The sequence below is a fragment of the Sander lucioperca genome, chromosome 4, assembly GCF_008315115.2.
Source record: "Sander lucioperca isolate FBNREF2018 chromosome 4, SLUC_FBN_1.2, whole genome shotgun sequence".
NCBI lineage: Eukaryota > Metazoa > Chordata > Actinopteri > Perciformes > Percidae > Sander > Sander lucioperca.
In genome coordinates, this window is record NC_050176.1 from 22,421,462 (window position 1) to 22,493,550 (window position 72,089).

Below are 72,089 nucleotides of genomic sequence, written 5' to 3' on the forward strand. Positions count from 1 at the left end.
GAAGCCTGTTGGACTCATTGGAGGTCATGGATTGCCACCCTATCATTGTCTGTGGGGATTTCAACGAGAATCACTTATCCAACGCAAGTAAGCCAATCCTTGAGCTGTTTCAGTCCCGGGGATATGTTCAAGTCATCACTGCTGCCACCACAGATAAGAACACACTTCTGGACCTCATTTTTATCTCTAAACCGCAGCATTGTCTCCATTCTGGTGTGATGAGAACATATTATAGTTATCATAATCCTGTATACTGTGTCATGTCCTCTAACAGTCCATAAAGATGGTAGTTGGGTTTAACAGATAAAGAAAAAGACAAAGAAAAAAAGGTCTGTACCTATAACCAAAGTGAGTGGGTGAAACATGTATTAATAACAGTTTGATTTAAAAGACTAAATTATTGCTGTACCAGATGTTAATCTCTATCCTGCACAGTTGGCAGGTAAAACAAAAATCCAATGAGCATTATGTTGTGTTTTTTCAGGATACCTCATTGTTGTTGGTCTCTGTTTCTCTTGCTATGTAAAGGAAACCCAATTTTGCTGTCACACAACATATTGATGTACTTAATTTAGTAAGCTGAAAGACATTTTGTTTGGTAATCTTATATTTTGGCAGTATTGGATAATGTGATTGGTCATAATTATTTCAGGTAACCATATTATTATGAGATATACAGTGGTATGCATAAGTTTTACCCATGCTAAAGTTGACTAAAAAGAGGAGTAAAAAAATAATCTTTTGGAATTATTATTATTATTATTATTATTATTATTAATAATGCCTTAATTTAAAAAAAATTGAAAAAATCCAACCTTTAAGGACACCAATTTTCTTTGTGAATGAATAATGTATCATAAATAACAGAATTTTCTTCCTTAAAATACAGGTGGCATAAGTATAGACACCACTGTGTTAAGTTCCCATAGAGGAAGGCAGATTTTTATTTTTAAAGGCCAGTTATTTCATGGATCCAGGATACTATGCATCCTGATAAAGTCCCCTTGGTCTTTGGAATAAAAATAGCCCCACATCATCACATACCCTTCACCATATCTCATGATTGGCATGGTTTTATTTCAGTTAGCCTAATAGCTAACTGAAATAAGATCCATATCAATGCAAACTTTATCAGGGTGCATAGTATCCTGGATCCATGAAATAACTGGCCTTTAAAAATAAAAGTCTGCCTGCCTCTATGGGAATTTAACATAGGGGTGTATTGACTTATGCCCCCTGTATTTTAAGGAAGAACATTTATTTATTTATTTACGATACATTCTTCATTCACAAAGAAAATTGGTGTCCTTAAAGGCTGGGTTATTCCTCATTGTTTTAATTAAGGCATTAAGATCAATTTCCAAAAGATGATTTTTTTATTCCTATTTTTAGTCAACTTTAGCATGGGTGTCTAAACCTATGCATACCACTGTATTTACAACATATCTTGGCTGTACATCCCAAGTACAGCCCTAAACATTGTGACGGCCCCTGTGTGATCCAGTGGGGCCTCTCTCTCTCTGTGAGTTAGTGGGGAATAAAGCTCCACCTGGATCTGAACCCGACTCTCTTTCGATCGCCCGGGGGCGACGTAGGCCATCGCCCCACCCTTATGAACGGAATTCGCCCATCTCTTAGGACCGACTGACCCATGTTCAACTGCTGTTCACATGGAACCCTTCTCCACTTTGGCCTTCAAAGTTCTCGTTTGAATATTTGCTACTACCACCAACATCTGCACCCGCAGCGGCTCCACCCGGGCCCACGCCCTAGGCTTCCATGCGGCGGCCCTCCTAATCGTCGCGGCATAGCCCTCGCGGCTCCTGTTGCCGGCGACGGCCGGGTATGGGCGCGACGCCCCAGCACCATCCATTTTCAGGGCTAGTTGATTCGGCCGTCGTCGGCAACAGGATTCCTCTTTTGTCATGGCCCTTGAGCCAGGTTGTGACAACATTCAGCAGCTGTGTGCTTTCCCCTGGACGAGAGACACAGTTCTCCTGTGTCCTCTGTGAGGACACCACCAGCTTTGGCCTCACCTCCTTCATCACAACTTCACCCAGCCAAGCACGACTGTCCAGACCAATCGTGCTGGGCTGGGCTGGGGAGCAGCGCAGCAATTCTGGTCTAAAGCCACCAAGAGACAGCAGGAGACGATGGTGGTGGACGAAATCACCAGACTGGAGCAGGAGCACTTCCACTTGAAGGCAATATCCCAGGGCACGCAAGGAGCCTGGACAAGATGGGATGCTACCAGCAACAGGCGTATCACCAGGGTAGACATCTGGAGAACTCCTCTATCCAGGCTCAGCTTCCTGTTGAGGGTGACCTACGATATCCTTCCATGCCCTAGGAATCTCACACTGTGGTATGGTGATAAAGTGGGCTGTCATCTATGCGGGAGCGTCAAGGCAAGCCTCCGACACACTTTGTCAGGATGCAGTATGGCACTGACCCAAGGACGTTTCAGGTGGCGCCATGATCAAATCCTGACGAAACTGGCCAAGATCCTGGAGAGCTGTAGGGTGGCAGCAAACCATTCGCCGGCAACAGAAGAGCATGCCCTGGCAAGGTTTGTAAAGCCTGTAAAGCCTGGTGGTACACACCAATCTCCTACTCAGAAGAAGAGCAGCATGCTCGCACCTGGTAAACAGTGGCAGATGTTGGCAGACCTCAGGAAGCAGCTGGTCTTTCCAAGAGAGATTATGTGAAGGCAGCTGCAGGGGGTGGCGGGGAAACGTCCCCAGCATGCCAGCGGACCTGGAGATGTACTGGTCTTGGGGGCGAAACATCTGTGAACGGTGGCCTCCAGCTGATGACCCTGCAGCTGACCTAATGGCACCGAGGTAGGTGCGACAGGCTGAAAAGCCAAAGCAGGAAATACCACCTCACCTGTACAACAAACTGAAGACCAACAACAACCAAGAACAGAAGCTTTAGCAGCAGCAGCAGCAGCAGCAGCTTAACTGTCAATCAACAATGGACAAACAATGGACAGACAATCACTGTTGGACCACACAGGGACACTTTTACCTTCGTGCTAGCCAGTCATTCTTCCAAGCAGAGGATGAGATAACACCTGCCTACCTTTGCTTCACCTTCTCTCTAGTTCTAAAAACTGAAACAATGGACCACCACTGCCTGCTTTCCACCTGACAGCGCTTAAGAGTCTTCACACCCGAAGGTAATGATTCTAATTTCATATGTGCTTTCTATATTGCTTTAATTGTGTCTTTATTCCTGTATTCAGTTTGTAATAACACAGCAATTTTGCAACACCGTTGTTACAGAAGCAGTACATTGTCATTTAAATGAACTTTTTGCTGCAGGTCTGCCTCTGCTGTGATCACTCCACTTCACACAGTGGAGACAATCAGGACTTTAAAGAAGGCTAAACATGACAAGAAGCTGAACCTCATTCATCCTTCCTAAACTACTCTGTGTAAAATGGCACTGGACAGAAATGTTGTGTTGCCCTGCAGCAGTGTTCAAGGTATTAAATTATTGTGTATTATGTAACTTTTGAACATGTTTTTTGCATGGTCTGCAGTTTATTACAACAACTTTCTGTTTTCTCTTGTCAGGACCAGCTTCATTCTCCTATGTCCACAGCTTCGCATCCAATGCTGCGCACAGTTCAGTAGAGCCTACCTACTGTTGACATTTGGCGAGTGATCAAGTGAACTGATGCGGGGAACCAAACTTACGCTGATCATTCATTAGTCAGTCATCACTGTCACAGAGACAGCTCATCCTCAGTGCAGCATTATATTTCACCCTAACCAAGTTGTAAAGGTAACTGTTATTTGTATTAACTTAGTACAAGATCCCTTTTTGACCAGAGAACTAACAAAAACACTGATGGCATTACTTTTTGCAATTTGCATTAGGAATGCAAAGGATAATTTTTTTTTACTGTTTTTCAATCTAAGGCCTCTGCTCCTGCCATCTGCGGCCAGATACCTGGAAGCAGCAGTTCTACAGTCCCTGGATCATCAAAGGTCACAATGTTACAGCCCTTTACATCTTCACAATTACACTGTGCTCTGTTAAGAGTTTTGGTTTGTGCCAACAATGGACAGATTCAACAATTAGCAACTTACGCTACTGACCCATGGACACTTGACTCTAAGACACCAATTTATTTTGGTACATTGATAATTTATATATATTGTATAATTAGAACAGTGTATGCTTATTTTGTATTTCATCACAATTAATATATTTTATTAATTTATTTTACATGTCACCTTTCTTTTTCCTTCATTATCTGTTTTCTTGGAAGACACAACATATATATATATATATATATATATATATATATGTACATACAGAAGGAAAAGGAAAGGATGACATGGAATATATTTTACAAAAATTATAATTATTAGTGTGGGGTTTGAGCTGGTAGGCATGTTAAAGAATTTTCACATGTGTAAACTCGGCCTTGGGCTAATCTAAACCCTATTGAAAAGCTATGACAGTGTTTAAATTGAAGAATCAAAGCTGAACATTTTGTCTTCAGATTGCCCAAAATACATGACTTGGTTAAATAAGCCTTGTCAAAAGAACTAGTCAAGAACTACTGTTCCTATGATTGTCTCCTAACCAGAAGACAATCAAGTGACTCTAACCCTACGTTCCTTCAAAGTCAAGGATAACCCTGAATTATTTTAAAGGTTCAGTACACTGAGCTAAATGTCTGGATAACACATTTAAAATGAGTGTGTTGGTATGATTTTCAGTACAGATACTGCAGCTTGAGACATTATTTGGGTTTTTTAGCCTTCAGTCTAACAACCATGTAAAAAGCCTTTATTTGTAGGGTTGAACAACAATGTAAACCATTGAAACATACTGTACTGACCCATCTGGCTGCCTAAACAGTACGACACCAATAGTATTTAAGTTATTTTTATTATTTATCTCCACCTTATATGATTTATACATTGTATCCTTATTTTTCTGTTTCAGTACAATTCATATCTTTTATTTTTATTTATTATTTATTTATTTTATTTATTTTTCAAGTCACCTTTCTGTTTTCCCTCTTTTGTCCCTCCGCTTTTGGGATTTCAGTAAACTGAGCTAAATGTTGTGATAACGTTTAAAATGACAGCTATTGTCAGTATAGGGTGACTGCAGCTTGAACCAAAAATGGGATATTAGCCTCAGTCTAACCACCATGTAAAAAGCCTTTAATGGTAGGGCTTCGGCCGGCTGTACACTGGCTGCGTGGCGTGTCCGTTCCTATTTTGGCTCCCATGTTAACAGATTAGAGCTTTCACACTGTCTGTGTGACATGCAACGCGTGCATGCTAGAAACAGAAAGTGTTTCCAGGCAAAATAGAATACGAAAAGATGTTTATATGTCATTTTAACTCAAATACATTTAATAAATTACATTTTGATGTTTGAAAGTCTCTATGTTTTGACATGAATGCGGATATAAATGTAATTTAAAGAAATAATAAATAATTATTGATTTTCAAATATTGTACCTGTCACACAATACAGAGCGAAATATTCTGTAGCCTATTTCGCCATCAATACTGCCGATGTTGTCTTTGCTGTAATCAGGTCAGTATATATTTATGTTTGTCATGAAATATACTACTGCTTGAGTGCAGTAAATCAATGGGAAACATACATGTGTACAGACAAGGCTAGCAGCTGCAGCGCCACGTCAGACACGTTTCTGATGTGTAAAGACATAGAAAACGCCACACAGCCGCCACGCAACAGAAGCGGCACGCTCACGCCACGCAGCCAGTGTGTAGCCGGCCTAACAATATTGTAAACCAATGAAACATACATTATGGACCCATTTGATGTTATCACAATTGATATATTTAATTTTCAGTTAGTTTAGTTGATAGGACATAGGCCTACTGATGGGGACAATATACAGTGGTGTGAAAAAGTGTTTGCCCCCTTCCTAATTTGTTATTTTTTTGCATGTTTGTTACACCTAAAAGTTTCAGATCTTCAAAAAAATTTATTTATAATACAAAGATAACACAAGTAAACACAAAATACAGTTATTAAAGGTTTTTATTATTAAGGAAAAAATCCAAACCTACATGGCTCTGTGTGAAAAAGTGTTTGCCGCGCTGTTAAAACATAACTTCCCAGGAGTGGCCGGCCGACCAAATTTACACCAAAAGTGCAGTGACTACTCATCCAAGAGGTCACAAAAGACCTCACAACAACATCCAAACTGCAGGCCTCACTTGCCTCAGTTAAGGTCAGTGTTCATGACTCCACCATAATAAAGAGACCTGCATGCATGTGAGAGTTCAGGGACGAAAACCACTGCTGAGCAAAAAGAACATTGAGGCTCGTCTCATTTTTGCCAGAAAACCTCTTGATCATCCCCAAGACTTTTGGGAAAATACTCTGTGGACTGACGAGACAACCACATTTCAGAAAGAGAACATAATAACAACAGTAATGTGATGGTCTGGGCCTGTTTTGCTGCTTCAGGACCTGGAAGACTTGCTGTGATAAATGGAACCATGAATTCTGCTGTCTACCAAATAATCCTGAAGGACAATGTCCGGCAATATCTTCTTGACCTCAAGCTGAAGCGAACTTGGGTTCTGCAGCAGGACAATGAGCCAAAGCACATCAACAAGTCCACCTCTGAATAGCTGAAGAAAAACAAAACATAGACTTTGGAGTGGCCTAGTCAAAGTCCTGACCTGAATCATATTGTGGTGCTGTGGCGTGACCTTAAAAGGAAGTTCATGCTTGAAAACCCTCCAATGTGGCTGAATGACAACAATTCTGCAAAGATGAGTGGGCCAAAATTCCTCCACAGCGCTGTAAAAGACACAATGCAAGGTATTGCAAATGCCTGACTGCAGTTGTTGCTGCTAAGGGTGGCCCAAACAGTTATTAGACTTAGGGCGCAATCACTTTTTCACACAGGGCCATGTAGGTTTGGATTTTGTTTTCCCTTAATAATAAGTGTTTACTTGTGATAACTTTGACTAATATTTCAATTTGTTTGATGATCTGAAACATTTAAGTGTGACAAACATGCAAAAAAATACGAAATCAGGAAGGGGGCATCCTTGGGCCCTGCCTTAAAGAACTAGTAGAAAAACAATTACTGTTTAGGCACTATGGATTTTGGTTTTGCAAGAATTGCTGTATTGTATTTTTCTATGTTCTTTTTATTTATTTAAAAAACAAAAAAACTATATTCTGAACCATTGCAACATACAGTATTAACCCATTGGGCTCACTGGCTGCCTTTCTGTCAACAGTATGACAACAATTTTATTTTATTTATTTATTTTCATGCCTCAGTTTTTTTGAATCACAATTAATATTGTTTATTTATTTTCATATCAAACTTTCCTTTCCCTCATGATCTGTTTTCTAACAGATAAATGACAGATGTAGAAGTAGTAGAAAACAATTACTGTTTAGGGATATGGATTTTGGTGTTACAAGTAACCAATTTGTTATTAATACATATTTCACAGTGTTTTTTCTCAGCTACCATCTTTACCATGTTTTCCTGACTCGGGACTACAGGTGAAAATTAGCATTTATGCTATAACCTGGCTCATTTACAGTCTGTACAGAAATGTTAGATTGTTCATTAATGTGCACTGTCCCAGATAAATAAATAAATTACAGACTGTTAGAGGGAATTTGCAAGTTTTTTTCTTTGGTATTTTGTTTTTGGAAACAGTAAGTTTCTTTCTGGTTGGCCAATGTGTCCCCATGGTGTTGGATCTTTTTTACATTTCTAATTTTCTTTTAAATTCATTTTAGCTCATTTCAATGATGTTCATTTAATTAAAATATAACTTAGGTCATTCTAAATTCAATTCAATAGTCATCCCTACACACTTAAACATGCATAGACACATTTTTGAAATTGCCGGTATGACGGTCCTACCATGCTACTGTATACATGTGCATACTGAGAATATTAAGAACTCTATATTCTTATTTTGTATGTATTGATATGTATTTACAATATGTATTTTAACAATCATATATGTTTTGCTGTAATGCTGCTTACCCAACTATTTTCTTTTTTTAAACATTGTGATTAATATTTCTGTATGAACATCGTATCACGCTTGTTTTTATTTGTACTGTTGATTTTGGAAGATACTAATGTTGATGATACTAATGTTGATGATACTTATGTTGTTAATTACTACAACATTTTTTACTCAAAGCAGTAATATAATTGAATAAAATTAAAATATATTTGTAACCAGGTCACCTATCTGCACCTTACTTGTTCAAACAGTGAGACCAATGATCTGTTTCACGATATCTTACAAAGATCCACACACCATTTCATTACCTTACCATTTTCCAGATCATGCCAATGTTTTCATGTATATGTCAGGACTGTTGTTAATTGTAAAGCAGAACATAGTGTTTGATGGCCAAACTCCAACATTATTACGCAATATAAAAATTACTATAAACACCTCAGACTAACATTGTTTCAGTAAACTTCAGATCACATATAAACTAACAATCCACATTTAGGCAATTTCGATGCCTTAATATCATCGTATACTATGTGTTTTGAACATGCTTGTCATTAATGTATTTCATTTTTCAATTTCAATGCAAAGTTGTTCAGCCCCCTGTCTTTTCAGGCAATATATTTCACATCTCATCTCAGCTAGATTGATGCTTTTTCGTTCTATGCAGTGTATATGTCTGATAATAATACAAAGTATTTCTTCTTTCAGCCTTTTCAGGAAATTCATTTCAACTTTCATCTTTGACAGTATTACAATTCAGCTTCCAGCTTTTCTAACAATGTATTTTAGCTCTTCACTTGACAATTTTCCAGATTTTTCAGCAGTGCAGTGCAGTGCAATGCATTTGAGCTTTAAGAGTTGTCGTACTATTTGTTTCATATTTCTGCATTTGTAAGTCATTATCAGTTAGAAAATCTACTCAAACCTTACAATGTTCTACATCTTTTGTCATTATTCAACTTTTAAAGCCAACAGTTCAGTTTAGCATAAGCTTTTAACTTTTTAATGAAATTCATACTTATTAAAACGATTTCCAGTTTTTCAACTATTCTCACTTCTTCAACTTCTTCTTATAGATTTAAGCTATTCATCCAGTTTAGTTTTAGCTATTCAGCATTCCCACGCATTTTCCGCAGGAAATGCATTTTCTAGTTTATTCTTCTGCTTATTCCGTACGTTTTTTGGCTCTCGGTAACTTCTGCATACTTTCAGCTATTAAAACCATTCAACTTTTAAAATGTTCAGCTCTTTCAGCTAATGATGGGACTTCTTCAACTTTTTTTCTACTATTTATACTTTTTAAAATATTCAGCTTTTTATGACTTTTTTTTTTACATTGAAGTCAATGAGAGCATGCTTCAAATCCTTCAAATCTTCTTCTGCTCCCAAAATTTTCAGCTCCTTCATACTTTCACCTACAGACGCCAAACAAACTTTAAAATGTTCACAAAATATTCAGCTATCAGGCTATATCTTTTAAGTTTGATATGTTTTACAGTTTTTGTGAAAAAGCTGTTTAAGTTTAGTGATCATTTCAGGATTTTTCTGTGTTTCTAGTGAGTGTGTATTGCGTGTCCTAGAGTGGATGATGTCATCGCCAGAGCACAGAACGTTCAAAAAAATATCTTTGTCCCCTCTCTATAAATTGCTCTCACGCCCACAATATCTACTTGTCATACACAATTTATACATCAAAACGTAGGTATTTTTGTCTAGTTTCAGCCAATGTGCTCAGTTATGCGATATGCCTTATACTTTGGCTCGATGAGCTTCCAAATGACAAGAGTTCCACATCTGCCTCCATCCACTGCCCTGTTTAACATGTCTCCACATTTCTGAGCGAAACGCAGAGCGAACCACTTTTTTAAATCGCTGATATGCCCACATTTTTAAGTTTATCAACATAAATTTTACATGAATACGTTCACAAAGGTCTTGTGGTGGTCACGATTACATCATTTCACCGATAGCCCTTATCATTTTAGCAGTCTGAGGCTTTATTTGAGAGCTTGCTCTGTGTCTTTGAATAGCTCCAGTGGGGCACAGCTGACAGTTTCAGCAGGTGACACGGTCGTTAACCTGATTAAAGATCAAAGAGATCTCATCACAGACTTCAAAGGGTGTTTTCACATGGTCACAGGTCATTGGTAGCCATGACAACCCTTTCACAGACAGTCAACTTGAATACTACAGGCAGTAATATGAACATTAGTCTACATCTTTAGTGTTCCACTTCTGTCTGACTGTCTCTGTCTCTCTGTCTCTCTTTTTTTTAATTGTATTCCCTCTTCCGTACGTTTTTTGGCTCTCTGTAACTTCTGCATACGTTGAGCTATTAAAACCATTCAACTTTTAAAATGTTCAGCTCTTTCAGCTAATGATGGGACTTCTTCAACTTTTTTTCTATTATTTATACTTTTTAAAATATTAAGCTTTTTAACACTTTTTTTAAACATTGAAGTCAATGAGATCATGCTTCAAATCCTTCAAATTTTCTTCCGCTCCCAACATTTTCAGCCCCTCCATACTTTCACCTACAGTTCTAAATAAAGAACCTACTGTTCTCTCACACTGTCTCTCACTCATTAGCATTAGCTGGTGTGGTGATCAATGATCAAAGACAGGCTTTATAAGTGCTAAAGGAACATTTTCAACTATACAGATGATAGTGTAGTGGATATTGTGTATGTCTTTGGTGTGGGAGATCAAGGTTTGAATCCAGCTGTGATACATCAGTCAATATGTCCCTGATTGAGATGTTATTTCACTTTTTTTCAATTATTCTCACTACTTCAACTTATTCTTACGGATTTAAGCTATTCAAACAGTTTAGCTTTAGCAATTCAGCTATTCATGTTTTATTTTGGCTCTCCTCTCTTTCTCTCCTCTCTTCTCTCCTTCTCTCTGTCCTCTCTTTCCTTTTGTTCAGCCCCATTCTTTTTACCTAATATATTTCACATCTCATATCAGCTAGATTGATGCTTTTTCGTTCTATGCAGTGTCTGATAATAATACAAAGTATTTCTTCTTAGGTAATTCATTTCAACTTTCATCTTTGACAGTATTACAGTTCAGCTTCAAGCTTTTCTAACAATGTATTTTAGCTCTTCACTTGGGTAATGCAGTTCAGCTTCCAACTCTAACAATTTTCCTGATTTTTTTAGCGTGTAGTGCATTTAAGCTTTAAGATTTTTCGTACTATTTGTTTCATATTTCTGCATTTGTGAGTGATTATCAGTTAGAAAATATACTCAGACCTCACAATGTTCTACGTCTTTTGTCATTATTCAACTTTTGAAGCCAACAGTTCAGTTTAGCATAAGCTTTTAACTTTTTAATGAAATTCATACGTATTAAAACGATTTCCACTTTTTCAACTATTCTCACTACTTCAACTTCTTCTTACTGATTTAAACTATTCAACCAGTTTAGCTTTAGCAATTCAGCTATTCAGCATTCCCACGCATTTTCCGCAGGAAATGCATTTTCTAGTGATAAATGATATTTTTACAAATATACCAGAGGGTATAGGAAGATCTCTGTTTGCTGATGATGGGGCCATGTGGAAAAGAGGGAGAAATGTGGGGCATGTAGTCAACAAATACAGGAAGGAGTTGGACAGGTGGAGGAATGGGGCATTAAATGGGGATTTAAGTTCTCAGTGGAGAAAACAAAGTTCATGCTTTTTACAAAAAAGAGAATTAGAGAAGATAATGAGGTTAAATTGTATGGAAGTAAACTTGAGAGAGTAGATAGTTTCCGTTTTTTGGGAATATATTTTGACCTTGAATTAACATGGAGAGAACATGTGAGACAGGTGGAAAATAAATGTAAAAAAGTGATCAATGTCATGAGATGTCTTGCAGGGGGGAGCTGACTTTGAAGCAATGAGATATATATATATATATATGTAGCTCTAATTAGGTCAAGGCTGGACTATGCAAGTGTAGTATATAGGTCAGCTGCCAAATCTGTGCTTGCGGGCCTGGAAAGGATTCAGGCTCTGGCTTTGAGTGTGTGTCTGGGGGCAGTTAGAACATCACCAGTGTGCACCTTGCAAGTTGAGGCAGGAGAAATGCCATTAGAGCTCGGTCAACGTCAACTGAGAGCAAATTACTGGATAAATTTGAGGGGACATGAAGAGGCTCATCCAGCAAAAAGTGTACTACAGAACTGCTGAGAGAGAGAGAGAGAGAGAGAGAGAGAGAGAGAGAGAGAGAGAGAGAGAGAGAGACACAGAGAGAGAGAGACAGAGAGAGAGAGAGAGAGAGAGAGAGAGAGAGAGAGAGAGAGCACAGAAATTGAGCTTTGGTTGGGTGGGGCATGCAGTGGCAAGAGACAGTTTGCTCAAACTGTAATATGGCCTGTGGTGCCTGTGTGGATGATAGAGGATATGATAGTGGATGTGGAATTAATTAAAATCAAAGCGAGGTAAGAGAGTAGATCTGGTGAGTGAATTTTATGAATATGAAGAAATGAAATATAAGGAATATATGCAAATCTTCACAGATCGATCAAAGGATCCAGAAACAGGAAACACTGGATCTGCTATTGTAGTCCCGAGTTACAGAGGGGAAGTTTGTAGAAGAACATCATATTTGTTAAGTGATTTACAGTGGAGCTATATGCTATATTGATGGCTCTGGAATGGATGGGAGAATATAGACCAAAGAAGGCCCTAGTCTGTAGGGACTCTCTATCTGCCCTGTACAGTCTAAGATCAGGAACATCTAGTCGACAGATTTACTCTCTGAAATCATGACAGCACATGCAGGAATAAGAAGACAAGGTATTAATATTGTATGTATGTGGGTTCCTGCTCACATAGGCTGTTTGGGTTATGAGAGGGTGGACAAGCTAGCCAAGCAAGCAGTGAGGAGGGGAAACATAGACACAGTTATCATATTATCAGAACAAAGCAAAATGAAAGGGAAGCCATTTATTGTGTATAACATCCAAAATAGTGTTGGTAATGTAAGGAGAGGAGGAGGAAATAGGAAAGAGGAGACAGTCATCACCACACTGAGAATTGGGCATACTTATTTAAATATTACGCTTTTCATCATGGGGAAACATCCAACAGGATTGTGTAATAGGGTTGTGACAGTGGTGGTGGACTGGTAGCTGGAGAGGTGCCAGTTCACCTCCTGGGCACTGCCAAGGTGCTCTTGAGCAAGGCCAAACCCCCAACTGCTCGGGGCGCCTTCCAGCTCATCTGACATCTCTCCATTAGTGCATATGTACCTGCATATACATGCACTAATGGACCTCAGTAACTATACTGAGCATGTGTGTGTAATTCAGGCCTGGTGTAATGTGTGTAATAACAAAAGAGTGAAAACAATGTAATTTCCCCTTGCGGGATATATGTTAGAGAGAAAGATGATGATGGAGGGAATGAGAAGAGGAGGATTGAGGGGAACTGGATTGGGAAACATACTGGAATGTGGATCTGGCAACTGTAGGTGAACTGTGACACCAGGAGTTGGCGGTAGTGCAACGCAATGGATGCAAACCGCCGTTAAAATACACAGAAGAAAAAGAAGAAGATGACGTAGTAGGTTACAGGTCTGCTCGGTGCTCTCAGCGACAACAAGCGTCAACCACAGTCTATGGTGTCAACTCGGAACATCTCTGGGCCATAGACTACAGTCTATGTGCTACAAGGGTTAGCTAGAAGAATGAAGGGAACCTAAATAGTTTCGTGCGTTGGTGCTGGTTAGTTGACAAAAGTATAACAAAAGTAATGGCGGTCGCAGCTGTTTGTGTATAGAAACTGCTTTGGTTTTTAAATTATTTTGCTGCGTACTGAGATAAGGAACCCCCGGATGAAGTAGCGTTCACAGGTGAAACTCTTGCTAGCATTAACGTTAGCATGGTTGTTAGCGCGCTACCTGTCAAAACAGCTGTCAACGTGATGTTTGCTCACATTTACTGTTTTCAGCCAGTTTTAAACAGTTGGGGGATTTTACAGGAAAAAGAAGTGACCTTATAAAACGCTCAGTCTAATTGTGGGTGAAAACTTAAAGCAGTCTGATGAAACATTTGTTACACTAACGTGTTGTTTTGGTAACCATCTGATTAGCTAGCAGCATGCGATTGTGAAAAGTTCAGCTAACGCTAGCTAGTTTAGGATTTGGTTATGAGACGTATTTAACTTGTGTAACCTGAGATAAATAACACACAGACAGAGACACGGTTGTCAATGTCTGTTTTAACCTCAAAGGTTTAACGTTAGCTGTGTCATGTTTACAGGACAACTGTTTGGTGGAGAGGCTAGGCTATCGTTATGTTTTGGGTACCCACATATTTAACTAAAAACACAACCAGCAGATTGTGTTTCAACATGTCTTGGATCACTGGGTCAGTTGTTTGTTTGTGGTCATATAACTTCAGTAGATCCTTAGAAAAAAATCTTAGGTGGTAAAATAGGAAAGACTAAATTGTCCTTGATCAGCATGATACAATAATAAGATACAAGAAATGCTACATTCCTGATTGGTTACGTGTTAATGAGCCTGTGGTTGAATGAAACAGACTGTTTGACTTTACAATCTCTGTTTCAGGATGGCAGGAGTGTTCGACATAGACTTGGAGACTGAGGACATCAGTGATACAGAGGTCTGTATCCCCCAGTCATGATCAGTTACCTGAAATACACAGGTCATAGGTTGTTTCTGCTTTAGAAATTTTTTTGACTGCATAATACTTGTCTCTGTGCACAATGTACACATGTTAATAAAAGTCAAGCTTGGGTACGTTGCCACAAACACATTAGTCCTACGTGAAATACATCCCTGTGTTTTAAGGAACATTTGGCTACGGTCTACAAAAATGTAAGATATTTTGCTGAGTTAAATCCAGCTCTGTGTCATAACAGTGTGGGCAATTTGTGTAGGGAGGGAAGCCAAACACAGTTTATCTAAACACAGTGTCCACTCAAAGATGACACAGAGCTGCATTATAACCCTTAACGAGTATCCCTTTATGAACGAAATGGACTTACTTTTCTAACATTGTTCAAACTCATTATCTTGCGGTTTCCCATCTGTAGGATGATGTCTGTGACTTCACTGTGACAGAACCAGAGAAGTAAGTTTATATTTAAATATAAATCTAAAAAAAATGGATACTGATATAGTACAAATGTTTTTATAACCAATACTGCTACTTTTCTGTGTCATGCTATCCCAGTGTGCAAACAGAGGAGGTGGAGTTGACCAGTGAAAGTGTCAACAGAGACAGTGAGAGAGTTGGACCTGACTGTTTTGAGCTTCTTACTGTGCTGGGAAAAGGAGCCTATGGCAAGGTGAGTGTGATTGAGCACCGTGGTGTGCACACTGGTGTACACATTTGACACCTTTTTTAAGGTGACATCTTTATTCATAACTACTCTTACTACTAAAAGTAATTCCAAAACAGTCATTCAATCATTGTTTCATTCACAATTGTTTCAACACTACATAAAATATCTCTTTCAGCACAGTCGTAATCTTAGTTACTTTTTATGGTAAATAGCGCCTTTCTAGTTTTCCAACCACTCAAAGTGACATGCTACATACAACCACTGATGGTAAAGGCTGCCATGCAAGGTGCCAATCTGCTCATCATGATTTAATAATTGAATCATTAACATGCACATCGATGGCACAGCCTTTGGGAGCAACTTGAGGTTCAGCATCTTGCCCATGGACACTTCAACATGCAGACTAGTAGCCTGACAAGCCAGACCCACATCCAGATGTTGGGTCTGGGAACTCACCATTAACAGGGCTCAATCCGAGGGGCGGGATAAACGGTTGTCTTTTAAATTCCCTCTGCACGCAATAGGATAGCGCTACAACCAGGCAGAGCAACAAAGAAGGTATCTGGTTGGCAAAACTCTGAACACATCTTTCTTTTTTAAGAATGACTTCAGTGCCGTTCTTTGTTCTTTTCTCAAAGAAAAGCTTAACTCCAAGTCTTCCAGAGTCGCAAAGCCGTTTTCGTGCTAGGGTGGTCTAGATTTCTAGGCTAGCAGACTAGATGAGCCGGGATCAAACCGCAGATCTTCTAATTTGTGTACTGTTTCCATTTTTTACTTTAACTTGCCGTACCGTACCATTACTGCACTGCATGATTACATGTAATAAATGAAATTAATTGATTGATTTGATATTCATATTAAAACTAGAAACCATCTTGTGATGGGATGGGACGCCAAGTCGTGCCAGTGTCGTAAAGTGTGGGGAGGCCAATGGCCCCTTCTTTACTTCCTTCCCCCTACTTCTGGCTCCCTTGCTCAGATCCCGCCCATTTTCAAACTCTGTAAAGTAAAGTTTTGTGACTGCATCTTGCACAATTATCGGGTCATGGGGTGTAAAGTGGGAGGGCCAAGGCCCTTTCCCAACTTTCTACTCCCCTGCTAAAGTTGTTTGACTGCATGTTGCACGTTTGTGATCCTATTGCGGCAACAAACAGTCTCAAAGTATTCAAATCCACTTCTGCGGTAGTTCCCACTACTCTAGCTGTCTGCCAGGATCACACACACACACACACACACACACACACACACACACACACACACACACACCCGTTGCTGTCACGCCTGGTAACAAAATGTCTTTTTTCAGGTTTTCCAGGTGAGGAAGGTTCAGGGTGCTCAGATGGGCAACATATTTGCCATGAAGGTCCTGAAAAAGGTACTTTGTCTCAGTCCACAGTTCCCTCCTTAGACACAAAATGTAGGATAAACAGAACATGAAGTTGCTCTCTTTCCATGTTTTCTTCATGCTTTTCTCTGCACACCATGCTTTATCTGCCTCTCATTCTCTTCCCTTCCTTCTATTTGTCCTCCTTTCTTTACTGGTCCTGCTCTTTATATTTCCCGTCCTTTGCCTTTTTCAATGCTGTACTGTGCTCACTAGTCTTGTTCATTTGTCTTTAGGCAAAGATAGTGTGTAATGCTAAAGACACGGCCCATACACGAGCAGAGCGGGAGATCCTGGAGACGGTGAGACACCCATTCATCGTGGATCTGCTCTACGCCTTCCAGACTGGGGGGAAACTCTACCTCATACTGGAGTGTCTGAGTGGTAAGACAGAGGCACTGGGAGAGTAGCCTGGCTCCGCCCTCCTACGTACTTCCGCTCAATTTTCATTTCCCTTCAGTACTCCGTCTGGGTTTGCGGTATATTCTTAGGTTTTCTCCGGTCAAATATTTGTATATACCTTCATTTTTAGCATTTATAGCCATACGGTTGTTTGAAGGTATAGAAAGGGAAGAGGTGGAGGGAGAAAAAGAGGAATGATGGATTGGAAGAAGATTCTCTAATTCCACTAACCCATCTGTACTGTTGTTTATCACCAGGAGGGGAGCTGTTCATGCAGCTGGAGAAGGAAGGCATCTTCATGGAGGACACTGCTTGGTAAGTACACATACCCCTGGGTAAATGCTTGCACACAATCTGGGAAACCAGCAAATGCTGCAAATTAGCGTTTTTTTAATTAATTAATTAATTAATAATTAATTTTATTTAGCTGATTTCAATCCAGCTCTGTGCCATAACAGTGTGAGCAGTGTGTTTAGATGAACAATGTGTGCCTTCCCTTTGTGGGACCAGTGCACGCAGCTCGGAGCCGCAATGTCTGCTGAATCCAGCAGATCTCAGCAGACCTCCATGACACGTTTTGCGTCATCCGGTAGATTTCACAAACCTGACCCAGAGCTGGTTTGTTTGTTTGTTTGTTTGTTTATTTATTGATTTGCACACATTCATAAAAAAACAAACAAAACAAAAAAACAACATAAATCACAACTTATGTCTTTCACATAGAAAGAGTGTGTGCTGGAGAGGTCAGAAACCCGTGGGGGGCTTATAGTGTAACCTCACCACGTCACTAGAACGTAATTTACAATAAAAAATAGGACTATAAATAATAATAAACTCAATATGGTGATAATAGAATAACAAAAATAATTGCAGAGTTACAGGCTTAAACTCAATTTGGTGAAAATAACAAAATGATGACAATAAAGGAATGAAATAGCAAGACTTATGATTACAGAAAAAGGCAGGAGATTTGGATAATAAAAGCTGAAGAAGAGTTCAAAAAGCTGGTAAATCATTTCAATAGTTGCCAGTCAGGAAGCTAGATATCCACTGAATACAATTTTTCTTTTAGTTTTTTTTGTATACAGGTAGGGAGGATGAGCTGCATGTCAGGTGTAGGTATTTGTTCCTTTGTAAAACACCTCTGTATTTTATCTAGTGCTGCCCTGTACCTTCCTCCTCCTCGTACCACCAGAGTGGTACGAGGAGGAGGAAGGTACAGCACGCTTGTTTGTCTCGTTGACATACAAACCCCAATTCCAATGAAGTTGGGACGTTGTGTAAAACGTAAATAAAAACAATACAATGATTTGCAAATCATTTTCAACCTATATTCAATTGAGTACACTACAAAGACAAGATATTTAATGTTCTAACTGATAAACTTTATTGTTTGTTTGCAAACATTCACTCATTTTGAATTTGATGCCTGCAACACGTTCCAAAACAGACTGGGAAAGTTGAGGAATGCTAAAAAAACACCTGTTTGGAACATTCCACAGGTGAACAGGTTAATTGGTCATGATTGGGTAAAAAAGGAGCATCCCCAAAAGGCTCAGTCGTTCACTAGCAAGAATGGGGCGAGGTTCACCACTTTGTGAACAACTGCGTGAGAAAATAGTCCAACAGTTTAAGAACGTTTCTCAACGTACAATTGCAAAGAATTTAGGGATTTCATCATCTACAGTCCATAATATCATCAAAAGATTCAGAAAAACGGGAGAAATCTCTGCACGTAAACAACAAGGCTGAAAACCAACATTGAACGCCCGTGACTTTGGATCCCTCAGGCGGCACTGCATTAAAAACCAACATCGTTATCTAAAGGATATTACCACGTGGGCTCAGGAACACTTCGGAAGTTAACACAGTTCGTCGCTACATCTACAAGTGCGAGTTAAAACTTTACCATGCAAAGCGAAAGCCATATATCAACACCCAGAAGTTAGCATGCCATGTTAGTGCCCATGGCATGGGTAACTTGCACATCTGTGAAGGCACCATTAATGCTGAAAGGTACATACAGGTTTTGGAGCAACATATGCTGCCATCCAAGCAAGGTCTTTTTCAGGGACGTCCCTGCTAATTTCAGTTGCAGTTACAATGCTAAGCCACATTCTGCATGTGTTACAACAGCGTGGCTTCGTAGTAAAAGAGTGCGGGTACTAGACTGGCCTGCCTGCAGTCCAGACCTGTCTCCGATTGAAAATGTGTGGCGCATTATAAAGCGCAAAATACGACAACGGAGACCCCAGACTTTTGAGTAACTGAAGTCGTACATCAAGCGAGAATGGAAAAGAATTCCACCTACAAAGTACAAAACCACTACAAAACGCTTATTGATTTTTGTTAAAAGAAAAGGTGATGTAACAGTGGTAAACATGCCCCTGTCCCAGCTTTTTTGGAATGTGTTGCAGGCATTAAATTCAAAATGAGTGAATGTTTGCAAAAAAACAATAAAGTTTATCAGTTAGAACATTAAATATCTTGTCTTTGTAGTGTACTCAATTGAATATAGGTTGAAAAGGATTTGCAAATGATTGTATTCTGTTTTTATTTACGTTTTATACAACGTCCCAACTTCATTGGAATTGGGGTTTGTAGAATGAATATTTGCGCTATTATGGAAATATTGTTGGAAATGGTCTGGTATAGTGTGGCCCTGATATTGATTGAAATCTGCAAAGTATCCCTTGAAGCAAGATAATGATACATTGTTTCATGCCTAGTTAGTCCTACTTTAGCAGTTTAGGCCACCTCTCTCAAATCATTAACGTAAATCATTTATGTCTGTGTTTAGTTTCTATCTAGGAGAAATCACTTTGGCTCTAGGTCACCTCCACTCCAACGGGATTATTTACCGGGACCTCAAACCTGAAAACATCATGCTTAATCACCAAGGTAATGTTCAATTTAATTCAATTCAAACAACTTTATTTTATCCCTAAAGGGCAATTCAATTTTGCCGTCAACCAGTCACATAAAATACAAACGGAGCGGAATAAACACCATCGCAATCATTCAATCAACCAACACGTCAGTAGCAGCAGGTCAGCAAATAGGTAACGCAGGCATGAGCAGCAAAGCACACACAGGTTGCCAAATCAAAGCTAAATTAAATAAATATACGACCATAATCCACCGTAAGTGAAGTAATAAATACATAAATCAAAGCTTTATGCTTCCCCAGAATTACAAGCCCTGGATGTTACAGGTTGCTGCCATCAGCAGCATTTTAGAGCCTAATGGCAACAGGAATGAAGGAATTCAAGTATCTGTTGGTTTTACATGGGGGAGCAAGATAGCGCCGCCCTGATGACATTAAAGAGAAGCTACAATAAAGAACATGGCCAGAATTACCCATGATTCTCTTAGCTTTCTGGACTACCTCTTCCAGAGGGGGCTCAGGTCTGCTAACGGAAGTCCAGTGATCTTAGAGCAGATCTTTACAATGTTAATGAGGCTATTGCTGCTTTTCACAGGCAACCCATGAAACCAGCAAACCAATGAAAAAGTTAAAAGACTTCCAATAAAGGAATGATAAAAGCTACGTAAAATGTTCTCAGACACATTAAAATAGTTCAGCTTCCACATCAAGTGAATTCTTTGTTGTCCTCGGTTGACAATTGACTGTATTTTTATCAAATTTAAGATTAGAGTCTAATATGGTTCCCAGGTATTTATATGAGTCAACGATTTTAACATTTCCACCATGGATGATGCTGGCATGAGGCTCGAGACAATTCCTCCTAAAATCAATAATGAACTATTTAGTTTTTGTAACACTGAGGTCCAGGTAGTTGTCATCACACCATTGAACAAATGCTGATAAGGTGCAGCAATGCCCTGATTCTGCCCCCTGAAGAAGACTAGGGTTGGGTATTGTTATTGTGCCTAAACGGTGCCTGAACCGATATTTTTTAAGAAAGAGAAAAAAAAAAGGAGGGTACTAAACAACAGTCAACGACATTAAAGAACGGCTTGTTTATTGCTAAGGCCATATGGTTAAAATGAAATGATTTAATAATATAGTAATAACAATAACTTATAACAATAACGTATTTCACTAGTAAATTGCTGTTGAATGACAAAAACAACCACCAGATGGGAAAAGGGTATTTTACAATAACTTTGAATGCACCGTGAGGCTACCAGTTTCAAGTGAACTGTGTTGATTTTCCAACAACGGCAGCTGTCACACTTTACACCGTTTAGCTGTCAGCATTTTAACCCTGTTTAATCTAGCTGCTAGCTAACGGTAGGCTAATGTTAGCTGCTGTTGAGTGTAGTGTTAACTAGCGTGACATGCGGCGATGTTTCTGTTGCCTGTAACGTCCGCTTCGGAGCATCAGAGAGCATCGCAGGCACCGAAATAAGGCACCGAAATCCGCGTTACTATTCGGTCCGGTAGATACCAATCGTTAAGGCACCGGTGCCGTATTAGCACCGGGTCTCGGTACCCAACCCTAAAGAAGACACAGTAGGACAGTGTCATCAGAAATGTTCACATGGTAGCTGGCCTCTTCAGAAGTCCTACAACTGTCTGTGTACATCATGAAAAGCAAGGGGGGAAAGTACACATCCCTGAGGTGAGCCTGTATTGGAGGTGATAATGTTTGACCTGGGACCATTCACAAGAACTTGCTGAACTCTGTCTGTTAAAATGTTTAAAAACAACAATAAGATCTGATCAGGTAAGTTGAAATAAGAGGCAAGTCGCTCAATTAAAATATGAGGCTGCATCTTATTTAAAAGCTGAAGAAAAATCAGCAAATCAAATTCTGGCATGGGATTTGGGTTTTTCAAGGTGCTTATATACTCTGTCTAAAATGAATACTGTAATGGAGTTTGCCATCAATGAGGGAGACAAAAATGTAGTGATGTTACCCATGAACCTCCTGCTTCGAGGCATGTATCGAAGAAATGAACCAATTTGGAATGAAGCTTTGTATCGGAGCTTGATTGGTTTTGTGATTATCACGTGACCAGTGACGTCTGAAACTTGGTTTCACACACACCCACGTGACTGCTTCGAAGTTGAATTCAAAGCTTTAAAGTTACTATCAGAAGCATGGTTCATACAGCAGCAGCAGTGTGATCATGCCATATGAAATGTATAGCTGTGTGTATGTGAGGTGTGCATCTGTGTGAGTTCGAGTGAATGTGTTTATTTACTACACTTTTACTGCTGCTAACTGGTTTCTGGACATTTTATTGTATTCACTGTATAAATTTGACTCCTTTGTTATTTTAACTGTTAACAGCCCTTCTAGGGACAGGTTTTGCGAATTAGCCATGGCTATAAACACTGTGATACAGGCATCGGATTGTTCTTTATGTAATAATCTATGTTTTTTGGAATCTGTCCCTATTCAAATAAACAACAAATAAATAATAAATAAATAAATAAATAAAATAAAGTTGAGCGGTACTGGGTGCGCCTTTGTGGGTTGTTGCAGTAGAAGAGTCAACAGAGTCAGGAAAGTTAGTTAATAGAGAGATTATTATAGCGATTATTATAGCCAGTAGAGTTTTTATAGTAGAGAGTTTATTGCAAGTAAGTTTATAGCGAGTAGAGAGTTGCTCTAGGCTACGTACTCAATATAATCACAGAAATGTGTGTGCAATGTGTTCTTCATTCATTTCCCTCCCAAATTGATGTATTTGTTTACAAACACAAGACAAGTTCACAACCAAAATCCTAACTTTATTGTTTGTGGAGAAGGCAATTACATTTTTATTTATGCAAGGTCCCAAATAGGCTTAGTTATTTGTCATTATTTATTTATCCATGAATTCATACTCAAAATGTATTCATCTTCGACTCAAAGACATTCATGGATAATATCTGTAAAACAGTTTGTGACACAATGCTATCCTTAACTTCACCACCAGATGTCCTCGTAGAGTTCTGAAGCTTCGAGTATTGAACCTTTTTTCGATACAATTGGATTGAAAGCTTCACTGGTTCAGAAAGCTTCAGTTCGCCATCACTACAAAAATGTTTTCAAAATTTTCTAAATATTTTTCATCACAAGAGATGGAACAGGTATTATAGTAGATGTTTTCCATATCGTTGGTATCTGACCACAGTCTGCACACATCTGGAAAAGTGTTGTGAACACCCCACTGAGCTGGTCAGTACAGTACTTCAGGGTGCGTCCACAGATAAAGTCAGGGCCAGCAGCTTTGCGAGTATTCACCTTCTTGAATAACTTTCCTGGGCTATCACAAAGTCATTGAGAGGTACCAGAGACGCTCGCAGCTTGGAAATATCTTCAAAATCTGTCCTTTCAAAACGAAAAAAAAAAGAATTAAAGATATTAGCCAAGTCAGCGCTGTCCGCAACGTTTATATTGACCATGACGAATGTGATTGGCTTAAAGAAATGCCAATAGACCAGAGCACATTTTTCTCCCATCCCAGAATGCTATGTGGACTAGCCAGACCCTCCTCCGCTCCGCAGCGTGTGGAGGGTCTGGCAAAGCGAGACTAAGTGGGGGGCTCGTGGAACGAACAGCTCCGTGAGCAAGAATTGGAAATTCTCACCGCTCCACTCGGCTCACATGCACTAGTTGGGGGTGCTGACATTTTTGGCTATTATAATTAGTGGTAGACGCATAGACCCGCGTAAGTAAAGCCGTAACGTCTCAATCGCCCCCTGGTGGCTGGCTGCAGTATTGGTCATAAATCCCGCCCCCTCCATGGTAGCGGATAGGACATGGGCCAAACAAAAAAAGTCAAAGTACACGGTTTCGATCATTTAAGGTAGTTCTTATCATACTGATGTTTGTTCACGTGTTGTTTTTTTTTTTTTTTTTTTTTTTTATTAGTTATTTGATGCTATAGAAACGGGGTGAAACGTCAGGATTGACACACTTAACTTATATTTGTATTTGTATTTCTGATTGGGCGGGCCAGCTGTCAATATGGGTTATTACCCAGTGGTCTCAATGTTTTATTGTTTTATTTCATGTGAATACTAGTTTACTAGAGGAGTAACTTAGTATTTGAAGTAATGCAGGAAGTGTGCATTTAGTTTCCATACTTACTATGTTAGTGAGTAAATCTACTGAAATGGCCACCACACCATAACAGAGGAGTGTGATGTTTAAGATGAGAAAGCAGAGGTTAAGTCATGTATGTCATGATTGTAAAAAACAATGGCTATCTGTATATCTTTACCAAGCGCAAACCAGTACAGAAGGCATCAATAAATTGTTGGGGAGGGTCATGCTTTTTTTCCATATCATTTTGGATGGTCATAGAAAAATGTACTACTGGTGAAGGGAGGGTCAGGTCTATTATGATTAAAGATCCCAAAACTCCTCCGGTGGCCCCTGAAATAAATAACAAACAGTCCCTAAATAAAATGACCTTGTAGCTGAATTTATGTTGGAATCATAATTGATTTGAAGTTTGTGTATTTAAAAAATAAGTAAAACACGCTCCTAAGTGTTTCCATATAGGAATATATCTAGATTTATTAAAATTAAAATATAGCTCTTAAAATCTTTAAATTAACTCTGCAGCTTTGACATTTTTTTTTCCAGGATTCTTTTTTACTCTAAAGTGTGACCTTGTATTTTGATCTCATCACTCTTTAAAATACTTTTGAATATTTCAATTTGATGAACCATGACCCTGAAATGCGCTAATGATCCTGTTCCCCTTTGCGTCGTTGAGGAAAAAAACAATTCTGTGATAGTTATGTTTTTTTTCTCTTTATGAAGGACACATCAAGCTAACTGACTTTGGCCTCTGTAAGGAATCGATTCATGATGGATCTGTTACACACACCTTCTGTGGCACCATAGAGTACATGTGGGTAACACACACACACACACACACACACACACACACACACACGTGTATAGGATACACGATATTGTAACATAATGTATACACTCTGTAACAATAATGCTAAGTTTTATAATTCAATTTCTAATACATAAGTTTAGAAATTGCAGTTTTAATCAATGTTTTTTGAATGCCCCGATCACACACAGATTGTTTTACCCTGTTAACTAACTTACTTTCTGTACTCTGTGTGTGTGTGTGTGTGTGTGTGTGTGTGTGTGTGTGTGTGTGTGTGTGTGTGTGTCCTTTCTCTGTGTATCTTTTTCTGTACCAGGGCCCCAGAGATCCTGACCAGGTCAGGTCACAACAGATCAGTAGACTGGTGGAGCCTCGGGGCCCTGATGTACGATATGATGACCGGATCAGTAAGTTAGAACTGTGAGAAAGAATAGTAATTAATTATGAGGAATCTGTGTCTGGAGATGGCGATGCACTGTAATACTGTAGTTTAAGTTTTTGGCTTTTAAAGTGATATTTGTGAAATAAGAACTTGGTGGAATTCTCCCAGCAGACCCATGCCCATAACGCCTCTAAAGGGAGGCAGACGTACTGGGTGCCCACATCACCCCAGTCTGCTTCTCTTTATTGTGAAGGAGTAGCTGGTGGAGCTTGAGGTCTTCACCCCTCAGGGCCTCTTTACAGGCGCCGTTCCCGACCTGTCGCGCGTCATTGTGATGTCAAAATGACGTAGATCTCGCTGGCACACCAGGATTTTGAGTGTGCGTCCAGAGGTCGTGCACCACTCTATTTTTTTCAGCGGCGCACGACAACGTGGAAACAGGAAGCATGGACGAGTTTGAGGGCAACGTGATGCCAGGACTCTCAGAGTGACTGCTAGTCTCTCTTGTAAACTTACTGGGTTACTGCCAGTTCTGCCGTTGTTTACCTTTTTCTTCTTCCTCTAGTCCGTAGAAAGAGCAGCGTTTGTAGCCTTTCCTCATTAGCGCCACCTCTGTTCAGGAGAAGACTGCAATTAGTGTCGTGACCACCACGCTCAATGGTGTTTTAAGCCCCCAACGTCTCCTTCCAGGCAGCGCTGCGACCGTTGACTTTAAGGCACCTAACCCTAACCTTAACCCTAACCCTAACCATTGCCTAATCCTAGTGCCTTCCAGGCAGCGCTGCCTGGAAGGAGGCGTTGGGGCCTTAAAACACAGATAAACGACCACCACGCACGAGTATAAATAGTTACGGCGCTGCTATGATGTCACACTGGTGCGCGACAGGTCAGGAACGGCGAGTATACCGCACGTTTAACCCTATCACACAGAGCGAGAAAGAGGCTAGCTGTAAGAAAACAGAAAGAAAGAACTTCAAAATGATTAATTTAAACTAACACAACTCAAGTACAGAAACTTTAAAAGGGTCAGTACATGTCTGCCAGTGATGGATTCAGACTGTCATATCCAGTCCAGCAAATTCAGAATGCTAATACAAGGGTTTATTTCTTGCATTACACTGTCAGTGGGTACATTTAGCTGTGCCCCAAGCCTAATATTACTGTAAAATGTTAAGTAATGCTTTATTATTGATGCTGTTTATTGCTGCTGTGATTGATTTGTATCCCTAATTACAGATAAGGGAAACCAGTAGTTGTGATCTGCTTTAGTAGCTACTGACTCCCTCCTGTGATTCTCCTCCAGCCTCCATTCACAGCTGGAAACAGGAAGAAGACCATCGATAAGATCTTGAAGTGTAAACTCAATCTGCCCCCATACCTGACCATCGATGCCAGGGACCTTATCAAGAAGGTCTGTAAAACACACACACACACACACACACACACACACACACACACACACACAGACACAAATTAGATACATTTACATCATTTTTTTGTTCTTTTCTCTCAATTCAGGTAATATTGGCAGAGAAACATTTTGTACATTGTTTTATCACTCATAGATAGGGCTGTCACAATCGTACAATCGTTTAGTTGATGATTAGTTGTCTTACAAATAATTGTGATTAACGATTTAATTGTCTATTTCAGTTAACTTTATGCCACACAGCAGTGCTATTGTGTTTGGCATTACAACTAGACCTAAATCCATGTTTTTATTTTCAACAACTGCTCATGGAAATGATGCTATCATTGGCAAACAAGTGTCAGTTAATCTTCACATAGTTTGCTGAAACAATATTTCACCTCTCTCTCTGCTGCACATAGATTTATTTTAAATAGCTTCTAAAAAATTTCAAAAAATGTTGCATAGGCCGACCTAATGTAACGAAAACAAAGTTTAATTAATGTAGAAGGTTTGATTTTATTTTCAAAAGTTAATATGAAATGTGAAAACACAAAGCCTGTGTTAACTGTTTCCTGTACTGTAACCTGCTTCAGCTTCCAGAGCATGGGCGGGAGGCACAGGGGAGACTTTGTTTTGCTTTTAGGGCCAAAGTTACTTCTCACTTGGGGTTACACTGTACATTTACTACTACTGTACAACTTTAATGCTAATGTCGTCTCTGCTCTGAGTGCATCCACTGTCACTCTCTCTCTCTCTTGCTCCTACTACACACTGAGCTACTCCTGAAAGGACTAGGGTTGGGCATCGTTTGGATTTTAACAATTCTGATACTAAGACATACACCCTGATCTTGAGTAACATGATTAACATCTACTTGTATACTCTCCACATTAAAACAGTTCTTGTTTAGAAGAATGAGCATATCATCACATTAGAGATGTTCCATCAGTATCGGCTCCGATACTGCCTAAAACGCTGGTATCGGTATCGGGAAGTACTGGAATTTAAGCACCGATCCAATACCACGTAATAAAGCCCTAAAGAAAATCTACGTTAAAGTAGTTTATTTATGTTCTTTTTCCGTTATAACTGACTGTGAAACATGAATGCCACCGAACTTTCTTTTATTCTGCAGTTTGACAAAGAGTTTAACCTGAGCCAGACTGACAACAAAGATAGAAATCATATCACATCTATACAGTTGTTAAAACATAATAAAATATTTGACACTCTGGTATGGGATCAGTACTCGGTATCGGCCGATACGCAAGTTCAGGTATCAGAATCAGTATCAGGAAGCAAAAAATGTTATTGGACCATCTCTACATCACATATGCTGTAACCTTTCTGTGGCACTCTTCCACTTTCTCCGCTGTCATTTTCTAATTTAGCTAATGTGAATGAAGTTTCATGCTGCAGTTTAACATTAGCAGCAGTAGGTTTGGGATTTTTTCACGTAAAATGAAGCCACACTTTTGAGCACCGCTTTGTGTGCTCCATGGCGGCGCTGGCAACACAACAAAAGCCTGGCAGTACGGTGGCCGGCTGGGCGCTACGGAAAGCAAAACTTGCGAGTGTAAAATTATATTTGGAACCGTTCATTGGATTCCTATCCAAATTTTCCAAACGATTCCAATGGAATCGGTTCTCGATGCCCAACCCTAAAAGGGCCAAAGCTACTCTTATATCACCATGTTGCCATCAAAACATTTTCCTGTGAATTACCTAAAAATAAAGCGCAGACTCCAGTATAACGTACCCCAGAGCTGTCAGTCACACCGCTGCACCTGTAGGGGAGACTCTTCACTATAAATCAAGAGACCCGTTATCGGCACCTTTCTGCCATCATCTTACTTCAAAAGCAACAAATTCAGTCTCATATGAGCTGAAACGGAACAACCTTTCCAGCAGCAGTAAGAGCTAGACAGCCAAGCTCTAGTTTTACATGTTTTTTCCTGACATTGGAACCAGAGACACTTTATTTACCCAGAGGATGAATACGCACCTAATTTACTAATTGGCTTTAAATTTCGTTGATTGTGGAATCCAAGCTCAAATAATCACTAACAGCTGATTATGTAATAATTGCGACCTACCCATTGGCAATATCCAGAGGAGATGGCAATGTGTCCTTTTTTGCTAATGAAAATAACCTTCAAGTTATATTTCTTCTCAGATGAGTGAATTAGTGCAGAATAGAATCATTTCATCTATTTGCATTTATGCATCATTTATCATTGTCTGCCAGGCTTCCGCCCTCCATGAAACCACTCCGGCAGTGTTTGATATGCTGGTTGAAATTTATTTTTATTTTTCATAACCACCATTAATGAGTTTGTCCTTTTTATGGAGCTAAACATGTGCTTGTTGCCATGTTTTGATAATCTATTACAAAACAAAAGCAATATGAAAGCTACGAATTATGAGAATTATGAATTATATTCTGTCAGTGGTGGTATATAATGTAAGTCTGAAAAATCACTACGAGGAATGGGATCCTCTTTGATATTTAATGCAGTGTGGATGTGTGCTGTTTACCAAAATATGAATTTTAGATCAATCAAAACAATAAAAAAATAAAAAAATAAATTAAAAGCCACGTAAAGTTTAGATACACAGAGAAATGTAACTTCATTTGACAGTTAACTATTTATTTCTCTTTAATTTGACATATAGAATATGAATATTAATGATATTAGTTTTGAGTATCACCAATATTCTAGCAAATATTGGATTCATTAACATGAAAAATAAAGTTGATCCATATGAATTAGAATCAGTTACAGTTAGATACTTTCATTGCAATACAGTCAGTGGTGACAGATTCATTAATCTGTCCCTCTCTTTTTTAATTTTGGTATTTTCTTGGTATGATTGCTCATTAGAAACTATGTTATGAAAATAGATTTATTCTGCAAATTCAAACAAGTGAGTGATTATTTTCAAAACGTGGGTGCTATAGCACCCAATCATCAGTCTTTATAGTGACATGCACAACTCTTTTTTTTTTTTTCAGCTGTTGAAGAAGAATCCAGCCCAAAGACTTGGCTCCAGTAAGGTGGATTGTGCTGAAATCCAGGTATCTAACGGCAGTAACTTCTTCACTCACACTCATTCTCCAATAGACCATGTTAGCTTTCTACCTGGTCTTAACATGGGTTCCCTATGACTGGACAAGCTAAAATACACCAGATCCATGTGTAAAGGCACCTAATGGCGCTTATCTACTGCTAGTACCGGCTCTGCTCGGCTCGACTCGGCCGCGGTGCCCCGTCCTCCTTTTTCCATTGCAGATTTAGTACCGCCTCATGCATGAGGCGAGCGTGGCTGGTCGTCATAGCGACGCCGCCAGGAAACTGCCGCGACCTAACGCGACACACACAGAACGTGGAAGGTGTGTTGTTTTTGACTCTCGGCATGTGGCTGTTTGACAGAAGACATATTTAGTTTCATAAGAAGCTGGAGGCAGCAAAAAAACAAACACCGCTGGCTAAACTATTTAAAAATGTTGGGTTTGTTCAGGACACCCCCGTCTGTCACTATAGCAATGATGATGCAGTGATTAGTGACTATTCTCTCCGACCAATCAGTAGTCTGCAGGTTTTCACGTCCCCTTTTGGTATCGCCTCAGCTCGCTTGGAACTAGGGCTGAAACGATTATATCAAATAACTCGAATAATTCTATTACAAAAAATCCTCGAAGCAAAATTCTTTGCCTCGAAGCTTCGTTAAATCACTGTAATTAAGGTTGTACGGCTCACTGTGTTTCCGCACGGAAGAGAGAAAACGACAGAAAGTTTGGGATCATTTTAAGCTGCAAACATGCTACTACATCATCTTTGTAGAAAACATCCAGTCTACTCATCCATTCCACAGAGCAAACCAGACACAAGGTAGCTAACTACCGTCTGCTGCTCTCGTCCACCGTGCTGTTTTACACAACTAGCCTACAGCATGCTACTCTGCTAATAGCCATATTTTTACTAACAAGCTAAAACGAGAGCTGTCGGTTTGTAGTCTAACTGTTTATTAGTTTGCTACTAATCTTTGGAAACTTAGCTGCTGCCAGAGACAAACCGGCTCCTCCCCCCAGCATGGCTACTTAATATGCACGTGAATGACGTCATCATGCCGGTGATGTCTGCATTCTTTATTCTTTCTCCTCACTGTGTATTAGCCTTCTGAAAATGTGTCCCCCAGAACAGTGTAGTTGAATAGCCCTGCTGTAAGCTTTGTACCGTCACATTTACCCTCTGGTTAGTGAACAGCTCTTTTGCATATCCAGTGCAAAGAGCCAGAGGCAAGAAGGGGGTGAAAAATATTAACATTTGGGCCACCAAAAATGTACTTGGAATTTGGCAATAAAAAATGTTGCTTTTTCAATTTTGTATATATACAAAAGACAGGTTTCCTTTTTTTAGTACACAGCAATAATAAATATTCACTATTGCTGTTTGCTAAGTATTTCTTACTAAGTATTCCTTATCCGATTACTCGATTAATCGATGGAATAATCGGTAGAATACTCGATTACTAAAATAATCGATAGCTGCAGCCCTACTTGCAACCTTGACGGAGGCGATACTAAAAAAAGTACCTGTCAGCTAGTACCAGGGACTTTTTATCATAACGGAAAACCTAAAAAGGTGAGTAGAGTCGAGGCGAGTCGAGCTGGTACCATGTAATGGAAAAACACCTTAAGATATATTGAAGATGTTATAAATAACATGCTGCAAATAACAGTTATTTTCATTGTCAATTAATCTGTCTATTATTTTCTCAATTAATGGAATAGTTGTTTAGTCTATAAAATGTCAGAAAATGCTGAAAAATGTGGATCAGTGTTTCCCAAAAAGCCCAATATGACGTCCTCAAATGTCTTGTTCTGTCCACAACTCAAAGATATTCAGTTTACTGTCCCAGAGGAGAGAAGAAAACTAGAACATATTCACATTTAACATGCTGGAATCAGAGAATTTTAACTTTTTCATCATTAAAAAAAAGGACTCAAACCGACTAAAGATTACCAAAATAGTTAGTCAAGTCATTTTATTTAACTAGCACATTTAAACGAACAACAGTTGACCCAAAGTGCTTTACAGGTAGAGCAGGGAAGGCAGAAACAGTATGCCTTAAAGATACATAATCAATTGTGCAAGGTACCATGAGTATAGTTTGGCAAAGGTAGAATTAAATAATGTAACATAGAATAAAACAACAATGGAACAATGTTTCTAAATACAAACGGATAAGAAAAAGTAGAGTTCAGTTCATAGTTCTGAATCTTAAAAGTTAGTTAGAGTTAAAAGCAAGAGAGTAAAAATGCGTCTTCAGATTTGATTTAAAACTAGCAATTGTATTCCATGATTTGATATGGGGTGGGAGGGAATTCCAGAGTTTGGGTTCTACTACAGAGAAGGCTCGGTCCCCTCTGGTTTTTAGGCGTGTCCGGGGGATGACGAGGAGTTGTTGGGTTGTGGACCTGAGTGCCCTGGCGGCAGAGGAAGTGGACCGGAGAGCGGAAATATACGGAGGGGCTTGAGCATAGAGTGCTTTAAAAACAAAAAGTAAAACTTTAAAATGTATTCTGAATTTCACTGGCAACCAGTGAAGCTCAGCTAAAATGGGAGTTATGTGGTCATACTTTTTGGTGCCAGTGAGGAGTCTTGCAGCAGCATTCTGGACTAATTGTAGTTGGCGATTAATATATATAATTAATTATTATATTAGTATATAGTATATATATTATATTATTATATAATTATATTATAATATAGTTAATTAATAGTTGACAACTAATCGATCATTCTTTGCTCTAGTTATTTAAAAACAACCTTCACCAGTGGAGGTTATCATTAAGTATAAAAGCAATGTAGAATTCACATAGATGCACTGGCCTGATATAAATGGCTGTGGAGAAAGACAGACAAGGTGTTGAGTGCCAGTTAAATAACGTACAATATACAGTATTGAAATGACAGTGACATGATTGAAATGATGCCCAATTATAAGCAAAACCAGAGCTTGTAAACAATATAAATATAAATGAGGCCTTTTGTTCCACTGCAGAAACATCCGTTCTTCAAGCATATCAATTGGACTGACCTGCTCAACAAGGCAGTGGAGCCGCCATACAAGCCACGACTGGTAGGTTAACATCAGTTGTCATTTTGTGCCCATTATGTTATCAAATAGGGTCCTTCAACCAGGACCCTATGTCCCTCGTTTCTGTGTGTTAAGTGACTGATGGTCATTGAAATTGGTAAATTGTTAATCACAAAAAAAAGAAATTGGTCCAGTATGAATCAAGACCGCTGCAGTAGGCAGAACAAGCTGCAATGTAAAGTTATTGGCCAAATGCGCACTGTCAATTTATGTCCATAAAACGTGCTGTGGTTATATATGTACAGAGGTTGACCTTTTTGTTAAAGGAAAAGATACTTTTTGTTCATCATGAAACAGAAAAATTGACATTGCAAAACCCACCAGACTCCATTTAAATAAACAGTAATTTTATCATCGTAAAAACACATTGTTCAAAGTGGACCGAAAGTAAATCAAACTATCAAAAGCCGTCTTGGTTCATCTTTCCACTGTTCCAACAATCACCACTCTGGTTTGGTTGAAATAAACCCTTAATTCATCCATTTACATGTGGAGATATGCTGGCTCTATACACGCTAAAAGTACTGATTATTTACATGGAGTCTGGTGGGTTTGGCGACGGTGATTTTCAGATGCTGGTTATTCTGGGTTATTAGAGTCAATTCAGCAAATATTCTCATTCTTTCATTACTTCTTCTCTTCTCAACTACCACCTACTGTACACCTCTTTCATGTTCACAATACATACTTACACACCTAACCTTTTGGCTACCTCTGTTCTCCCATCTGTCTCTGTAGCAGTCGGACGAGGATGTAAGCCAGTTTGACACCAGGTTTACCAGACAGACACCAGTGGACAGTCCAGACGATACCACACTCAGCCACAGTGCAGAGCTTGCCTTTGCTGTGAGATTCTCTTCTTCTTTCTACTGAAAAGCCACAGTCTACTGGAAGCAAATAGTTCATTAATAATTTGTCAATTCCTATTTAGGTGCACTGCAGTCCTCTTTTTTAATGTTGTCTTTAAAAAACACCTCATTTAATGAGAGAGCTAGTAACATGGTAACATGTTCCTTCTGTGATTGACTGTGAAGGAATGATCTTTTTCCATCAGGGTTTCACCTACGTGGCTCCGTCAGTCCTTGAGAGTCTAAAAGAAGGCTTCTCATTCGAGCCCAGAACACGACCTGTACGCCGACACAACAGCAGCCCACGCACACCCATCAGGTAACACACACATCAAGATACATTTTATTTACCTTTGTTACTGTATTTTTTTTATATATCTTCTTTACATCTTATATTTCCTATAATGTCTGTCTTTTTTCTTCATCTATTTCTTTCAGTCCTATGAAATTCTCCCAAGCCGGACCATTTAAGGCCAGCAATGAGGGAGAACCAGACCTTTTCTCTCCCATCTCTCCACCGGCAGCTACAGTTCCTGTGACACTGGAAAACGGTGGTACCAGTCAGCCGATAAAGACGCCTGCAAGGAACAAGAAGCAGAAGGGACATCAGAGATGAGAAGGAAATCTTAAAAGAGACAGCCTACGCTGCAAGACCTTGGTCAGAACGTTTTTCATAGTTTATAGTAAGTGTGAGGCACAGAGCTGAAGTGGTTTTGCTGGTTTTAATGCTTTTTTTGAAGTGGTTTAACTTCGAGGTCCTTGAAAAGCCATAAATCAAAAGTGGAAAGCTCTCCATTTGCGCTTCTTCTTTCTCACAGTCATCTATGAAAACAGATCCAGTAGTAGGCTTACTGTTCAGGACTTCCTGTTTGTCGTACTCTAGAGGTAGATCACTCTACACAGATTCACTTGATCAACATGGGAGTTTTCATGCTTTTACTTCCATTTGTCACTTTATTGTGTAAAGCTTTAATTTACAGCTTCCATATGTCTGCACTTAAAGTTCACACTGTGGCACTAATATATAGGAAACAATGACTTCATATACATATTTCTATAAAAAGCACTGCACAGGGCAACAGAACCAATGATTCTTCTTCACCAACTTTAGTGAGTTTTTCGCGAGGAGTCGAGGTCAGATAAATGATGGATTGATTGGTAGCAGCGTTTCATTTTGTACCTGCATACTGACAGTAAAGGGAAGCTGTGGTACAAAGCTTTTTGGGTTTAATTAGTTCACCAGCTTTTAATTAGTTTGCCAGAGTATGTGTAAATAACGCTGGTTAGTACAGGCTTCTCCAACAAGTTTGAATTGGAGAACTGATGAAGGATCACTTGATTGAAGTCCTGATTCTTTTCCATTACGGTTGAACTGTCAAACCTTCAGCCATCGGGTTATTAAGTAAATCTTGACTGCACAGGATAGAATAGAAACTACTGAATTAAATGCTGCATCGCACACAGATGATTCACGAATGTCACATCTTAAGTGAACATTTCTGTGTGGAAATGTGGTGACAGTCATCAGTGTTTTTCATTTCTCTGAGCCTCTTAACAGAGAATCTTCATGACTTTTGCCAAAGCTTTTAACACATCCTATCCTCATATTGTACAAATGGACCAATCACACTATCTATAATAGAGTGACAGTAAAGAGGGATATACGGTGTTATTTAATTTGGGTAAATAAGGAGGTTGTGATCTGTCATCCTTCATCAAAATGGTTCCTGTATCGTAATCAATCAAAATACCATGTGTAAATACATACCTCCATATAATTGGTACGATCTTGATGACAATACAGTCAAAGCAGGCTGTTAAAGTGGTGCTCTCAGAAAACAAATTATAATATTAAAAACAAGTATTTTTGGGTCACAGAACAAAACTATTTTTACACATGGAATCTAGCTCAGATAAATAAGTGAATTAACGTCCTAGATATTTTCAAGTGTTTGATTGTCATTGCCCTGACTACCTGTAAGGGGTGATGCTGGGTAAGGTCACTGCAGGCATGCGTAGGCAAACACTAATTTAGCACTTAGATGTATCAGAAACGATATGAGGTTCATTATTTTTTTGCCAAAAATCTTTCCGCTTTTTAAGATTTTTCCCCTAAATAAATGACTTCTAGATTATAGAAAATTGAAGCAAATCCTCTCCCATGTCACCATAGCTTGTTACAGGACAATATAAAAAACAGTTGAGCGTACACGAGTCTTAAACACAGGCAGCTTTTCAAGGCAACAGAGACAAACTGATTTTGAGCAGGGATTGTAAGTGCAAATATTATAATTTATTTTAGGTTAAGAAAATATAATACATTCTTGGTTAAACAATCTATGAACTACTGTATACAGCCTTCAATCATTGCCCTCAATCCAGTGATGGATATACAGTTAGAGGTAATGGAGATAGTGGAGATAGCAAGTATTCTTTGGGAGTAAAAAGAGGGCAAAATGGTAAAGTTCTTGCGCTGGAAACAATCAAACAAATGGATGTTATTACAGGGTTTCCCCTAGAAAAGTTGTTAAGGCCAGTCGCAAGCATCTTTTTTGACAACAGCCTGGCCAGAGACAGACTGATGGCACCATTAAGGTAGGGCCATATGGTTTCTGTGACAACAGAATCACTTTCTGTCTCCCCCATGAGGAATTCTAAGTAATGACAACAACACTGTCAGCGCGTCCACATGATACAAGCCTTCGCAGTTACTAGTAGCCAAGGAGGACACGGAGGATTAAAAAACATGACTGACTCTTCAGAAGAGGTCATTATCTTCACTCGAGTTTCTGCGCAGGAAAGTCTCCTGACGCCTCAATCTTCTGAACATAGTCATACTGAGAAATCCAGAGAGAGTGGTGTGGAGCTGATAGTCTTAATTAGCTTTGTAGCAACTCATTTGGCAATGGCTGGAATGTAACAGATGTTCATTAATATGAAAAAGTTACACACTAAAACTTTAAATCTAAATAAAAAAAATAAATAAAAAAGTTACCCAATGCTTAGGCGTCAACTGGGCTTGCAATACACTAGGGAGAACCCTGGATTAACATGTCTGAAGAAAGCAATGGGTTTATATTTGTTGACTAAATCATCCATTTGCTTCAACGCTTCAACATGTTGCCTGTCTCTCATGGTCTTAACTGGAGAATGAATAATATATTTGACCAGGTTTTCATGGAGACCCAAAGTGTTTAATATTACATGAATGAAAAATGCATAATGAAATAAAGAATCCTATGAATGTATGCAGACAAAATCCAAATCATGCAATTGTAATAAAATCCAGTAAACTTTGCAGCATTGTTCTAGGGACTGCAGTGTTAGTCGGTCAGCAGTCGGCCGGCACACCACTTTGGTCCTGACTGAAATATTTTGAACAACTTTTGGATGGATTGACATGGCAATGGTTCCCGGAGGATAAACCATAATGATTTCACAATGTCATGCTTCTATATTTTGTCTGTATTTCTTCATATGATTATTTCATAACTTCTTATTTATTTAATACTGAACACTTTGGGTCTTAAAAAATCAAGCTGCCTTTTAAAAGAAAACAGAAAAAAATCAAAAGGAGGATTCCTGCTTTCCTGCTGCTGCGTGCAGTTTTCTCCTGCTCACAGCAGTGGGAAACAGGTACCACACATAACGTCTTCCTGCTTTCCTTCATTAAAGTGCTCATATTATGCTTTTTGGCTTTTTCCCTTTCTTTTATTAGGTTATATATCTTTTTTTGTGCATGTTATAGGTTTACAAAGTGAAAAAGCCCAAAGTCCCCCCCAAAGGGACTTACCATCTCCAACAGAAAACTCTGTTCACCAACTGCTCCAAACAGCTCTATTGTAGTCCAGCCTTTACTTCAGAGACAAACGTGGTCACTTTGGAACACATGTTATAATGCTCACCTAGCTGCTAGCATGGCACGCCCTCATACTCTGCTTCTGACTGGCTAGTAGTCCTTACCTAGGTACTGTCAGGACACGCCTTCATACTCTGCTTCTGACTGGCTAGTAGTCCTTACCTAGCTACTGAGCATGTGCGACTCCCAACAAAGATGGAACAAAGTGAGAGGTCTCACTCTGTAGCTAAAACAGAGAGCTCAACACACAGGGTGAAAAGAAGAGCTGCAGCAATGTGTAGTACAACAAAAATATGGTGTTTTCTGAAAATTAAACCATGTAAACCTATTCTGATATAACCTCTAAATACAATTATGAACCTGAAATTAGCATAATATGAGCACTTTAACACTGGATGCAGAGTCTGTATGGTACATGTTTGATGCTGAGCTGTAAACAACAGTCTGTGTCACCACTGTGTGAATTTTACTCAGATACATGGGTAACTCTTCACACTGCAGTTTGTTTCTGGAATGACGTTGTAACTACTAAAACATGATTTGTAATGCAAGATAAAAGGACACTGGGCTCTGTTTTTTTTCTTTTTTTTTTTGTCTCGTGCCACCCTCTTGTCATGAAATTTGCAGTTGGACAGCTGGGACAACTGTTACATTGTGTTCAGTTTTGTGTATTTATTTACATAATTAAGAATCATTATAGAGTGATTTATACAGGGCTGTGAAAAGGATTCTTAACCTCAGGAGTTAATGGACATTCTTGTGATTTTTGCAGATTTTTTCCTTTGTCATGTTTTCCTTCTGCTAACTAATGAATGTGTTAAGAATAAAGAACCTTATTTGCTGAATTGTTGCTTTGAGAATTTTATTTATGCAGGATTCAGTTAACTGACCAGTGGATGGATATTTTTCCAGTTCCAAAGAAAATGAAGCACATTATGATGTCTCCTAATCATTTTTTTAATTCCCCTAAATGGACTGCTTAAGTGCATATTAAGCATGGAAAGGATGCATACTTAAATGTGTTTTATTTTTGTATTAGAGGTTCATTAAAGCATGCATCCTTAAAGGAACACACCAACTTATTGAGACTTTGTCTTATTCACCGTATCCCCCAGAGTTAGATAAGTCCATACATACCCTTCTCATCTCCATACGTGTTCTAACTCTGTCTGACGCACCCACCACTAGCCTAGCTTAGCACAGATCCTGGAGGTAACCAGCTCCATCTAGCCTAGCTTAGCACAGATCCTGGAGGTAACCAGCTCCATCTAGCCTACTGCTCCCAATAAGTGACAAAATAACGCCAACATTTTCCTATTTACAGGTTGTGATTTGTGTAGTGGGTGGTGATGGTTCAGTGGATATGACCCATGCCTTTGGTGTGGGAGATCTGGGTTCAATTCCCACTGTGATACATCAACCAATGTGTCCCTGAGCAAGACACTTAACCCCTAGTTTCTCCAGAGGCGTGTGACCTCTGACGTATGTAGCAACTGTTGCTTTGGATAAAAGTGTCAGCTAAATGACATGTAATGTAATATAGTCACAGCGTGTACAAATAACAAGCTCACATGAGACACAGCCATCTTCTAACCGTATACATACTGGGAACTTCTCAGGTGCGGCAAGCAAATCACTCCGCCCACATAGCAGAAGTAGCCGTGCTTCGCCTTCTGAGAATATAGTTCCCTCCCGTAGTATATGGTTAGAGTGTCTTATTTGTACACGCTGTGACTCTACAAATCACAACATGTTGGTGTTATTTTGTCACTTATTGGGAGCAGTAGGCTAGATGGAGCCGGTTACCTCCAGGATCTGTGCTAAGCTAGGCTAGATGGAGCCGGTTACCTCCAGGATCTGTGCTAAGCTAGGCTAGATGGAGCCGGTTACCTCCAGGATCTGTGCTAAGCTAGACTAGATGGAGCCGGTTACCTCCAGGATCTGTGCTAAGCTAGGCTAGATGGAGCCGGTTACCTCCAGGATCTGTGCTAAGCTAGACTAGATGGAGCCGGTTACCTCCAGGATCTGTGCTAAGCTAGGCTAGCGGTGGGTGCGTCAGACAGAGTTACGACACACATGGAGATGAGAAGGGTATGTATGGACTTATCTAACTCTGGGGGATACGGTGAATAAGACAAAGTCCCAATAAGTCGCCGTGTTCCTTTAAATCATGAATTATTAATTATTATTTGATATAAAAATTGAAATCAAAAGACGTCCATCAACGTTTCTTTGAAGCTGTGAAGAAAACCCTTCCATTAAAGCACCAGTAAAAAGCATTACAACATCTGCCTTGAGCAGTTCTTTAAAACATTTCCTCCACTTTTGATCATGATCAAAAATGTATCACATTTTGATATTTCTTTTCCTCCTTTTTTTGCAAATATGTCTTTACACCCCTCTCTTTAACTCTTTGGTCTCACTCTTTCGGCATAGCATGCCGTGTAGCATCTTGGATTTCTTGTTTGTTAGACAAAGCAAGCAGCTGTTATCAGAGAAAAAGCTCTGATGGAAGGAATATGCTTGCATTTTATATATATAATCTGGTGTGTCATCTACACAGTCACTCATGTGAACAAAAAATCGTTTAATCTTTGAAATGAAAATACCGTCATATTTGTTTATTGTCTCCTGGCGTCACACACAGCAGACGTGGAGCAGAACCTAACCCAAACTGAGAAAGTAAAAGCTGAATGAGTTGCCATGAACACTAAACTTTTCTAATAAAAAGAGATACAGATATTGCTTTTCTCGCTGTTATTTGCAGACATGTAAACAGTTTTAAATGATGTTCTTTGACACCATTAACGATTCAAAAATAGAAAAGTTATTATCTTGTGTAAAGAGCCAACTTTTGCTTGAGGAGTTAGTGGAGTCCAGAACAGAGCTTAATAAGTTGGACATATTTATTTAAAAGGTAATAATATGTCAGTGCTCTATTTACAGCTTGTTTCCACTGCCCCAAAATGTCCCGTAAAGTCAATTAGGCTAATTCAGGTTTAAACACCGAACCTTAACCGTAAAGTTACAGACGGTAAAACTAAAACAATGAACCGAAAGACGCTAAAACGCTCCTGTGTCAAGGGGAACTGCAGATGAGTTCTTCATGAAGTACGACAGCTTTCAATTTACACATAGTAAGTTGATCTATTGGTTATATAAATAATGTTGATTAGTGCAGCTTTAAACTGCTGCTTTACTTTTTTGACATTTGCTATTTCAATAATTGTACAATATATATATATATATATATATATATATATATACTGTATATATATATATATATATATATATATATATATACTGTATATATATTTTTTAATTTTTCATGGATAGTGTAAAATCCATTAAGCTATCCATATATTTGCAATATTCATACTCAGTTGATCACTTCATGGATTTTAAATTGTCAAAATCAAGTTTTGGGACAGCAGATTAAAACTGTGTATTGATGATGTTAAGACTCATAAATTACTATTTTATTAACATCAAAACAGCAAATACGGTAAATACTACGAGGTGCACCTTCAAGGATAAGTGGCCTGACTTCACTTGTGACCTTCACTAACTGATTAGCAGCCCATTTATTTCATTTTATCTACATCAAATACAGCAAATACGCTAAATACTACTAGGTGCACCTTCAAGGATAAGTGGCAGCCCATTTATTTCATTGCCCAGCAACCAAAGTCAGCCGGTGCTACTTTACGTAGGTCAATGACTTGCGTCATTGGTGCTCTCATATTAATTGCTGCTCATATTCATAAAAATAGTGCACACCAAACTCAAATCCAAGGTTTGGGTTTCTTCCGGGGCTGTCTATATTCCCAGAGGAAATACAGCATTTAAACTGGTGCACTGGAAACTACTTGAACAAACACTGATAGATTGAGATCTGAATGCAGACATGCTGATTAGTTTATCACATGCATGTTAAGTACACATCAGACTGAAATGTGCTAACGTGATGTGGGACTATAAAGCCCTGGATCACCCTGTGGAAGACCATCTGTCATTCACAGGGACCAGGTAAGCCTTTTTGCTGCTGTCTTGGCCTCATCATAACTATAAAATGGGTTAAAGTAAATTTTAAGAGCTGAGAGAGTAACTTTTTCTTTAATGGCAGGAGTGCTTCATTCATCACCATGAAGTCATCTATTGTCATATCAGTTCTCCTTGGTGTTGTTTTCTCTGTCAGGGCTGCATCAGGTATGTAAACTGGAAATCACCAGTCATAATAAACATTTATAATTATCCTGTAAAACTACTGCTATGAAAAAAAGAAAGAAGCTCTCACGTTAAAGCTAGGCCTTGGATGAACAAAGATATTTGTGAATGAAAATGGTCTTTTAGGAAAGCTAAAAGAACATGGAGGAAAACTGAGCTAGGGGGAAAATTCTTTGTGTATAATAAAAGTGTTTGCACTCGGAGAGAGATCTATTTTTCTAAGGTCATAACTGAGAATAGTGGAGAGTTCTTTTCTCAACCACTGATAGGCTGTTAAATCAGGTTCCCTTTCACTCCCAACAGGCTGCTGGTCAGAGATGTGAGGAGTTTGCTAACGTTCTTAAAGACAGAGTTACCTTGATTAGGTCAGACATTCAGTGGTGTAGTCTAATGTATTTTAGCGGGTATACTGTTCTACATAAATATATGGACCAGAATGGACATATCAAAGTGGGGCGTCTGGGTCTGCTCCCCCAAGGAAATTTTGAGCGTCAAAGACTTCAATTCATTCTGATACACTTTAATGCACCAATTTACAGTGGAAATACCTTTTATTTAGCCTACGCGAAGGAAAACACAGATGGCAATTCAAAATATATCAAAAATATAATGGAAAGTATGTTGTTCTGTGCCATTGCACATTTTTAAGTGGGTATATAGAAATCCTGGAACTTTCTTAGTGGGTATACTGCGTATACCTGCATATCATGTAGACTACACCGCTGCAGACATTAGTAGAACAGCCATTTAGCTTGGTGACACACCCTAAAGCAGCCCTCTAACTAAGGACGGTTATTTAACACAATCACTCATTGACTTTTGGAAAGATGTCGCATTTATCAACTTAAAACAGTAAAACAAATCAACAGTGAAAACACCTTGACCTGTGAAATTTCTCTTAATACATTTCCCGTTTGATACTTTTTTTCATTAAGATCACAAGACAAAATAAGAAAATTAATTGCGAAACTATCTTGAAAAACAATTATTTTGCAAATTGTTTTTCACGATTCTGGAATGAAATAAGATAAGATAAGATAAGATAGACTTTATTAATCCCACACTGGGGAAATTCTTGTGTTACAGCAGCTGAAAAGAAAAAAGAAAAAACAATGTACACACATCAGAATAACACAAAAACACATTAAGTATACATAGGAGAAAATATATAAATATATATATATATATATATATACATAAAGTATATGAACAAGACAATTGAATCAGTTATAATAATAATAGTAATAAAAAAAGACATGTTTACACAATAAACACCCTTATATAAACAGACAGTATGTAAACACAGATATACAGATGAGTAAGGTGCTGGTGAATAGATATGACATATTGCACAGTTGGAGGTAACAAAGAGTGATAAATAAATAAATAAATACGTATAGTGCAGAATATTGTCCAGTGAAGGCTCATATTGTAGAAACAGCTAGCAGTGCTAAATTATGATGTTAATGAGAGTCCCAATTTAATGTCTTGTCTTTCTTAGAGTGTAGTACACTGTGCAGCCTCCGCTAAAGCTCTTATTATTCCCTCAGGTTAGCCTAATATTAGCTTCATACTAATATTAATTGCATTTATGTTTTAAAACTGGCAAGACATGTTTATGTGTGACAGATGTGACTGTAAACATCTTGTGTGAAGGTTCGACATGATCTTTTTAAATTAATACAGGCTTTAATTCTTTTCTTTACAGTGCCTCCTTCTGTAGAGGCTGTGACTGGGGTTGTAACAGCGACTTACAATGACACCACACACACTATTCCAAATATACCATACAGTACAGAACCTATACTTACCTCTCCATCACCAGCATCAACAACAGATTTACCATTAATAATAACAACACCATTAACAACACCAACACCAACAACACCATACCGTACAGAAACATCAACTTGTTGTTTTACGCCTACTACACTTACCTCTCCATCACCAACACCAACACCAACAACAACAACAACAACAACAACACCAAACCCTGACACACCGAGCCAGATGATGTGTCCTGATGGATGGGAGGTGTTCCTGGGACGTTGCTACTACTTTGTGAAAGAGGGCAGGACCTGGCCTCAGGCTCTGGTAAACACTCAACAAAACTCTCTACAGAAAACCCAATGTTAATGATCTGTTTATTGGATTCTGAGCATTCTTCTATGGCAAATACTACATATTTTACATTACAATGTTGTCTTTCCTTTACTCTGGTGACTCTCTTAACAGTCATGTGATAGCAACAGGTATCTGTTCCATCTGCATCTCTAATTGGAGCGATGTTGCGCATGGTCAAACCACAATTACCACACATTTTTCATTTCAATACAGTTAGACGTGTGTTACAGAGGGATGACAATTTAGAACCCAAGAACAGACACAGAACACAAAGCCAGGAGTGTAAAAAAGTTTATTTACAAAAACGTATGTGCGGGGGAGTGGCAGAGAGACAGACAACGGGAGCTGGACAGAGTCCAGTGATCCAGAGAATGACTTTCTGTGTGGCTAAATCAAATCCTTTTAGATCCGCGGCCTGTGTGAGACAGGAGTAGAGCGGTGACAGGAGTTGGTTCCAGGCAGCAGACTGCAAGCACAAGAGAGACAGGGTTTAGAGAGCAATTCTCAACAAAGCAAACAGAAGTACTAAATGGCTAGAACGTGACTGACAGCAGAGTATAGTCTACGATCTGGGCCCCTGACTCCTGCACACCTGTCTCCACTCCTGCCTTTAAGCACACACACACAAGAGAGAGAGGGGGAGGGAGAGAGAAACACAGCAGCTCCCTGCTACACAGAGACAGTGGGCCTGACAGTGTGGCTGTGATGAGCACCATGATGTGATCGTTACATTTTATAGTAGTCATGGGCGTAAATTTCATCTAATAGATGAGTGGGACAATAAACATAAAATAGCTTAAGAGAAATTATTGAAGGGGACACAAATAATACAGCCACAATTGTACTTGTATTGCATATGTGTTGTTGTGGAACTCCAGTAAGTAGGCTGGCAAGCAAGCTAACTAACTAACTAGCTAGCTAGTCAGCCAGCCGGCCACTAAATTAGTAGAGTTTAACAACTTAATGTCACATTCACACTCTTGTCACAGCGTAGAAAAGCACAGTGCTCTCGCCAGATGAGTGACAACTTTGTTAGGATCGTTTTTTTGTAACTAGTGAGAGCACGTTGGGTGGACTTAGCAAGCTAACCTAGCTAATTAACTATCCATCAAGCTACCAAACAAGCTAAGTAACTTTATAACTGCTAACATAGTGGACTCATGGAAAAATACATGGTGGGTCCTTTTTTCACTTCCTGAAACAAACAAAGATTTCCCCCGACAGCAGTGATATTATGTGTCTGTTACAGATAGTAAAAGTTAGAAAAAGAAAGAGACATTTTTTATGAGTTTCGGATAATTCAATAGAGTGTACCAAACAGTAAAGCATGTGTATATTTTAATAGTAGTTTATTAGTATAGTACTTTGCTTTGATTTCCAAAATGGCATCACCTTGATCCCTTACATAGTGTGAATCCATCACATTTAGTTTCAATTAGGAAAATATCCTCATTGCCTGTTTTAACCTCATCTAAATTTTTTTTTAATAAAGCAGGACCTTTACCATGTGCACTTCAGGAAGTCAGACTTTACCGTGTCTCTTTTTGTCCCTATGTCCTCTTCTCCTCCACCAGACGAACTGTGCCATGCAAGAGTCCACGTTGGTCTCCGTCCACAGCGCTAAGGAGTACGCTTTCCTCCAACAACTCACTATTAATAATGGAGATCAAAGCGCTTGGCTGGGTGGTTTCTACCTACAGGTACACATCATATCACTATGGTGGTAGTGCAGCACCACAAAGAAATAAAGGCATGAAAGACAAGAGAGGAAGCTGAATCGTTTTAGGAATTTGGAATCTGGAATATCATCATGTTTTGAGATGGGTTTTTCCAGACTGAGGTAGTGACATTTGATAAGTGAGGTGTTTTTTGTATGATCTCTTGTACAGGAAACTATGTTTCTGTCTTTGTGTGGACACTTTTATGATTACACTCTCGCATTGCCAGACCTATCTCCACAGCGCTGTGGGGTAATGTCTGGCTACACCACACATACAGTACATTCTGGGATAGGAGGGAAAAACGCTCTGGGTTGATTGCATTTCACACAACCCATTTCAAAATGGTCTCAGGAAGGAACTTGTTCTGGTGGAACATTTGCACCCCGCAAAAGAAAACTCCACATACAATATTAGATGAAGTTAACTGGTTACACATTACAATAACGTGAGCTATATAAATTAGCTGATACATGGTTAAATACAATTTGCTCTACAAGTGTATCTCCGTGTGTACTTCGTCCACAGCAATCCCACCAATCGGTCCCAAAACGTCCCAGTTAGAGAGAAATTCCCTAAACATATTATTTGTAAATCTTTACAATCATTCCCCGAAAGAACCAAGCAGGCCTGCATTCTGCACAATCCAAATTTTCTTTAAAATTTGCCATTTTCAGCGTGTAGCTTGCTAGCTCACAGGTTGTAGTTTTCCGTAGCCAAGGTATTTTGAGAACGGCAACACATAGAGAGAGCGGACATCCTGCACGTGAGCCACGCGCCGTATGTCAGCTTTATCCTGGAAATGTACTTCCATTGATCCAGACTATGATCACAATAACTACGATCAATACATGATAGAAACTTTACACTTGACTACTCGTTTCTAAGATGATCCGAGAGTTTGGAACACATTGCTGTATAAATATGCATCAACGAGGATAAACTGATTTATTCGAAAGTGATATAACTCCTATTTGCATATCCCTTTGTGTTTTTGCTCAAAATGCTGTTGCTTTAATGTAATTTTTTTTCAACTGCTCGTTTTACACGTTGCTATTTGATTTTTATTCCTTCAAATTTTAGATTGTTATTTTAAATTAGTCTCCACTGTGCAACAAAGCACTGGTGATGGTCTTGTGCTTTCCCTCCAGGATCAGTGGTTATGGATCGATGGATCCTGGTTCTACAACAACAGCTGGAGCAGCGAATTCCAGGACAGCAGCAACCCCTGTCTAATGGTCAACTCTTATGGTATGAAAACACACACATGAAGGTCCAGGCACCCGAATAATACAGTGTATAAGTGGGTTTTGTAGACTACAGCAGTAGGGGCATTCTGTCAGAAGTCAATCACTTACTGACCTCAACCCTTTTGGTTTGAACAAACATTTTCCTACATACAAGAGTGTTTGTGTTTTTTTTTTTATTAACCATTCATATTTAACCAACCATTTAGGACACAGAAAGTTGACCCATATTGGACAACCACCCCATCTAAAGCTAAGAGGAACAATTGATGTGAGTCTGTATTTTGTCCTGAAATGGGCTTTGTTAACTAGCTCTAGTTCATCATCATCATCATCTTCGTCCGCTTATCCGGTATCGGGTCGCGGGGGTAGCTCTAGTTGCCAAACATTATATTGTTTCCCCAGTGCCATCACATGTTAAAATATGCTTGGTCTATATACTCTTGTGGCATGTATGGGATGGTAGCTAAGTCCGTAGGGAATTGGGCTGGGTACCAGAGGCTCGCCAGTTCAGCACCCAACCCCCAACTGCTCGGGGCGCTCATCCCTTCACATGTGTGTGTATTTCAGGCCTGTGTGTAATGTGTGTAAAAACTGTACCAAGAGAGTGAAAATGTGAATATCCCCTTCCTCTTAAAGTACTGTTTATTTAAATGGAGTCTGGTGAGTTAGGTGATGGTGATTTCGAAGGCGTTAAACAAAAGGGATTTTAATAAAAAGGTCTATCTCTGTATGAATCTTTTCCATCATGTTGTCAGACACTTATATAGTAACAATCTGGTGAAAACAGCACTTTTAGTGGAAGAAATTAACAATGCACAATTGCCCTTTAGGGTTACGTTGCAGCCTGTTTCGAGGCTGCTGGTTTCAGCGTTCTTGCTCAATAGTGGGCCATTTTCAAAGATCTTTGTTCACATTAGTCACTTAAACACCAATGCATGGGAAAATAGGGTCCAGGTTGAAAAATACCGTAATTGCCCTTTAAGTATTTATGTGTTAGACTGACCTACCCATCATACTATATATACTCAGAAGTCACCCCCAAGAAGTCTGCTGTTGCTCAACCAATAGCCGGCACAATTAATGCATTACTTTTGTTGCAAATTAAGGTTTATGGATACACCTAATTTGCACATTTATTTTTTTTGGTCAAAATAGCAACAAGGCAATTCAAATTGCTTTGCACTAAACATGAAAGAGCAGTTAAAACTATTTAAAACATCCGTCTAAGATAATAAACAGCATAATAAACAACTAAAATAGAATAAAACAGGTATGAAATACAAGAATAAAAGTTACAGTGCAGTATAAGAAATGAAAAGTTATTTGAAGAGTTGCGGCGGAGCTGCAGTTTTCTGGGAGTTTGTTCCAGATATGTGGAGTATAAAAACTGAACACTGCTTCCCCCTGTTTAGTTCTGACTCTGGGGACAGAAAGCAGACCTGTCCCAGACCACCTGAGAGGTCTGGGTGGGTCATAGTGTAGCAGCAGATCAGAAATATATTTTGGCCCTAAACCATTTAGTGATTTTATAAACCAGCAACAGTATTTTGAAATCAATTCTTTGAGGCACTGGTAGCCAGTGTAGAGACTTTAGAACTGGAGTGATGTGATCCACTTTCTTGGTCTTAGTGAGGACTCGAGCAGCAGCGTTCTGATCAGCTGCAGCTGTCTGATTGATTTTTTAAGGAGACCTGTAAAGACACCATTACAGTCGTCATGTCCACTGAAGATAAATCCTTTGTCAAGCCCGTATAGATTAACATGTAGAAAAAATGTTTGTTTAAATCGAAAAGGGGTGTGTTCATAACGTGACTGATCTCTGACAGAATGCCCTAATAGTGACTCTGAGAAATATTTTGCTTATCACACACATTGGCTTCATTTTCAGAATGAAAAATCCAAGCTTTCAGACACTACAGGCATTTTTTATCTGCACATTACATACATTACATAACGCTCTTATTCTGGCCTTTTTCTGGTCTGCTCTTTCCACAGAGGCATGGAGCAATTCCCCATGCAACGCTGGCAGCTATTCCTCCATCTGTGTGAGGAACTCCGTTTGTAAGTCAATTTATTTCTTTGCACGACAGAAAAAACACAGAAGGGAGTTTCATAGTGAAGTTACAACGTAAAAAAAGATACATTCAGAATAAGAAATATTATTACAACGGCTTATTAGGATCCATTGTAGTAAAAAAAAATATATTGTGGAGCCAGGGGAGGGGGGTAATATTCTAATAATAATACTAAATAAAAAATAATACTAAATTTCCAAGATGTCGTTAGTTTACAGGGAAAACCTTGGAGATTAAAGTCTTACATTTAGGAGAAATAGCGTTTTTTGTCACGGAACCACATTGCTTTACTTTGCAATGTTGGATCAACCTCATCACACCACACGCCTGTAGTTATGATCTGTCGTATTGTGTCCTGCTGTACCACACCGCTGTTAGGTGCGCCCTGCCCAGTGCATCAGGAGTGTGCTAAACGCACTTTTGGTAATTTCGTGGGCAGGCTTCCTTGGCGCACGTGTGGCATACTTGGGCATGGGGTGGGATCCAAAAGAAGGCATTATTATAGGTGGGTGCATTAGAGGCAGTGGCAGTCATGGCTTTTCACATTCACCACTTTTAGCCCCTTTAAACACAGAGGAGCTCTCCACGTCAGGACAGTTTGGGAATCCTGTAGAGAGTTTTTCTTAGAGGAAATTATTGTCTGGGATAGGGATGCAATTTTTTAATTTAAGTTTTGAACCTGAACAATCTCTATGACATCATGTTGCTCATCACCGCCACACATACCTGTAGGCTATTATAGCCTAATTAAAAAGGTAGAGCTCCAGGCCAGCTTTAAAAAAAGATGAGCATGCAGCCGTTACCCGGTATTTAGGATGGAGACACCGTGTTAAACACTGTACAAAATGTAACCAGCGGATCTGCCGTGTGTAATTGGCTTGACAGTGACATCATCACTCCAGTAAGAGATGCAGAGGGGGGAACAGATAGCTGCTGCCTTCAGATGGCTGGTAAGACAGTCACCATGCAAAGGAAAGGCCTTACAATAATGATATAAACATGTTGAAAAGAACCCTGCCCAGCTCCTGCAAGCTATTATAGCAAAAACTACCAACAACAACAGCCAAAACTCAGTTGGAGCACAATTCACAGCAATGTCTCTTAAAAGTCCAGCGGCTGCGGCGGCCTCTAGCTCACCCAGTTAGAGCTTTCGCCCCATGTTTGGTGAGTCCTGCAGCGGCCTGGGTTCGAATCCGACCTGCGACCCTTTGCTGTGTGTCATCCCCCATCTCTCATCTCATGTCTATCCACTGTCACTCTATAATAAAGGGAAAAGCCCCAAAAAATGATCTTTAAAAAAAAAAAAGTCTGGATGCTTATTATAATGTGGTGATTCTAAGCTAAAATCACAAGTATTTCCTTATTGCTATATCCGATTGCAATGTATAATTTTATTAGGTCATCCACTGAAGGCATAATACACGGAAAGTGGCGGCATCTATGGTGATCCTGAAGCGATGTGCTGCCTTGAAAAAAGAAAACACAATTTTCCGACTTTTTTCTCTCAGAGAATAGCCAAGACTCGGAATATTACCACCCTCCCCCGGTTCCGTAATTTGTTTTTCCTTCAATGGCCCTAATACACCATTGTAGATTATCCTTAATGTTACATTGGTTTTTAAACAAACTATCATTATGCACACTTTTGTCCTTACTTTGCCAAGGCATTCATCTCCCTTGTCACCTTATTCACATCATGACACTGACATGATTGAAGACCCTAAAAGTTCTGTTAGTTACTGACAGTATTCTTGGAAATTGTACAACATGTATTCTTTTCTTTTTGTTTGACATTTCCAGCACAATCCATGGTGTGTCCTGAAGGCTGGATAGGGTTCCAGGGCCGTTGTTACTACCACAACTCCAATTCTCTGACCTGGCATGATGCTGATGTAAATACACATTATAATTGCCATTATAGTGTGTCCATAGTCTTTACAAATAGATAAACATGCAGTCACAGATTAGAGAAAAACAACTTTAATCAACCTCAATTACAAACAGGTACATTTCCACATCATTTGCTATTGTAATATTTACAATAACAAGTCGTACAGTGACTTTTTATTGTTGTTTTGACTTTGTAGTCCTGAGTGAGTTATTGCAGCTTGATTTGATTTTTGATGATAAGACACAAACTTGTCTAGACTAGGGCTGAACGACTTTTGAAAATAATCGAATTGCGATTTTTTTCAAAAATATTGCGATTGCGATTTAATATGCGATTATTTTTTAAGCTCTTTGTCTTCTGTATTATTCAACAAAGACAAGCAATAAATCATTGTATAATATGAACAACACAAGATTAGATAGATTAAACAAACTGTTATTCCTGGAGGCCAGGCCTGTATGTGATGATGAAATTAGGTGATTCATGAATTTATATGAATTACATCTTTTATTTAACTACTTCAGTCACAGTAGTATATGATGAGCACTGACCAAGCCTGGTGTAAACATTCATATGAAAGTCAGAAACAAATCACACAAACTAAAGTGCAGATTGCAGAAATATAAAAACAAATATGTGGCTTTACCACACTCAGAGAGGCTATCGTTACGTTAGTAGTAGCATGCTGCTGCTGGTCTTGTCATGGGATTAACTGTACTAATAAGCATACTGCTGTGAAAGCTCTCCGAACGTCATTTATCAGAGTCTGGTTGTTACCCCTCCCCGTGGCAGTCTCCTCCACTCCATATCTTTATAACCGAGCTAGCTAACTGGAGCTAACCGCTAATCAGAGCTAATCGTTGCCAACCGAGCCTTCAGTTCTGCGTGCCTGTATCCATTAACTGCATGTATGGACTCGAGCCCGAATAAAACCCTTCATTTTATTAAAATGGCTGTAAAAGTTTTAAACTACAACTCAAAGTTGTTTGAATGACAGAAATCTGCTCAAGGTACGGCGTAGCGTTAGGAAATCGCGTTTTAACATATCGCGATATTATTGCAAATGCAATTAATCATTCAGCCCTAGTCTAGACACACCCACACAGTCCTGGGAAGAGGTCCAATCAGCCAGATTAACTGAAAACACAGGTCTGTGTGAGAGTTTAGAGCCTTTAAATGAAATTACTTTCATTTAAAGGTACACTGTGTAGTGTTTTAAGTATTTTATTAGCTAAAATCAATGTCTTCATTCATAAATATGTCCTCATTGGTGTAAAATGACCTCTGCCAATGACCTGACTTATCCTCGTAAGCAAATAATTTCTTATCTGTATTTACATTGGACGTAAATACAGTCCAAGGAGGCTTCCATGTTGTTCCGCCATTTTGAAAAACTATAATTGCAGAGAGGGACATAAAGCACTAGCCTACCTGTCTAGCTAATCCACAACGCATTTTCGTTCAGAGCCAGCATCACGTGACTGAAACCAGCTGAAACGGAGAAGGAGATCAGTGAGAGGAGCTTGTCACTGCACTTTAGTTCATAATGGAGGATCATACTTATGCCGAGCCACAGGAGAAGGAATGACATGTTGTCATAGCTTCTTGGTACAGCGCATATACTTAAAGCCAACAGCTCATTAAAAAATATACACCAGATTCACCACTCTGAACCACGAATAAGAGAAATGTTTATGCATCATTTAATATTAACATCCCCAAAACCAGTTGACAGCAAGGCAAGCTGGTACCACATTTAACAAACACAAGTAGGCTACACTTTATACACCCAAATTTACCATAAAGTGGTATTACCCTATGTAATTCCACGACTCGTGCGAAATTATCCATGATATCAGCAAAAGTCCAGTGTATTTTTCAGTTCAATTCAGGCATGAGAGAAAGTCTATTGTCTCACATTAGTCATCGATTCATTTCTTATTCTGGCATTCTGCCAAAAACTGATAATCCATACAGCCTAGTTTACAATGTTGTACAGTAGCACCAGCCCTTATCCTAACTAACAACTTAGCAGTGTGGCTAATGTTAGCAGCGCAGCCTCCTGCATAGCCAGTCAGTCAAATTTGATTTAGCAAAGGGCGGCATACCTGATTCTGGCCTGACCATCATTTTATTAAATGTGATTTCTAACTTATGAATTTGTTTACATGTTTTAATTATTTATCAATTTGTGTGTAACATATTTAATGTAGTTTAATATAATGAATTTTAAGAATTTTGGGGCACAAAATTTCATTTGGGCAGGCATTGCCCACCTATGCAACCCCCCCTGAAGACGGCACCGGCCACGCCCCTAAAGCATCTCGTTTTATCGTCTATTTAAAATAAATGGGATCATAATTTAGAAAAAAAACATCTTTTATTGAAGAAGATTAAAACAACCAGATAGAATGCAGATTGGCTTCACTTTTCAGACCCAGAAGTTGCCTTTTGTTTTGAAGTCATCACACAGTTAAAAAGAGAGCCTTCAAGTCTTATACAACAGACACACAGTCAAAACAAGTTAACTATCCCTCCGTTTCTCTTTTCCTCCCACAATCACTTGCTTTCCTTCTCCTTTCGCATCTCTCACTCTCCTTCATTCATCCTTGCCTTCATATGCCACTTCTGTCCCTATTTGTTGTTACTACCCTTTCCTTGGCATTGGTTTCCCGTCTTTTTGTCCATTTCCTGCTCTATTCCATGCTTCATCCTTGTGTGTCTTCTTCCTCTCCACCAGGCTTACTGTGCTGGTCTCGAGGCCAGCCTGGTCTCCGTCCACAGCCCTGAGGAGTATTTCTTCCTCTATCAGCAGACCACTGCTAATGGATTCTCTGCAGCCTGGCTGGGTGGATTCTACCTGGCGGTGAGTTGACTAAGCATTAGGATTTTCTGTGTTGTAGCCTACTGGTGATTTACAGTTTACGTAATGTTAAATGTTCTCTGTAAATCAACAGTTTATAGAGCACATAGATTTAATATACTTCATATTAACATTTTATTCCTCACTTTAGTATTAGTATTGACTTTTAAAAACCAAAATCTGTTGAACGTACTGCAAACATATTATTCAACATTGTAGCATAACTGAAACATTATACAGAAGGGAAGCCTGGGTGCTTTTTATAATTCAATCCAAAATGGTACACTGTACTTAATCCACTTTTTTGAGTGAATAAATTATATGAACAGTCACATTATTATATTATCAACTGAATCTGGTTCCAGTCTGTAGTTTTTTGTCTTTTTTTTTTTGTCCTTTAGACCAAAAAAGTGTTTACTGTGAAAAATCGGTGTCCCCAAAGGACAAGGCAATGTCACCTCACAGAGCATGGGCAAACTCTCCAGCAGTACCTCTGCTCCTCTTGCGCACATGCAAAATACCATGGGAGCATTGTGGCTCTTTCCAAAAAGGTCCTGACATGTCTGAATACAGCCATTACAGAACATGTGCATAACAGACGTCTGTAACCGACCTAGAGTATGGAAGACTAATATGGGTCTTAAAGCATACAATGGACTGAAAAAACAAACAAGAGGAGAGTGCAGACTGCAGGTGAGAAACAAAGACATCCAGAGACCATTCACATTTGTATTTGTGTCACATGGTAAAGAGTCAATTCTTGGGGATGAAGCTCATGAAGAACTGGGGCTGGTGAAGTGTATCCAAGCAGCCTCAAAGTGTAGAGAAAGCCCAGTTTAAGGGATCACAATGCCAGCAACACCCTCTAAAGGAGCATGAGGACATATCTAAGGCTGAATATTGGGAGAAGCACCATCCAAAAAATATTTGATGGCATTGGTTCATTTCCGTTCACACACAGCATTAAAGGGGTGATAGAATGATTGTATAGGGTATTTCACACTGTTCCTTAAGGTCTCCTAATAGAGTATGTAACATTGGTTGGGCTGAAAATTGCCCCAATGCTATTTTATTAGGCCCTTAACTACCCTGTGAATATGGCCCTATTTGGAACAAGAGCTTTTCTTCCAAATATGGTATGCTCATGAATATTTAGATGAGCTGCGCGCTGATTGGTTTGAGCGAACCACATACAAACACATTGGAGACGAGACAGCAGGTCTCATATTTCAGACACTGCAAAGTTAACCGTTGTTTGTCGGGCTATTTCGTTATTAAATTCACTTCTGAGACTTTTTTATGCGAGAAATCAACTATAACTATATATACTCAAATATGGGCCGTTTTACGAAAATTGATGGCTAATTGCAAATTTGGTAAGACGTGTTGGACTTTAGGAGCTCCACACAGTGTGAAAACGGCAACCTCACCCAGTGAAAGTCACCGTTTCCTCGGTTACTGGACTACCAGGGCTCGGGGCTCCGCGGAGCTGGCTGGCTGCCAGCTGCCGGCATAACTAGAGTATATTTACAGTTTGAATTTCGTCACGCCACTTATATTACAGCTACCCCAAGGTCTTATAAAGCTAACAATGGTGTCTGATTTCAATTTAATGCATTTTTGTGAACATTAGCTAGGGATTTCGTTAGCTGCTACTGTCCCTTCAATCCTATGTGTACAGATCGCGGCTAGTTAGCTTCACTTTCGGCATAATTAAAGTATAATTACAGTTTGAATTTTGTCACGCCACTTACATAACATCTAACCCAAGGTCTTATAAAGCTAACAATTGTGTCCGATTTCAATTTAATGCATTTTTGTGAACATTAGGGATTTCGTTAGCTGCTACTATCCCTTCAATCCTATGGGTAAAGATCGCGGCAAGCTGCAGGCCCTGGAGCTCCATCAGGGCCTCGGCATTTTGTAGTCCAGTAACCCAGAAACGGTGACTTTGCACGGGTATGGAGCGCCGTGGGCTTCCCTTTGTGACAGAGATCCAGCTAGCTCACAGCGAGCCGGAGTCTATGAAGTAGGACACGCCGGGCGGCGAGGCAGCACCGGCCGCTGTCACGTAGCCTGCTGAGCTCCTGCTGAACTCCGACACACAGTCAGACAAAATTTGCAATTAGCCATCAATTTTCGTAAAACGGCCCATATTTGACCTCTACATAGTTGATTTCTCGCATAAAAAAGTCTCAGAAGTGAATTTAGTGTTTTTAATTAAATAGCAGACCTCTGGAGATCTGCATGACCTAGCTAGATTCAGAAGACTAAGCTGACCTCAGGTCAGTGGTGTAGCCTATGCAAATGTTGGGGCGTGACAAAGACTAGGAGTTGGGATGCTTACGTTCAGATTCGCCCGTTTTTAGCAGCAGTTTCAAAATGTGAGATTTGCATAGTAAAGGGGTTTTTTGCTTCTATATATGTCCTATTTACCCTCCAAACTGTCGTTATTCAACTATGACAAGGTAAAATCAGTTTTGCATTCTATCACCCCTTTAAACTCAAAGACACAGCCAAGCCAGTAGTGCATCCTAGTGATGGTAAAATGCAGCTTGGTGAACCACTGTCTTTATTTTCTGAGCTCACTAGATGGCGCTCTCTGTTCAACAAAGGGTTGAAAACACACTGAATTGCCATTCCTTTAACCTTTTTCTTTGAACAGAGAGCGTCATCTAGTGAGCTCAGAAAATAAAGTGGTACAGTGGTTCACGAACCTTCATTTGACCATCACTAGTGCATCCTCCTAGACGGGTACCAATACCACTCAGACAGGAGCTGCACAAGGAGCTGAACAGATTGGCTGATTTAGGAGTTATCCAACCAACTCAGGGGCCAACAGAATGAGTGAACTATGATGATCTATGGTCATTGTCAAAAAAAACAACTGGACAGTTATGGGTCTGCATGGACCCCAAAGACCTAAATGAGGCTATCATGATAGAACATTATCAAATACCAACACGGGAGGAAATACGTGTGGAAATGGCTGGGGCACAGTGGTTTGCAAAACTCAATGCAGCCCATGGGTTTTGGCAGCTAAAGCTAGATGAGAAGAGTGCAGAGCTGAGCACTTTCAATACACCATTTGGTGTTAAAGCTATCAGAGACTTCCATTTGGGATCCCAAGATCTTTCACAGCGCCATGAAAACCATATTTGAAGGACTAGAAGGTGTCAGAGTATACATTGATGATGTAATCATTTGGGCGGAGTCAAAGGAGCAGCTACTGCATAAAGCACTAGAAAGAGTACACAGATATGGTCTCAAACTCAATAGAGAGAAATGTCAGTTCAGAGGTCATGTTTCTGGGAGACAGATTGACATCTGCAGGAGTGCAGCCAGATGAGAACAACATCAACCAGCCAACTGACAAGAAGGTGTAGGCATGGTGAACTATGTGGGCAGCTTCATACCAAATCTGGCTTCTAACACAGCAGCACTGAGAGAGCTTCTCAACTCAAAAAATGAGTGGACATGGTAAAAAGGGCATGAGGATGAATGGAGGAGTCTGAAAGACATTCTAGTTAAAGCACCAGCGTTGGCCTTCTTCGACCCATGCAAGTGAACAACAGTATCCACAGATGCTTCGCGAGATGGCTTAGGTGCAGTCCTACTCCAGAATCACGACAGAGTCTGGAAACCTGTAGCTTATGCAGCACAATCATTTACTGAGACTGAGAGACGATACGCACACATCGAAAAAGAGTGTTCAGATGTGAGATGTTTCACTCGTATGTCTTCGGGCTGCCTAACATTGAGATAGAGACAGACCATCAGCCTCTCATCACCATCTGTAAGAAACATCTCAATGACACGTCCCCATGCATACAAAAAATGATGATGCGTCTGCAGAGGTACAGCTACAAACTCTCTTACACACCGGGAAAGCAGCTGCTGGTCGCAGATGCCTTGTCGAGAGCGATCCCTAGGGGGTCGCAGTCGGGCGGTGCTAGAGAAATGGAGGAAGTCCCAAGTCATGTGAATGCAGTAATGGAGGCAATGCCAGTCAGCACAACACTGAGAGAGAAGATTGTGGTTGAAACAGCAGTGGATAGACAGTTGTAAAAAGTCATAGGGCTTGTGGGGGGTGAGTGTCCCAAGCAGACGTGTCCTATGTATTGGCCAGGCATAAATCGCAACATAACAGACATGATCGGAAACTGTACATTGTATGTTGCACATCAGCATAGACAACATAGGGATCCCATGATTAGTCAGCTCCCACAGCAGCCTGGGAGAAAATAGGGACAGATTTGTTTCATTTTCAAAGAAAGTAATACCTGCTTGTCAGCGACTATTACTCAAACTTTCCAGAAAAACTTTCTCTTCTCACAAGCCTCACAGCCACAGCAGTAATCAAGCATATGAGGTCCATATTTTCATGGCATGACATCCCACAGACTGCAGTGTCTGACAATGGACCCCAATATGCCAGCCAAGAGTTTGCTCAGTTTGCCAGAGACTATGAATTAACACATGTGACTGTTGGCCCACACTTTCCACATTGCGAATGGTAAAGCAGAAAAAGGCGTGCAGATTATAAAAAACCTCCTCAGCCAGGCACAAGAGAATGGGGGGGACCAATATCTGGCATTACTAGCATACAGGGCAGCGCCTCTGGCATGTGGAAAATCACCGTCAGAGCTTCTCATGGGATGCAAGCTGCTGACTCAAGTACCCAGAGTAATGGACAGAAATAAGGACCATGTACTCCACAAGATGGAACAGCTCAAACAGCGGCAACAGTTCTACTTTGATCAGAGTCTTCCCCTACCACCCTGCAAAAAAAAAATTTCGCGTTCTGGTTATGCTATGCTGGTGGTCAGTCGTCGCTCATTACAGCGGGGATTGCTAAAGACAAAATACACACGGCAATACACTGATAAGAGCAAATTACGTTAAACCATGTATCCAGCTAATTTAAATAGCTCACGTTACTGTATTGTGTGAACAGTTACAGTAAGTTAATTTAATATTTTATGTGGCGTTTTCTTTTGTGGGGTGCAAATGTTCCACCTAAACAAGTTCCTTCCTGAGACTATTTAGCAGAGGCACCGTTGCTCCGTCCGGAGCTTAGCACCGCCCAAGACGATTGTGATTGGTTTAAAGAAATGCAAACAACCCAGAGTGTTTTTTTCTCTTATCCCAAAATGTATTTGTGTATCAATACAAGACTAGTGTGATCATAAAAGGGTCCACACAAAGACAGAAACACAGAGAGACCAGACAAAAACATCCTCACTTATTAAATGTCATTACCTCAGTCTGGAAAACCCATCTTAAAACATGATGATATTCCAGATTCCAAATTCCTGTTTGTGTTTCACTAGCTACAGGCTCTTTGTTAGTGTTGTTAGCCCTTGGTTGCATGTTGTGGCCCTGATTGTTTTCCCCTCCAGTGGACATGGTTTTCAGAGTATGTCTCTATGGTTCTAAGGATTCTGGATGACATGACATGATGATGTATGGACTTATCTAACTCTGGGGGATACAGTGAAGAAGACAAAGTCCCAATAAGTCGGCGTGTTCCTTTAAACCCTGTAATGAAGGCCCAGACATGAGAGTGGTACTAATCATCTTATCAAACTCTCAGCAAGAAAACCAATAGGCGTATTTCCAAAAATGTCAAATAATTCCTTTTAGTATTATGAGAAATCAGATCAATCCAACAAAACCTTGTATTAAAGGATAATGTTTCACTGTCTCTCTCCAGGACCAGTGGATGTGGCTCGATGCTTCCTGGTTTTATCTGGGATTTTTTACTGCGCTGTCTCCAGACAGTACCTACCCATGCCTTGTCACATACAACACTGGTAAGAAATACACAACAGATACTTAAATAATCTCTGTTTCATCCAACCAAAAATCTAACTTTAGCTTAAAAATGTGGTGGTTGGTTTATGGTGTTGAGAGAGACAATACATGTTTTGTATGATCCACTACCAGCTTGTAAAAAGTAGATCTATGTATTATATATATTTTCTTTTTTCTACCCACACAGTATGGCTTTTGCCATTTTTGCAAAAACCCTGATACTTTTCTGTATTGGTCATGTTCAGTTTTTGCAACTGCTCTATCTCTTTCTGTCGTTGCAGATGGTTGGAGCAATTACGACTGTGATCAAAGCCTTCCTTCGTTTTGTGTGAGGAATGTGGTTGTGTGAAGGATGCAAAATAACACAGGACAGTCTATTTCAGCCAAGTACACATTTAACCCAAATGTGTGTGAAAAGTATCTGTCTTAGGAACGTTTCCAAATTAAAGAGTCATTTATCATCCCAGTTTCAGGTGGTTATTTTTTCATTATATCATGTAGTAGTATGTATCAATTTCTTTTACACAATAAACAAAAGGTTCTTCTCTATTACCAACTCTGCTCTGCAGTAATACAACAGGCAAACACTCCCCAGTAAATCCAGTTATCATTTCCAAGCTGTCTATTTGAATCATGGACTGTATGAAATATGGACGTAGTCTCTGTGACATCACCCATAGGTTTCTAAAGAAATGAAGCTCAAAGTGGGCGGCTCCTACCCTCACCATCTGGCAGTGCCCAGGCTCCCAGGAAGTGCGCTCAACCTTGCAGCCAATTTTGTCGAGTGGCCACCTGCGGTATTGCAACGGAAAATCCCTCTGCGACCCAGAAAGGTAGTCCCCATAGGCCACCATTGTAAAAGAGACGTCTGTAAAACCGTTAACAGGACACCTCAAACTGCAAACAATGTTGATTATGACTCTTTCTATTCTGAGTTTTTAATCCAAGGACGTTTTATATTTGTAAAAAACTTCCCTCTAGCCGGGAAAAGCTATTTTCAAACCTGTGACGTCACCACAATGTAAAGTCTATGGGTCGAGCGAGACAAACACTACTGAGCATATTCAGTTGGCCGCATATCACAGAAGTAAACCCGGAAGCATAGCAACTTTTTTGGGCGTATGTGCCCGGCGAGCAACTCCGTTGAACTGAATAGGCGCCATTTTGGGATCTGTTATCCATATAGTATAATACATCTATGGCAGTGGCTGATGACACCTGCACCCAGCTAATCCAAAAAGATCAATAAACTTTGTTTTCCAGCCCCGGAGGATGCTGCTTGGTTTGAATAGAACTGCTCAATGTCTGTCATTCCTGCTCACCTAGCATTAGCATTAGCATTAGCATTGCCACAGCTACAGTACCTGTGCTCTCCACTGTGGAGCAGCTGATCATTCAGAATCTAGATTCACTCACTTTGTTCACTAAAACTTTCACTGTCAGGATTTAACTAGCTCAAACGTTGAATACCGTGGTGATATTTTTGAAGCGAACATTAAAAGGAAGATTAAGATGGTGGCATTTATCCTGAACTACATTTTTTATTATTTACACAGCTGTATAGTTTGTTAAGAATGAGAGGAACATCTGTAATTGTACCAGTGTTTCTGCTGGTGACATTCTGTTGTGGCCTGAGAATAAAGTCAACATTCTGAGAGTAAAGTTTGGACTAATTTAATCTGACTTTAAACTTATAACTCAAATAACACATTGGCCCTTATCCTCTCTAATCCTTCTGTATCATACACTTCAGCCCATTGCACGCTCCCTCTCTCTTTCGTCTATGAGCTCTCTCTCTTTCTCTCTGTCTCTCTCTCTCTCTCTTTCTCTTCTCTCTCTCTCTCTCTCTCTCTTCTCTCTCTCTCTCGCTCTCTCTCTCTCTTCTCTCTCTCTCTCGCTCTCTCTCTCTCTTCTCTCTCTCTCTCTCTCTTCTCTCTCTCTCTCGCTCTCTCTCTCTTCTCTCTCCCTCTCTCTCTTCTCTCTCTCTCTCTCTGTCTCTCTCTCTCTCTCTTTTCTCTCTCTCTCTCTTCTCGCTCTCTCTCGCTCTCTCTCTCTCTTCTCTCTCTTCTCTCTCTCTCTCTCTCTCTTCTCTCTCCCTCTCTCTTCTCTCTCTCTCCCTCTCTCTCTTCTCTCTCTCGCTCTCTGTCTCTCTCTCTCTTCTCTCTCTCTGTCTCTCTCTCTCTTCTCTCTCTCTCTCTCTCTCTCTGTCTCTCTCTCTCTCTGTCTCTCTCTCTCTCTCTTCTCTCTCGCTCTCTCTCTCTTCTCTCTCTCTCTCTCTCTCTCTCTTCTCTCTCGCTCTCTCTCTCTTCTCTCTCTCTCTCTCTCTTCTCTCTCTCTCTCTCTCTTCTCTCTCTTTCTCTATTTCTCAGAGATAGGCCTGCTTGTATTTAATATAGTATATTTATTAAATATTTGTCATTTGTCGTTTTGCAGCTGTACATTTGTCCTGTCTTTTCATTTTATTTTGATCACGGTCTGTTTTAATAAAAGTGCTTGTGATATATATATATATATTGTGTATTGACATTCAGCCGAAAAATATCGAGATATGATTTTTGGTCCTTATGGCTTATGGCCTTTTTGGTAACTTATTTGCTTATGCTTCTACACAAACAATCAAAAATAAAGTAATTTGTGATTGTTTGCACTCTGTATGATTTAACCAGGAAGGCCATCTCAGACGAGGTCAAATAATGTGTAGTAGTCCCTACTGACCAGCTGGGGGCACTATGCAGCCACTGCAGTTATACAGTAGCTTGGAGACCACACCACAGGGGGAAACCAAATATATTTGTTCTCAAACAACAGTAGACGCCAGTTTCCAAATATTATGTATAAACCAGTTTTGAAATAATTTTACTTTGAAGTAAAAGACGAAGACGTCTGTCTGTCTGTCTGTCTGTCTTTTTTACTTTTCTCTTGACATTATCTCTCCATTCCTTCCCAATTATCAAACATTCCTCTTATTTTTCTTGTGCCTACCTTTGTCTCTGTTAAGTGTTAAAGCTTTAGCGCGATCACGGAAGGCTTGTATCATGTGGACGCGCCGACAGTGTTGTTGTCATTACTCAGAATTCCTCATGGGGGAGACAGAAACTACACACTATAGCTTTAAGTACCTGTGCTTTCCTCTCAGGGGTATCTTCCTAAAGCAGTAAGGACAGGTGGTGTTATAGACGTCCTCAGCACTGCACCATGTCCACGAGTCTGCTGTAGTCCCCCCTCCCTCAGGAAAAAAACGCTACTGCAGCTACTCTGCATGACCTTTAATTTGCAGCACTGTAGCTTTTCAAATACAGTGCAACTGGTTGGTCACCTTCATTCATACATTTGATTTAGATTTTTATTTCCTCATTTTTTCACTCTAGCAGGGAATTTTGACTTCAAATGCAATTTCCCTGTCGAAAGTAGTTCACTAGTAGTTAAACCCGTCTGAATTTCACATTGTTCATGAGAACAGTGGTGAGAACATCCTTTATTCGCCAACATCTGTGCTTCTCTCTCCCTCTGTGATTGGGTAATTACACTCAGGACATACCGTTAACATACATTGTTAATGAGATTTAAGGGATAATGGGTAAAACACCCTTAAAGCTGATCAAATAGAAAAAGCCAACAATTAATTTAAAAAAAGAGACTTCATTTTTTAATTAAATCCCCAAAACACTTACTTACTACACGCAGCAAACCCATTAAAACCCAATATACATAAAATATTTATTTGTCTACAGCAATGAAATGTACTGTTGTAAAATGTGACTGTCCTAGTAACTAAGATGATCCTAACTAACCAATAAATGGTTAAATGGCAAAGTTTTGCCATATGTTAGTTGCTAAGTAACATGACAGAAGTTCAGCATGGCAGACAGTTTCAATGTGAAGAACAAAAGATTATTTTTTTTAAATTGAATGTGCATCCCAAAGGAGAAAAGGGGGGTTTGTTTGTTTTTACAAATAGTGATTTTATATTATTTCAAATTATTATTCAGGTGTTTAAGTCATGTCTATATTTCACCTACAGTAAAGGTAATTAGTTATATAGGCCAATCATGTAATTAGTTATAGTCATAGGCTGTTTATAATCATGTTGTACAGTATTTGAGATGCATCCAGCCCAAGTCACTTAACCTGTGAACCCTTTAGAGTATTATGGTATGTTATATGCCAACCGACATGTTTGACCTGATGACAGAGGACATAAGAGACTCTGCTTGGAAGGCTTTAAAACGGCTTGATGAAATACAAAAAAAACAAATAAAGTGACATCTCTAAAAGTTTTGTTGTTTTAAAATAAAACCAATAACACAATGTAAGCCTATTAATGTGTTAAGTCATTTGTAGTGGACACGACTAATGTAATGACGGGGTGTTACAGTTTTTTTCAATTGCTAAACGACACTGGTCACAACTGAAGCCACATGTGTAAAACTCAAACTACAGTCTGCATTACCAACAGTCACCTGAACTAAAGAGTTCACATCTCCTGCTAAACTCATTCCAACACAACTCTTCACACACACGTCTCAGAACAGGCTCAGTGCAGCCAAACACTCAGAACAATCCTCACTGAGATAACACACACCATCACTCAGAACACACTGAGAGGGAAAACACTAGCATCTAACACCAATACAGGACATACAAACTTCTCATCTTTACAGTTTGAATAATTTGAATGACTCCACACTACTCAATAGTTTCTTTAAAGGCCCAGTGTGTAACGTGTCTAGTTGTTCATTAATAAAATCTGTGTTGCCCATTCACAAACTTTCATGAATATTTACCACCACCATCAATTCCAAGTATTCCTTTTTGCTTGAAATTTTACATTTGCGTTTGCATGAACTGGGGTAGACGCTCCATATTCATGCGCCATCTTGAAATACGTTAGCTGGTAAGGGACATACAGGACATACTGCTACGCCTTTGTCTGTGTGTGTGTGTGTGTGTGTGTGTGTGTGTGTGTGTGTGTGTGTGTAAGGGACATACAGGACATACTGCTCCACCTTTGTCTGTGTGTGTGTGTGTGTGTGTGTGTGTGTGTGTGTGTGTGTGTGTGTGTGTGTGTGTGTAAGGGACGTACAGGACATACTGCTCCGCCTTTCATGTTTTTGCTGTCACATGATAAACTCATAGCTGCTGCTAATGCTGCTAACGGGTATCGTAGCTTCCTGAAGAAGGAAACATGGAGGACCACACGTATTCAAAATCCAAATTTCAGGAACAGGAGTCTTCTTCTTCTTCACCCAGAAAAAGAAAAAGGAGATTGAAAAGAGCAAGAGAGCGGCTTTTTGAAGCGTGAAGGCTACCATAGCTGTAATACGTACTTTGAACTGCGTGGTGTAAGAGAGTTGATTGATATGTGATCTCAACGCTAGATGGGAGAAATTCCTACACATTGGACCTTTAAAAAAAGATATAGATTTTACAATATACCAATTTTTATGTAAGGTAAACAAAAAGGAATGGAAATCAGCAGTTTGCTTCAATATAGTATTTTGTCTCTAGTAATTGATGGAATTACTGAAAAAAAAACTAAAGGTATGTAACAGTAACAAAGAATAGTGTGATTAATCCTGCCACTCTCCAGCATCATGCTGCAAGTCTTCTTCATCACATTGGATGTCTGCTAGCCTGACAAGCCTGACCCACATCCAGATGTTGGGTCTGGGAACTCGCCATTGACGGAGCTCAATCCAAAGGGCGGGATAAACGGTTGTCTTTCAAATTCCCTCTGCACTCATAGCCAACCAGAGCAACGCTAGTTGATAGATTAAACTTTTGCCGTATCCGGTCGGCAAAACTCTGAACACATCTTCCTTTTTTAAGAATGACTTCAGTGCCGCTCTTTGTTCTTTTCTCAAAGAAAAGCTTAACTCCAAGTCTTCCAGAAGACAGCTGTTCCCAGCAGCAGCAGCCATAAGCCCGCCTACCGACTCTATTCACGATGTGATTAGCCTGACCAGAGTTTGGTTTTTCCAGCTCGCAAGCCAACAGAGAGTGCCTAGACCCTGCAAATTAAATTTGCTGCCACTAGGGTGTGTCTAGATTTCTAGGCTAGATGTCTGCATCATCTCTAAATACTAATGAATGTGGTGTTTCCATTGCTTTCACCTCCATTAGCCTACTTTCTGAAAAACAGGAAGTCCACCGTTTTACTATAGTAAAAATATAGTGTTTTTCACATTTTTTTATAGCTGTGTATGTAACCTCAGACATCTTACCTGGACATGTTGGTATCTTTGCTGTTTCTCTCAAACAGTACAGTGTATAACTGTTTCTTTCTTATTTGGTGTTTGTATACAAAAAAAGGCTTTCTGATCTTTCTCTGTATAAATATCATATATGTTCACTAACTAGTCTAAAACAAGACACCTGCTCAGGCTTTCAGCTAAAATTGGAATCAGCAGTGTTTGATAAGCACCAGACTGAAATCTATTCTGTTTTGAATGTGTGGTTAACAGTTTGGACAGCTGTGTGTTAGCATTTGAGCAATGCGCTGTAAATCCACAGTATTGTGCAGGTTGTGGTTAAAGTCATGGGATAAGTGTGTAGAGAAAACTGTGTTCAAGCAATGAAAAATGAACTAGAATTTGGTCCACATGAACTGCTGCTATGCAGACTGGAGTTAGAGTTTAGCACGTGTAGCTCCAGTTGTGCCCACTGTCGTTTAGCAATCGAAAAAAACTGTAATAGTGTTGATTTAGCCTCATTTTTATATGGGAAAAGTGGAAGAAGAAAAGAATAGCCTCTCAAATGAAGAAGCCTTTAATTGAAAACATTAAGAGAACAGTCTGACATTTTTTGAAAAAGGGCTTATTTTCTATTCTTGCTAAGCATTAGATAAGAAGTTGAATACTGCTCTCATCTGCCCCGTAGATAGCAGCTGGTTAGCTTAGCTTTACAGTTAGACTGGAAACACAGGGAAACAGGTAGCCTGGCTCTGTCCTAAGTAGACACAATCCACCTATCAGCACCTCTAAAGCTCACGTATTAACACATTATATCTTGTTTGTTTATTTCGTCCACAACAGGAGAATAAAAATGACTTTTGAGGGCCACAAAGGCCAGATTTAGCCTCTAGTAAGTGTGCAATATGAGAGATGTAATGCTTATATAACTTTTGGTAAGAATTTCCTCAAAATATTGACCTTTAAGTTGTTTTTATGTCAACCTGAAATATAGCCTCCATCTAATTTAAGAAAACAACTGGTAATTCCATTTGATTTATCAGTTTTGTGGTAAAGGAAAATTAAATTCAATCATCAACATCAAAGTTGACCTACCTACCTTCAGGTGGTCAACCATTAGATCAGGTGACATGGTGTAATTAGCTCGTCTCAGTCCTCCTTAATGCCTGCAGCACCTGAGCCTCGCAGTCTATTCTTAATCACGGCACCATCTATTTCCAGCTCTGGCCTTAATCTCAGGGTTATGTTGGGCTGTGTTGACTAAGAAATGTGCCTCAAATAGTACATTAGCATGCAAGCTAGCTGTGTGTCCCTGAGGTCGGCTCTCAGTGGATTTGTCTGAGGTAACAGTCTTAGTGAGGAAAGAGTGCTGCAGGCATAAAGACCAGGGTTAATGCAAATTTCTCCCATTTATTTTCATGGAAACTTAACTGTGTCCAGATAAAAATCACATTTTAATGAGGACTTGTTCTCAATATACATATTTTTCCCAATCAATTTGGCACATTTACTAAAACAAACTTTTGTCTTTTGACAATTGTTAACTGGAATAAACAATTATCAAAACTCAGTTGTACAATCCTCACAGCACGTGGTACATTCAGCACACCACTCTTTGTGACCTGCAAAAGGTTCAATGTTCAAATGTAAATGAATAACTCATTGTCATCAAAACAAAACGTTCCTTTATCATTGTTTAGACCAAGACAGTCAAACCATCTTGTCAAATGTACTCTGAAAGTGTGATAGTTACCCACTATGTGATATTGTCCAGTTGCTTACATGTATATTTAGGCAGCTGAATACTATTGATGTCAACCATGACACACTATACTTTCTCATTGTATATACACACCAGCCAACCACAAATACATAAAGAAAGCTGTACAGTAAAAACAGATATACAACAGGAAAATGATCAGGAACTACTGTACAATATGTGTAAGAAAAAAAGAAAATAGGCTGCACTCTCTCACCAGCCTCTGTCTTACTTAGGCCATGGTTGATTACAGTCTAGAATTGTTGCCCGTATCTCATTTGTTATTTCTCTGTGCCTTTGCCTTTCTCTGGCGCTTCCTTGTCCTCTGTGTCCCCTATCTAGGAAAAGTGCAGCTGGCTCAGAACAGAGCAGCTCGTCTTGCCCTTCGATGCACACGTAGGTCTAATGTTAACAACGTGCATGTCAATCTCTCCTGGTTGGAAGTTGAGGAGAGGCTCTCAGCATCACTCCTGGCTTTTTTTTTCTTAACATTAATGTATTGAAAAGTCCTAATTGTTTGTATAGTTAACTCACATCCAGCTCTAAATCACATACATACCCCACCAGACATGCCACCAGAGGTCTTTACACCGTTCCTTTATCCAGAACACAATCAAAGCAACGTACAGTATTGTATCGAGGCATGGTTGCATGGAACTCATTTCCAGCTGAGATTGCTAAAGCGAACAATAAATCAAGCTTTAAAAAACTAGTAAAGCAACATCTAATGGCCCTACGCCTGTAACCATATTTTGTAATTACATTATGTACTTTTTATGTATAGGAATGTATACGAATGTGTTCACTTTTTTATATTTAGGAATATGTATAGTTATGTTTGTGAGAAAGGATATTGCTAGTTATACTTTTCTTATTTTTATTAACTGAAAAATAACTGAAAATGTCTTATGTTTTGTGTGGACCCCAGGAAGAGTAGCTGTTCTGTATCAGCTAATGGGGATCCTAATCAAATCAAATCTCCCTCCCCCCCTCACCATACCACCCCACATTCTAATGCTCCTTCCTCCTGCACAGGCAGCTGTAAAATCAGTCTTATCCTTACAGTATGAATGTGTTTGAGAACTGATTGGTTACAGTATGAGTTCAACCTGTCATAAGTTGGACAGCATTTGCATTTAGTTGCTCTAAATTGTGAGGAAATTGAATTATTCCCCATCTAGCCTAAGTCTATCCATCTGAAAACTTTTACAACAATAGCACACAACTATGAATCATCTTTTACATGTGTGACAGGTTATTGTGATTGGTGGTTGCTCTATTGATCATGTAGGGATTTACACAATGAACATGTGAATAGTTTCATTTGAGAGTCATTTTAATAGCAAATGAATGGAAACTATTTTGATGTGCAAGGCTTACTCAGTGTATTTTGTGCGAAAGCAAATATAAATGACTATAATCATGTCAACAACTGATCTAATGTTCATATAATAGTCATAGTTTGACAAAGTTTAATAGTCATTCGACGATTGTGCCAAAGTGATTATGAAAAACTGTAAAATATTACCATTATCTAACTATAAAGCAAGGAATCTGTGTGTGTGTGTGTGTGTGTGTGTGTGTGTGTGTGTGTGTGTGTGTGTGTGTCATCTTTCGAGAACTGTTCATCCGATCTACTGCACACTTGCCGGGTGTATTGCTGGGTACCCAAAGATGTGCCATGTCGAATTTGGTGCAGTTTGGACATGCTACACGTTCAATATTACAGTTTTTCTCAGTGCAGCAAACACAGCTCAGTTCAGCGTTTACTTGCAGCTCTGCTACAGTAGTAGAGTCTTAAATTTGATAATCTCAAATTAAGGCCTTAAAAGCCTTGAATTTGGTATACAAAGTCTTGGATTTTGTTACAAAGGTCTTATATTTGTTTGCCTTTCCTAGGATTAAGTTCATACCGTAACACAATTAACTGTTACTAATGTAAGCTAATTAAAAACTGACCGGAGCCCGTCGCTGGACGCACCGGAGGACCGAGACACAAAGTAAACACGCCTCTCTGACCGGTACCGGGGGGATAGCGGTTAAACTGAGCGGAGGATGTGCGGAATGTGTCGGTGTGTGTCGGAACGTGGCTGGCCGCTCGGCACCTTCAGACAAAGCTCAAGCTAAGAGGCTAACGGCTTATTAGCTAGCCAAACACCGAGCGGTAATATCTGCAAATATTGGATCTGTGAGTGCATTAATCTGCTCGTTGTGCGTCTTATAACAAACAGAGCGAGCAGCCGCCGGACTCTAACATATGTTGATCCGTGCAGGACTTCAGTGTGAGCGGACTGTTAGAGACGAAGTGACCGGCAGGTAACGTTAACGGTTATCTGCTACTGTAGCAGAGCTGCAGGTAAACGCTGAACTGAGCTGTGTGTTTTCAGTGTTAAACACTGCTGCAGGTATTCATGCACGACTGTTGTTGGTGATTTCCAGAGGTGGAAGACTTACTCACATCATGTATTGCAGTAAAAGTAGAAAAAAACAGTGTTGTAGAGTTACAAATTACTTGTCAGTTACAAGTCCTGCATTCAACATCTTCCTTAAGTAATAGTACAAAAGTATTATCAAAATATAGTACCAAAAGTAAAAGTGTAATTTATCTTATTTAATTGGATTATATTATTATCCAATACATTGTATTAAATATGACTGATAATTTAAATTAAATGTTTTATTTAATTCAAGTAGCTTACTTGTACATAATTATTTTCTAGGGTTTAAAATGTATACAGATTTGACATTTTCCCCTCATACTTCTGTCGGAATGGGTACGAAGTTGGCATTGAATTTCATTTGAAATGGTATTAAAAAGGTCTTAAAAAGCCTTGAATTTAAGTTGGAGGATCCTGGGGGTACCCTGAGATAACCGTTAACGTTACCTGCCGGTCACTTCGTCTCTAAACAGTCCTCTCACACTGAAGTCCTGCACGGATCAACAGATGTTAGAGTCCGGCGGCTGCTCGCTCTGTTTGTTATAAGACGCACACCGTAGCAGATTAATGCGCTCACAGATCCAATCTTTGCAGATGTTACCGCCCGGTGTTTGGCTAGTCTAATAAGCTGTTAGCTTGAGCTTTGTCTGAAGGCTCCGAAAACACCAACACATTCCGCACATCCTGCGCTCATTTTAACCGCTATCCCCCCGGTACCGGTCAGAGAGGCGTGATTACTTTGTGTCTCGGTCCTCCAGGGGGGTCCAGCGACGGGCTCCGGTCAGTTTTTAATTAGCCTGCATTAGTAACAGTTAATTTTGTTACGGTATGAACTTAATCCTAGGAAAGGCAAACAAATATAAGACCTTTTGTTACGAAATCCAAGACTTTGTATACCAAATTCAAGGCTTTTAAGGCCTTAATTTGAGATGATCAAAATTAAGACTTTTTCAATGCTTTTAAGACCCCGCGGGTACCCTGATAATTTACCTGATAATTTACCTAACACAAATTTCCTTACTTTAAAAAAAAGTTTATTTAAAAATAGAGTTTGTTTTCATTGATGATTTCTTTGTCTTTTTTCTAGTTTCTCTGGAAAGTGCTAGGAGAGCAAAAAAGCATCAATGGTCTTCGATGGAGGTTGCCGCGGTCATGAGACATTTTGGCGAACACATCAAAAAAGGAAAACTGGCCACTATGATTGAATGCCAGCAGTGCAAAGAGGCAGAAGATCCTGCTCTGGCTGGTCGCTCTATTCTAAAAATAAGAGATTTTGTAAGAAATCGTGGTGTGACTTTGAAAAGAAAATCCTTGCTAAAAAAATGTCATCAGGACACATGAGTAATAGGGCTGCACAATTAATCAAATTTTAATCACGATCACGATTTTGGCTTCCCACGATCAAATTCACGTGTTCGAGTGATATTTAAAATGCTTCATTCCGTTCATAGAACGCTCTGTATTTTTTTTTTTTTCAAAGCTCCGTAAACCACTCTCTGATCATGTGCCTCCATGAGCCAATCAGAGTTGTTCCCTGCACCGCGCAGCTTAGTTTAGATAGGCTCACTGTCACACAATCATCATGGCTTACTAGGACACGAATAGACAGAGCCCTTAGTTAATGTTATTAGGAACACTTGTGCTTTTCCTGCCATGACAAGTGCTGTGAAAAAAATGCCTATTGAGAAAGCATGGATATCTTAAATAGGTAACACTACGGTAATGACCCTTAACTCTGCCTGCAGACTCCTGAAAAGGTAGAGAGAAGACATTACACACCAGCCTTATACTTTATAGTATTATGAAATGCTGTAGTACAATTAGGAAACATGTTGGAAAAAGGTTTATCTGACTGGCAGATTAAAAGGTTAAATCTAATTTGTAGGTGTTGCCAAAAAGTCCACAGATGTAGACTTGCTCCACTTTTGCTGTACATATTTTCGTCAAGTGTTATGACGTCATCTATAAGTGTTTATCTATTTTATTGGAAGATTGTAGGCCACCAGCTGTCCATTTTAAAGAGTTAGGCCTATGTTTTGTAGTGGTGCCATCCCCATGCACAGCCTTTGAATGTCTGATAACAGACTCCAGGTCAGGCTGTGTCCACGTATGAACCATAGCTAGATCAGACAGATCT

General features: G+C 39.5%; 2 protein-coding genes and 1 long non-coding RNA gene across 4 annotated transcripts; 2 read left to right on the forward strand and 1 right to left on the reverse strand.

Annotated features, from left to right (window-relative positions):
• Positions 1 to 7,518: 7,518 nt before the first annotated feature.
• Positions 7,519 to 22,110, reverse strand: LOC118494884. The gene is made up of 3 exons (XR_004897091.1): positions 22,098 to 22,110; positions 7,701 to 7,709; positions 7,519 to 7,648 (listed from the first exon to the last, which is right to left on the reverse strand). It is a non-coding gene; the product is annotated as an uncharacterized LOC118494884 (long non-coding RNA).
• LOC116048440 (ribosomal protein S6 kinase beta-2-like) lies at positions 13,579 to 35,592 on the forward strand. 2 transcript variants are annotated; one of them, XM_031297557.2, is made up of 17 exons: positions 13,579 to 13,870; positions 14,591 to 14,645; positions 15,079 to 15,116; positions 15,219 to 15,333; positions 16,637 to 16,705; positions 16,951 to 17,098; positions 17,374 to 17,431; positions 19,917 to 20,017; positions 24,850 to 24,940; positions 25,251 to 25,341; positions 26,620 to 26,727; positions 29,744 to 29,806; positions 32,797 to 32,874; positions 33,631 to 33,738; positions 33,947 to 34,059; positions 34,179 to 34,376; positions 34,408 to 35,592. In XM_031297557.2, exons 2-16 carry the CDS (start codon positions 14,592 to 14,594, stop codon positions 34,354 to 34,356), a joined length of 1,413 nt encoding a protein of 470 aa, XP_031153417.1. In that variant the 5' UTR covers positions 13,579 to 13,870; position 14,591; the 3' UTR covers positions 34,357 to 34,376; positions 34,408 to 35,592. The 2 variants fall into 2 exon arrangements, with proteins under 2 accessions (XP_031153417.1, XP_031153416.1); XM_031297556.2 differs by having other exon boundaries at positions 34,179 to 35,592.
• A 9,881-nt stretch (positions 35,593 to 45,473) lies between these two features.
• LOC116048441 (ladderlectin-like) lies at positions 45,474 to 60,013 on the forward strand. Its single transcript, XM_031297558.2, has 7 exons — positions 45,474 to 45,650; positions 46,820 to 46,919; positions 48,914 to 48,979; positions 50,794 to 50,885; positions 53,625 to 53,750; positions 59,464 to 59,563; positions 59,846 to 60,013. The coding sequence occupies exons 1-7, from the start codon at positions 45,537 to 45,539 to the stop codon at positions 59,911 to 59,913; spliced, it is 666 nt and encodes a 221-aa protein (XP_031153418.1). The 5' UTR covers positions 45,474 to 45,536; the 3' UTR covers positions 59,914 to 60,013.
• Positions 60,014 to 72,089: the final 12,076 nt, after the last annotated feature.

Excerpts from the sequence above, each read along its gene's own strand:
- LOC116048440 (XM_031297556.2), top strand. The coding sequence starts at position 14,592 with ATGGCAGGAGTGTTCGACATAGACTTGGAGACTGAGGACATCAGTGAT. Across the intron at positions 24,941-25,250 it reads TGTGGCACCATAGAGTACAT|GGCCCCAGAGATCCTGACCA; the intron begins GTGGGTAACACA and ends TTTCTGTACCAG. Across the intron at positions 34,060-34,178 it reads AGCCCACGCACACCCATCAG|TCCTATGAAATTCTCCCAAG; the intron begins GTAACACACACA and ends TATTTCTTTCAG.
- LOC116048441 (XM_031297558.2), top strand. The coding sequence starts at position 45,537 with ATGCAAGAGTCCACGTTGGTCTCCGTCCACAGCGCTAAGGAGTACGCT. Across the intron at positions 48,980-50,793 it reads CTGTGTGAGGAACTCCGTTT|CACAATCCATGGTGTGTCCT; the intron begins GTAAGTCAATTT and ends TGACATTTCCAG. Across the intron at positions 53,751-59,463 it reads TGGGTGGATTCTACCTGGCG|GACCAGTGGATGTGGCTCGA; the intron begins GTGAGTTGACTA and ends GTCTCTCTCCAG.